Source organism: Bidens hawaiensis, unplaced genomic scaffold (genome assembly GCF_021521415.1).
Source record: "Bidens hawaiensis isolate Kalapana, Puna unplaced genomic scaffold, B.hawaiensis_p1.1 tig00011760_1, whole genome shotgun sequence".
Classification (NCBI taxonomy): domain Eukaryota; kingdom Viridiplantae; phylum Streptophyta; class Magnoliopsida; order Asterales; family Asteraceae; genus Bidens; species Bidens hawaiensis.
Window position 1 is genome coordinate 234188 of NW_027491931.1, and position 72089 is coordinate 306276.

A 72089-nucleotide genomic window follows, 5' to 3' on the forward strand; every position below is an offset into this window, starting at 1 on the left:
ACCCTAACACCCTTAGCTCGTTTCATTCATCCATTACATCCCACTTCCTCGAAAACCGTGCCACGCTTCCCGATACTCAATACTAAAAACCAACGATCCGAAATCGAACGGTATCTCGACGCTCGATCCAGAGTTGTAGACGAGTTTTTGATCTCGTGATCCGATTACATGTTATGCCCAGCTGTTTCCCGATACCCTTAAGCCATCAAGGTTTTGGTTATGCTTTAGTTTAATTATTTAAGCTAAGTAAACCCTAGTCTGGAGTATATTCAAACCTAAGTCGGCAGTTTATATGTATATATGTTTTGACAAACTAACGTTTCTTTATGTGACGTTTCTTCAACATAAAGAAACTTAATTTTATTAAACTAAGATAAAGTTTAGAAAATGGTTTTGAGCTATATAAAAAACGGATGTTTTAGAATAGGTTTGTAACTATAAAACCAAACTTATTGTGGCTTACAGCTAGACCAACAAAAGATGTAGGTATTTATGTAAACCTACTATTATAGGTTAACTATCCGATATAGACGATTATAAGTATCACACCCCAACCAAAGTGATAATATTTATTCATCATATTTAAAATATTATCAAATATTACACATACTTCAACATGAGAAATAAAATACAACAATCCAATAAATCTTGTTATTAAGATATCCTAAAGGTCATGTAGCGATCTTCACTCGAGCAACTTATCAAACATGTACGTGTAGCATGCATAAAAATAATGGGTCAACTAACAAGCATTTAGTGAGTAAACATAAGTTTGCAGTGTGTGTGTAATAAAAAACAACAATTCACATGTTAATGCGCAAACATGAACAATATCAATATCTATAATAGGCAAATAATGTGAGTAAATGTGGCCAACATGCCGTCTCACGAACATGGGAAGGTGTAAGATCTTATGTTATACACAATGAGCAATACATGAGGAAATGATCCAGTAATAAATAATATAGCATAAGAATAAGAAAGCATATTAACATATATTAACATGAGGTTAAATTGGGTTTGCGGTAAAAATGTGGTGACAAAATATACATGTTACCCCCAAAATATAAAGTGAGAAAATAGGTATGAATGCTCGTTTGGTTAATTTGTTGGATGATGAAATGAGAATAATCTAGTTTTAACGAGTGGTTCGGCATGCCAAGTTATCCCAAACAAATAATCGTGCTCGAAAAAAATAATAATTTTAAATAAAATGAGAAATAATAACAAAAGAGAGAAACTAAGATTCGGTTTATAGTTTGGGATTTTTTTTAACATAAAAAGTAAGTGAGTGAATGTTGAAAGGATAAATTTTGTTTAACGAATTTCATGTATTTAGTGTATGATCTAGATGAAAAGGTTGAATCCGTACATATGTCTTGAGGTAATTGTATAAATTATTATGGGCACATATAAAATAGGTTATTAGATCAAAACTAAATGATCAAATGGTTGACAACGACACTGATAACTATTTCACTGATTCCTTTAAACAAGAACACCCAGAGTGGTACAAGTAGTACCATATAGGAGTCAAATGATTCATTTCCTAGGGTCAATCCAAATGTTGATTGAAATATTTGGCGACACTTTAGAAGGAATTCCACAATGTCATCCAATTGAAGAAATTGAGGTCGAAAGCCAACTTAATATAGGTATTGATACCTCAAGCTGGATGGATTGCCATTGGGCCAATCACATGGGTAATTCGAACCACCACCTCCAGTTACAACAAGTTAACTTAGTATTGAAACACGTTACGACCAAGATCTAGCCTCTAACACAATACATCAATACGTTACGAGATGAACACGTTAAACCAATACTTTATTGAATACATTATGGATGAAATACATTATGGTGGATAAGTTATGTCTAGAGAGAATCCGGCATGGTAACGGCACATGATAAATTAAGCTTGGATCTCTAATGTAGGGATGAGCATTTTGTCCCAAATTGTGTCATTCGTCAATTTCGGGTCTCGTTTGTATTCGTTTTTGTATTCGTTTATCATGTAAACCGACCCATTTTGTAAACCAAAGCTTATGATATAATCAAAATGATGGATTTTATGTTACAATATTGTTTTACACTTGTTGGGTCTTGAAAACATTGTTTTAAACCAAACTTTGGGGACTATTATTGCCATTTATCAAAAACTTGTTTGACCATTTCAACCATCACATGCATCTTTACCCTATTTGTATGAACCATACTCTTACCATTATAAAAGCAAGACTCCATACACCATTTTGGTTGTTCATCTTCTCCAAAATCTCTCTCAAATCCAAGTATTCATCTTCAACATTTTGTTATTTTGATTTCTTAAGGTCAACTAACTATAGTCTTTCATTTTAACTTGTTCATCTAATATTACTAACACTTGAATATGGTGGTACAACATATATATGATACACACCCCTTGTTTCCTTTATTTGTTAATTCACCGACTCCGGTTGGTTAAGTTTCGAATGTCATAAGGCAAGGCTTCATGGAGGACTTCGTGTTCTAAATCCAAGATTTTATTGTCATTTAGGCCTTGCTCGTTAAACTTCATCCATCCTGTTATTCATCTTTTACTGATCAAGTTTTATACTTGAACGTGAGTAACTTCTTACCCCATTTTCTTTCTTTTGTTTTGGGGTGACATTTAAACTTATTCAAATCAAATGCTTTATACTTGAGTCTTAAACCACAAACATTGTTGTATACTTTACTTGAATAATTGCTCGATTTGGTGTTCTATGCTTATATGCCTATGTGTTTATCGCTTTTGGTTGGTGGAATCTATAAATCCTAGACTACTTGGAATCCCCTTGTAGCAAGGTGTCGTTAACGTAATGCAATTAACGATATTCTATTAAATCCTAGACTACTTGGCAATCCCTTGTAGCTAAGTGACGCTAACGTAATTCTATTAGCGATTGTCAATTTATCCAAGTTTATAGCTATTATTTATGGTTTTGTATACTAGTTTTGTGGCTTTTCATACTATATATCTATTGTTCAAACTTATGAATTGCTCACCAACCTTTGTGTTGACAACTTTATTTTATGAAATGTTACAGGTTTGCATCTAGGTTGATTATGGAGTTCGGTGAAGAAAATGACACAAATACCGTTAGGATATTAGCAAAAATGAACAATATTTGATTTGCTATATGTTGCTATATTTTGTTGTATTTGACTTATGAATATTTGGTTATGTGACATTTTCGATGTTGTGAAATGAAATGAGTTTGTTAAATATTGTCGCTTTAAATAGTGTCATGCGCTTATGGGCAATCGTTACACCTCGACATGTTTCTCCGCCTTTGGTCGTGGTGTGACACATACCCATACTCGTACCCGTACACGTACATGTACCTGTACCGATTTAGCTTATTCGGTACAGGTATTGGTACTCATTTTTGTTGATATTTGGTACAGTTACAATTGGGTACAGCTACATTTGGTATTTTGTATCTGTTTGGAGTATATAAGGGTTTAATTTGGATTCCTCATATTTAATATATAAAATAAATTCTCCAACCATGTTATTACTGAACAAGTACCAAACGTTTCTTCAAACTTAAATAATATAACATCCAAGACTCGAACCAACAAACGAATTACTTAAAGTCGGCGATCGGATTAGGGTTCTTCAATACTATCTTATCAGTAATCGATGGCCAATTTGGTACCTATCACGTACCTGTGCAAGTACTGATACCCGAACTAATTCAGGTTATTTGTTACTCGTACCGGTTCCGGTTCAAGATCGTCGAAGATTTGGAAATAAAATAGCAAAGTGGTACAAAACGGGTAATGTACCAAAATATCCGTACCAATACCCGTACCCGTACTCGTACCATATCAAAAAAATTTGGTACGAGTACTGGTACGTATTTTTATTGATTTTTGGTACGAGTACAATAGGGTACATGTACAGGTACATATACAACAATTGTCCCAAGCCCATCCCTACTCTACTGTACAATGAACAGGATCTGCCTATATATATGCCATCATCTCCCATTAATTAAACTTACCTCATTCGTTATGACTCCATAACGAATGGGCCTCCATTCGCTATACAATCCATTGAGAATGGGCTTATAACATAACGATTGAGCATCCATTCGTTATGTCTTCATAACGAATGGGCTCATAACTTAACGAATAGCCTAGTCTATAACGAATGGACCCATTCGCTATACAATCCATAACAAATGGCCATATTACATTAAACATAAAGACTAGTCTATCTATAACTTATTCGATCGGCTACGGACACCAAATCATGCACTTATAGACTCCCCTTTTTCCGTGGCTATCGAATGTTTTAACCTTGAACACTTTTTACTGCAAATCATCAGTCAAAACTCCCCCTTGACCGATGATTCTCGGGCTTGTGAAGACAGAAAAATCATTAAATCGTTTCAGCAAACAAATAACTTGAAGCTTCTCATATCATATCTCCCCCTCAAAGTAAGCAACTCCAGGTGATCATCCAGATCATCTACTAGCATATGATATGGTTCAATCTTTCAACAATCAGCTCAACACCGGTAAAGAAAACATATCTTTACATTTGACTTCGTCACATATCTTTATAAATAACCCGATCGTTCAACTTCTTTCACTTCGGTTTTCCCTTTTTTGATAACGTGTATCCCAAATTTACTCTTTGAAGCTTTTCTACATCTCATTCGCTTAGATGCACTAATGTTTTAGGCATATGGTTCAGAGTTCCAACCTCTAAATAAACCATGAATGATCAAATTCATCAACCAATGACAAGACTCGTATTTTCCTCAGTAAGATCAACCCATTTGAGAATCGTCCCCTTCAATAGAAGTAATTCGCCGAATACTAGTAGCCAACATAGACAGGATCAAAGACCCTCAGAAAGAAGTAAACGGATAGACACTCATATCCCACATAGTCAGGTTTCAATCCTGAACAAACCAATCAACAATTGAAGAACAATTGCAGTCTTGAACTCAGTCAAACGTAGCTTTTTAATCATGAATTACCACCCGAATTACAGTAATTTTTCAAGAAACCCTTTCAAAGGTAGGAAGATACAAGCCAAATAAACTCAAATGAAAGTTTTATCTCACCGTTTTCTTGACAATTCAGCAAGGTCTTGAACAATCTTTAAAACTCACAAACAAACTCTTCTTTAAATTACTCGTGGTCTCCCACTCGGGCAATAGATACGCGTAAAAAGTCGGCCGAAAAATATGTCGTCAAAATTTACAAGAAGAGTACCCAATACATTAGGAATATCCTAGAAAATTTCGTTTAAGAAAATTTTTCTAAAATACTTTTTTTTAACTTACACCGATAACGAATGAGCTCAAACAACGAATATGACTTAATTCGTTATCCCCATAAGTTATCATGATCACCATTCGGCAAAACAGTCTCTCATTCGTTAGAATAGTGTCCACATACGTTATCTATGTCCTCATTCGTTACACATTTAACGAATGGAAACCACATTCGTTATAAAGTACCACTCTCATTCGTTAAAGTAGTTGAATGAATGAGGCCCCATACCATAAGGATCACATTCGTCTGATCCAGTCACGAATGACCTCACGTTCGTGTGATCTGATAACGAATGAGCCCACATTCGTTATACCCATAACTTAAAACATAGTCGTTAAACACAATAACGAATGGCCTTCATAAACAAACGAATGGCCTCCATTCGTTAAGTTCTCATAACGAATGGCTACAGTAATATAATGAATGGGTTGTTGGATCTGTTATTGTTCACCAGAAAAGCGCATTTCTCGGGACAAATTAGTTAGATCGCCGGACAAACGCAAATCTCGCCAAATCTGCAGATTTGAACTTCAACAATGGTGAAATCTTCAAATCTTCATAATTATTCATGAAACTCACACCGAATGTTCGGATTTTCATCAGGATCATTAATCTCATATCAAACTAACTTAACATCCACTAAAACATCATTAATTTAGATGAAACAATAACATCTTATCAATGGTGGATCATTCAATACACCATAATTAACCACCAAATCAGCAGGAGACTTCGAATTTCATTTTTAAACACAAATCTACCATCAATTTCACCATTCATACATTAATTTGATCCAAATATGATCAAACAAAACCAAAACCCGATAAACGCGAAGAACACCATCTCATATATGAATTATACCTTAAATTGATGCATCAAGAGCAGCCGTCTGCTTTGAGATCACTTATTAAGACACGCTACGACCAAGATCTAACCGCTAACACGATACATCAATATGTTACGAGATGAATACGTTAAACCAATAATTTATTGAATAAATTATGGATGAAATACATTATGGTGGATAAGTTATGTCTAGAGAGAATCCTGCATGGTAACGACACATGATAAATTAAGCTCGGATCTCTACGGTACAATGAACATGAGCTGCCTATATATAAGCCATCAACTCCCATTCGTTAAGTTAACCTCATTCGTTATGACTCCATAACGAATGTGTAATACCTTAACGGACAAGCCATCATTCATTATATTACATAACGAATGGGCCTCCATTTTCTATACAATCCATAGCGAATGTGCTTATAACTTAACGACTGAGCATCCATTCGTTATGTCTTCATAACTAATGGGCTCATAACTTAACGAATAGCCTTGTATATAACGAATGGACCCATTCTCTATACAATCCATAGCGAATGGCCGTATTACATTAAACATAAAGACTAGTGTATCTATAACTTATTCGATCGGCTACGGACATCAAATCATGCACTTACACTTGGTATGGAAACATGACCGACTCATCAAGAGATCTTCACACCAGTTGTAGGACCGATGTATCCCACAGAGGTTGAAATGGCTACTTATATATCTTTCTCGAACATGTACCGAGAAGAGCATGCATATTATTTTCAATCTTCCCAACATATAAAGCTTTCAAGGTCTAGTGTCATATCCTGACATGATGAACTTCCCGTATACCTCACATATGAGCATACCTCATGACCATTAAATCATCAAGATCATGTTGAAGAACAAGAATTGGAGAATGAGATAAAGAAGAGGAAGATAAGAAAGAAAATGTGATAAGATAAAAAGTTTTGTTAAGAAATGGAGCAAGAAATGAGTTTGTTGCCAGTTGTTTTGATAGATGTATTATAAATAAACAAAATCAAAGTGTGTTAGCGTATTATCAAAACATGTCTCATTTTATTTTCAGTATGTGGCTGAAGGTTTCAATATAAATTTGACCTAACTCAATTTAAATTTGACCTAAGGCGGCTCTCAAGCGGCTTGCGAAGTGAACAAATTCATCACTACGGTAACACTGTACATGTAATCTCTCATTTCTCCCTCTTTGACGATCACTCTTTCTTCTTTGACCTATATGCATTGACCCATGATATTGACCATCTCGCTTGTCACAACAATCTTGATCCTCATCCTTTAGATCTTGACCTCCCGTTTCCCGGCCTCTTCCATGTCCCTATGAACTTGGCCAACTCTTACCTCGGCAACCGTATTGATCATACGAACTACCTTTGTAACTAATTTTTAATCGAATGGAAAGTAACTGACTTGCGAATTTGAAGTGTGTTCTCTCCCTTGCAGACGTTCCTCAAACACCTTGAGTCCTCCAACAGCATCTTCAAAAATCATACTGTGATATCAACACTTTGCTCAATTGAGCCTACGGGTTGGAAATATTTATTTGGAACCGAATCCAGTAACTTCTTCACCAAAATGTCTTGCTCGAATACGTGACCTAGATTGTTGCCTTTGAAACCATACATGCTACTTTTCACACAAGCTGGTCAATAGTCTCGGCTTTGTCATACCAAACCAATAACACTATAACCGATTACAAAATCAATAGTTGGTAATGATTCTCTTTTAACCGATTTTTATAATTTATATGTTGTGTTGTATAGTTAAATCAATTATCAAACTAAACCAACATTAAATCATGTGTTATATTTTACTAAATAATTATTATGTTTCATTATGGTTTAACTAAAATAAATAAAAGGGTGATTGGTTGGTGTTTGGAGTGGAACCCGTACGTCTCTGGTTCTTTAAATGGTGTTAATAAGATGGCTACAGGCTCGTTTTGGTTTAACGCCAACCATGCACAACCTTAAACCGAAACTGCCCGGCAATGAAAAATTGACAATTGAACCTAACCAATATCCATGAGTCTTTTTTTCTAAATGGATAGATTTATAAGACTTATCAATTAAAAGCCCTTATCAATGGTTCAAATATATAAATTTTAGTTTTCTTGTAATTTATTTATCATCTTACAAGAAATAAATTGTCTTTTTTAATCAGAGGAAAATGTCCGTACAAAAGAACCAAGAGAAAGGTAATATAAGAAATGATTGACAGGGTAATTATTAAGTCTGATTTGATGCTCAAGTGACGTAATTGAACATAGGTCATCTCCACCGATAGAGTAACTTATAAATTTGGTTGGCGCGATGATTATGCTCAACTTCTAGTTTACGTTATAAAAACTACTTATGGTGCTACAATTTCAATTATTTGTGTGCCAATTTCATGTAGATAAGTATGCAAATAAGAGTTTTCATCTAGATACATAAAGAAAGTTAACGTAAATAATAATTTAACTAATGCATTCTTTCACTTTTTTTAAAATTATGAGATTATTTTTACATATGAGTAAATTCACTTTTTTTAACAGCAATTTAATTTACCTTTATTATTACACTAATGTTTCCTCGGGACTTGAGCCTACACCCTCTTATTAAAGAGGCACTACTTTAAACGCTTCATGTATACCACTAGGAACCCGTTGGTTAGCACATTAACTTGAAATACGACAAGAGTTCAAGCTTACAATAATTGTTAAAAATCAGTGACCAAGTTTTACGCAAAATAATATGTTGTCTATGTCTATTGATTTTCCCTTTGTTAAACATTTTTTACGATTAAATGCGAGCCAAACCCTAATTCCGTTTGTCTGTTGTGTGTCAATTTATGGGAAAAATTTCAAACCAATAATCTGCTTGAATTACGACCCAAAAATAAAAATAAAATAAAAACACCACAAGCGAAAATTTGTACTTTTAACCCTATGACAACTCATGTGATCAGGGTAAACAAAGATATGCTTCTGTGCTGTAGGATGATTGTCTTTTTCTTTGAAATTAAAATAATTATTATATATCGACCATTGAGTTATAGTGTATACTTCTAAAAGCATTTCTCCAAATAAAATCCTAGTAAATGCCACGTTATTGGCATGTCATACGCAACATCAATCGAGGCAGAGTTGCTTCTTTCTTTTAAACTCTTCTTTCTTTTAGTGAGACTACTCTTTAGTAACATATGTTAAACTTAGAAGTTGTGTTTTCATAGTTTGATAACCCTTTATTTCTCTTAAAATCATGATTCATAATTTTTAGCTCAAAACAATTCGATAGTATACACAAATTTTGAATCAGGTAACACTCAGAGAAATTTTCAAGAGCGAATAATGTGTCTGACTTCTGTGTTTGCGTACCTTAGGTTAAGGGTTATATACCTTTCAACATCATTCTCCTCATTCGTCACGTCAGTTTTCTCCTCATCATCCAACACCCTTCAACCAAGGAAATACACCATTATCCATCATTCTCCACCATTCCATTATTTAATCATTAAAAGAAATGAAAAAGGAAAGAAAAAAAAATAAATCTAATTGGTTACCCTCAAATGAGGGGATCACTGACCATACTGACCATGTTCAGTGGCCTCAGGTCACGCGTGACCAATTTATGGAGAGGCGGTGTTCCAGTGAGACCGGTAAAGTAAGGAGTGTCATGTGGCTGTCACCTAGGACCAGTTTGAGTTATCCACTGGTGTATACCCATCAACCTTAGAAAACACAAATTCCATATTAATTTTTTTAGACTGATTCAAGATAGTTAACTTGGGTAGGATTTTTGGGTGAAATTGGGTTCCCTTTAATTCATGGATTTTTATATAAGTGCTTAAATTTTACAAAAACTAATGAGTTCCCCGCAGCTCGATCCAACGAGGGGCTCCACTCCTTGGAGCCCACTCCTAGCGGCAGTGCCCCCTTAGAAACCCCCATAACCTAGGGCTTCGCTCCTAAATACTTAGAATAATTTTCGTCCATGTGGTTTGTTACTTTTGACACTTTAGTCCAAAGTTTGAAATTTTGTCAAGTTAGTCCTCATAGTTTTAAAATTAGCCAATTACGTCCTCTCCGTCTAACGGCATCCAACTTTGCCGTTAGTTTAAGGGTATTTTTGTCTTTTTACTTTTTATTTTGAGTTAATTGTCATTTTCGTCCATGTGGTTTGAAACTTGTGCCACTTCAGTCCAAAGTTTGATGTTTTTGTATAATTCATTTTTTTTTTGTCTATAAACCCAAAGAGCATAATACAAGCCAAAAACCATCGAGTAACGATCAATATAGGTCTGCATTTCCTCTGTTAACAACAATAATCATACCTCACTCGTATTTAGTTTCTAGACATTTCCTAAACTCTACCCCATGGTGGAATTCAATGGTAAAGTGGTCATGGTAATTCCCTGAAACCGAATTGAACAAAAAAACTTTAAAGTCGTTTATTTGATTAATGCATATTAGTTAGGGTTTAGAGATTAACATATCGTAGCGAACATTTGGGTCGAAATCAACATCATGAGGTCGATTACTGTTGATTCCTCATAGAAATGCGGAATGTGACCTAGAAGTTCGCTACAATATGTTAATCTCTAAACCCTAACTATTATGCATTAATCAAATAAACGAGTTTTATTTTTTATGTATAATTCGGTTTCAGGGAATTACCTTCACCACTTTACCATTGAATTCCACTATGGGGAGGGGGTGTGTTTAGGAAATGTATAGAAAATAAAAAAGATAGGGGGTATGATTATTGTTATCAGCATAGTAAATGCAGACCTTTATTGGTCGTTGCTCGATGTTTTTGGGCTTGCATTATGCTCTTCGGGGATACAGACAAAAAAGAAAAAAAAACTGAATTAAAGTAAACATTAAATTGACAAAATTTCAAACTTTGAACTGAAGTGATAAAAGTATCAAACCACATGGACGGAAATGGCTATTAACATAAAATAAAAAGGAGAGATGAAAATACCCTTAAACTAACGGCAAAGTTGGATGCCGTTAGACGGAGAGGACGTAATTGGCTAATGTTTAAAACTATGGGGACTAAATTGATAAAATTTCAAACTTTGGACTGAAGTGTCAAAAGTAGCAAATCACAAGGACGAAAATGGCCATTAACTCCAAAATAATATTAAACAAGCATACACTCTGCACCTCCGAACTTTTTTCTAGAACAGAGAAATTTTTAAAGCATCAATCTAGCAAGAAACTAGATGGGCAAAGAAAAAAAAATGACTACATGAAAAGCATGGAATTTTTCATCCACTCTGTCCAAGATACCTTACACTTATTTTTCCTACTCGAGAACCAATAGAAAGAAAAATATATAAAATCATCAAACAATCATGAGTTTTTAATCGACCACAAGAAGACCAAATCATTCTGAAGCTTCCAAATAGCCCACCAAGTCACATATACAATCGACCCTACAATTTCTTTCTTAGTTACACTTAACGAAGAGTTGTCCATCAAATCCATTAAATCTAAAGGAAATCTTAAAATAGGTAAATTCACATCGAGTCACCTTTCAATCAAAACCCAAACGTTCTCTACCGCGTAACAATCACCAAACACGTGAAGAACAAATTTCGTTCCAACATTACACTAGGAGCATAAAGTGGACGGAACATCAATACCTTTAGCCACTAAATTAGACCGAGTTGGGATACGTACCCAAAACTTGCCACCCACAAATATTAATCTTCCTGGATAGACAAAAGAACCAAATAGTTTTTCTCGGACCGTTTGGAAGCGCGTGATCATCTATATGTTCTCGGACCCCCTCCCCCCCCACCACAAAATCATTCATCCCTTGCATCGTCCAACCCCATCGATCATTATCATTTGAGAGAGAGCAAGACAAACTTAGTTAGATTTTGCATATCTAAAAATTGTGCCATTTCAACACCCCCAACGACTATCTCTACGCCAAGCCCACGAGTGTACTCCCGACCTTTGAACCACCAGGCAATCTTTCTCTAGCTCTAAATCATACAATCTTGGAAAGTGTTATGCCAAACATATAGTATTACACCACACATGTTTCCAAATCATTTTCTCATTTTCCCTTCCAATACGTTTACAAATCACATTATATGGAACTAATTCCGAATTTTTTAAAGACCTTTTGCATGCTAACTCAGACATTGTTCCCTTTTAAAAAGGATAACACACCCACCACCATACCATACAACGAATCATTAACTTTCACACATATAGCATCCGGCTCATTCAGAAACCTCCACTTTTTCAATAACGCATTATAGAAACCTTCCAAAGAGCCTACCCCTAACCCACCTTTATCTTTCAAAATTAAAACCAACTTCCAAGACGCCCAATGCATTTTCCTTTTTACCTTCCTCCCTCCCCGAAAGAAGTTTGAACAAAGTTGCTCCAACTTCTTCATAACTCTCGCAAGAACATGGAAGAGTGACATATAAAAGTTATCTAAAGCACCGAGCACCGAATTAATCAACAAAGAGAGAGCTCCAATAGAAAGAAGAGGAGCTTTCCAAGATTTCAATCGAGACTTAAATTTATCTGTAATAACTTTCCATGCATTTAAGTTGGCCATATTTTTTTCCAGCCGGAAGACCTAAATTAAACGGAAGTTTTCCCATATTGCATCCCACCATCTAAGCACAAGCCACGGAATCCTCATAATCCACTACCACCCATAAATATTACATTTATGGAGATTTATTTTTCGACCAAAGGCCAAGAAGAAACATTTTAGGATACGAACCACAATTTGAACATTAGAAACTGACCATTCCCTAGGTAAAAGCACATCAACTGCATAAAACAAATGAGATAAATACAACATTTCTACAAACTCGAACCTCCTTAAGCAAATCGATACCTAACATGTAACATCTTCGTTTCCAAAATAAATAGGAATGGAGACGAGGGGTCACGTTCCCTCAATCCCCATTGCAAGTAAAACTCATCCGTTGGGCTACCATTACCCGGAAGTGAAAGTCTTGATGATCGTAAGACTTCCATAATCCTACCAATTCACTTGTCACCAAAGCCCATAAAACCCATGATTGTCCTAAAGTACTCCCACGAAAGGGAATCATAAGCTTTTTCAAAGTGAACTTTAAAAATCATTAGTTGTTTTGTGCTTCTTGCACCAATACACCAATTCATTTATAATTAGAAGACCGTCCAAAATTGATGACACTTTATGAAGGTAGACTGAACCCCACTCACCAAAAAAATCAATTATTTTATCAATTAGCTTATTATAATGCCAATATATACGACTAATCGTTCTAAAATCACAAATTATCAAGATACCGGAATCCAAAAACAAATTCCTTAATGGCCTCAAAAATACCATCTTTTATAACCTCCCTAAAGTGTTTGACAAAACCAATAGTAAAACCATTTGTACTCGGGCTTTTATTTGAACCATATGCCAAACCGCACATTTAATTTCTTCCAAGCTAACTGGAATTTCCAACAACAATCGTTGATCCTCGGACAACAAAGGAAATTTCGAAGTTCTTGTTATCAAGGGGATACAGTTTACCTTATTGAAGTTGGAAGTGAAATAATCGAAGGACTTTTGTTTAACCCGATCTGGTTCGTCCTCCCAAACCCTTTCATCTTTGATCCCGATAATCGATTGTTGTCTTCTTTCAGTTGATTATGAAAGAATTTTGAGTTTTCATCAACCAATTTCGGGCGCATATTTTTACATTTTAATGCCGAATCCGCATTTTCTTTAGCTTCAGTTTTTTGAAAATGAAATCTAGCTTGGTTTTGGCATTCAAGAACCGAATTTGTCCTCCCCCTTGATCAAGAATATCTTCATACCTCTCCAACTCTATTTGTAGCTTGGCTTTCATCCCATTCTAAAGCTTTTTAAGACTGATTTACCCAAATTTTTAAAGCATTCTTTAATCTTTTAAAATTTTCCTTTAACTTATACATACCCTTACCATGAATATTAGAATGCTATGAAGTTAAAACAAAATCATCCAACCCATCCATTTCGAGCCAAGAATTGTAAAATTTAAATAGGACATCACCATAATTAACAACCTTTTGCCTTAACACAGTAGGTCTATGATCCGACAATCTAGGGAAAAGGACTGATGCCTCTAAATTATGAACCAAATCCTACGAAAGTAAAGACCGGTCAATTTTACTAAATTTCTTCCCTACTGAATAAACTCTAGTAAACTTATAAGCCCCTAGAGAAAGATCTACCACACCCAACCAATCAATAAAATCATTAATTTTTAAAGCATTCTGAGGTAGAAAGTTGTTCCTAATCTTTCAGTCGGAGACCGAACCGAATTAAAATCACCAAAAAAACAGTAAGAACCTAAATTGTACGCCTTAAATGATTCAATGGTACATCATCACTTCTTTTCGTTTTCTTCCTAAGGCGACTATACATTAACCATAAAGCACTCTGCCTTTAGATTTTTCCATTCCCCTTTAACGATCATCATATAATATGTACACAATATGGAATGTTTAACAAACAAATCAGGATTCCAAACAAGCTGACATACTTTCACCAGACTTTCCCCTAGCAGACGCCAAAGCAAAGTCAAACTGAGAATTTCCCAAACCGAACGAATACGAGCTAGATCCACAACTGTCATTCTTGTTTCTTGTAATCCTAAAAAGTTTATACCATCTTTATTACATATCGATGTTATCCCTTTGCATTTAACTATGTTGCCAAGAAAACAAATATTAACAGACAACACATTCATTTGTCCACCATTTTCGCTCCCATTCCATTTATCAAATGCTTGAAACTCATCTCAGTTCCTTCCATTAAAAGACAGAATGTTTTTCCTATGTCTCTTAATTTAGATAATTCATCAAAAAAAAAAACTCATTTACTCCACGGCCAACATAAGAACTTCTAGATCCTAGTCTTACCACTTCTAATAGGTGAGAACGATTTACCTCTTTTTCTGCATTTTACCGCACTAGAGCTTTCAACCTTTTCTTTGTTCGTGACTTCTAGATTGTTAACCTTACATCATTGAAGCCGGTGGGACTAGAATAGAAGACGAGTCCGAATGGACATACTCTGCTAATTTTACCTCACCTTTTGGAAACACATCTTTGTCCAAAACTTGATTTGGGTTATTTAAATAACCCTTGTCAAGCTCGTTATCTTGCGCAGAACAATTATCTTGTTCTTCATAATTTTGTTCACTGGTCTTATCCATACCCGGTTCTACAACGTTAAATTCTACACTAATGGTTTGTATCGAACTCGCATTATCCACTTTATTTGAAAGTGGTGGTGACCAAGGAGAAAGATCCTTAATGTCTACCACATGAGACGAATGACCAATACGCACCATCTACAACTCTAAATGAGTATCGAATACGAACCCTTCCTACTGCCAAACTTTCTTCTCAATCATTATCTTAAAAAATGTATTCTCTCCATTTTTCGACAACTTTTTTGTACACCTTTTCTGACCATGCACAAAGCAGAAGACCGGTAATTTTCACCCACACTATTCTTTCCTGAAGTATAAAGTTTCTATAAGCGGTAACCAAACGTATAAAGAATACTTTCAACGCTTCACATTCACAAAGTTGATACGTCGAGGTCAAGGTTAGTTAAATTCCTCCCAAATATTTGATATCCACACCAAAGAAACCCTCCTTCTCACAAAGGTTAGTTAAATTCTCAATACAATGCACATCATGAACATTCCCCATAAGGCAGTACTTTTCATCTTGGAACACTGTTAAAACCATTCTCAATTAGTGTCATTTCCCTTAGTACTTCTTTCTCATCCAAATCTCTCTTCATCCCTTGCCTGGTTAAAACAGAAGCCTTTTTTCTGGTTTGTTTTTGTAGATACCTTCATTCACCACTTGTACAAATGTTTTTCTTGGAAACTGTCGGATAGACTTCGAAGTGAACCCCTCCACTTTCATAGATGATACCTCTTTTTGACTTGAATATTTAAATAACCTTTTGAATTTAGCAGCATCTGCAAACATATGATAGGATCGAAATCACATAAACCGAACATTCAGAACCATCCTATAAACACTCTCTACTCGAAGGAATAGAGCAAAACCAAACTTAGTAGTTGTTATTGATAGCCTATTGGCAATGAAAGCATCATAAACGAGACCCCCAATGGCCTATGTTTACATCATTTCCACAAGTCTTTTGCAGTCAAACAAGGATTAAATTTAGTCACAGCATTCACATCGTTTCCACAAGACTTGTTTGATGTACATTATTATTTACTTTGGTCAAACAAGTCAATTCAAGTGCATTTAAATGATGTTGATGACACTAAAATTATCATTAGAAGTGTTATCGGATGAATTATTAGTATGATTTGTTATTGGTCATTTGGTTATTGTTTGAAATAAAAACCCAAATTGTCTACAAAACGTAACACGTAGTTATATACTACTTTCATATTCTTTGTTATAACTATTATACATATTCAAACCACGAATACATAATTTATTATTTATCATCGTTAAAATCATCGACGTGACATGGTAGCTTAACGGTGACCACATATAAGTTAAACTCAATCTAGTAACAAGATCAACATCTAGACCAACAAACGTGGGACCAAACTAACTCAACAAACTAATTGTATTAGCAATTTAATGAAATAATCAGCACTTGTAAAAATAATGGGTTAATTTGGGTAAAAATAAATTTAACACGTGTTCATTTGATTCACCTTAAATTAGTCGATGGGTATTTGGGTAACCTTAAATTAGTCGACAGACAAAAAATTGAGTCAATTAGTCAACTGATTATAACAAGTAACTATTATTTAACTTTTTAACTTAAAAAAGGTTCAAGTGGTTTAGCACCATTCATGACTATTGTTTGTATTCACCTACTTGTTGCAATTAACGAGGTTAACGTCCAAAGCCAGGACAATACACTCATGCCGTTATTCTACCTATGTCTCTACGACCACCCTCAACTCTAAACGCCACCACCACCACGGCAAAGGTGGGTCAGTGAATACAACGTAAAACGATTAATTTTAACTCGGGTTGTGGATGGGGTGGGGGTGGGGCGGATGGGGTGAGGTGAGTACTTTTTAAGTTATTTTCAAAAGCGACTCAACAAGTGGACGATGGGCGCCTTTTGTCATTAAACTACTCATTTTAACTTGAAGGTGGGTGGGTGGATGGGTGAGCGGTGAGGTGGGGTGGGGTGGGGTACAACCGACTCATTTCAACCTGAATTTATTTTGTTACCCAACCAAATTGATTTTATTTGTTTTTCCAAACCTTGCGCATAGAAGAATCACAATCAAGATTGAACACCGAATCGTCGGCGTCACTATAAACCTAAAACGCAATAAAGACCCTAGATCCTCGAGAGATTGAAAGTGCATGAGTTTAACACGACGTATATGTCGCTTATAAATTACAATACTAGGAGCGGCTCACCCAAAATAATCAGGATAGGCCTTCTAAACCATGGGCCACCTCAGACTAAAATCTTTTAACTTCCATAACAATCCAGCTTCATATTCTAAGCCCAGGTCCGCTACAAGCCCAATTTGACTCCAGCCCAGTTAGAAACACTAGAATTTAGAACACAAGTTCTTCCAAAATATTGATCGGTTAAATCTTTATTTAACAACTTATATAAATCCTAATTTAAACAATTTACTTTATAATCACATACTTAAAATCATATTTTTCTACTTATAAATTTGCATAGATAGTGGCATCTTTGTTTACTGTACGATTCGGGTGTATAACGCCAGCCATCTAGAATCTATTGAAGGTGAAAACTAAAAATTAATGTAAACAATGTAGGAATCAAATCCTAAGAATTATGAGCTAATAGAGGAGTGAAAGTACGTTGATACTCATCGTGTATGACATGGATTATTCGAGATAAAATAATCGAATACTACAACGCTATGCCGACAATAATTCGAGATAAACTCAAAGTCATGTCCAAACCCTACGTTAATCTTGTCGATCAAATTGGGCTTACAAAGTTTTATACGAAAGAAAAGAAAAGTATATATCCTTTACATGTTATGTGACCAAAGGAAAGGCATTTTTTTTAATTGATTGATTATGTATTAAATGATCCTCTATATATTCATAACTAATTTCTCAATTCAATACTTCATGTTCTAAAACACAATTTGTGAACAAAACCAACACCACCCTTGACAATGACAAACTCCATGACGAGCTTAAAGCTTTTGGTCAACAAACGAGATCGAAAAATCGTGTTTGCGGAAGTCAACAAAGACTTTGTTGACTTCCTCTTCTACATACTCACATTACCAATCGGTGCGATCACAAAACTCTTTGCGAAAGAGCCCTTGGCGGGAAGCCTAGGTGACCTTTATCAAAGCATCGAGAACCTAAACGACATGTATGTATTACAAAGCAAAACCAAAGACACGGTTTTGAACCCAAAATCATCAACTAATGTTCCCGGTCAAGATCTCCTTTTGGTTCCAAAAGACCTCCCGCCCGTTGACAGAAAATTTTATAAATGTGCATATCACTGTAAATACGTCACAGATGACCCAAAGGGCGTGTGTCCTGGCTGCCGAAATTCTATGTCGTATGAAGTGGCCTATGTCTCTACTGAGGCGGCTAAGGACACGGTCAATGAAGTTGGCTTTGTGAAAGGGGTGGTGACTTATATGGTTATGGATGACTTGGTTGTGAAACCCATGTCTACCATATCTACCATAACATTGCTCAACAAGTTGAGTATCAAAGATGTTTGTGTACTTGAAGAGAAGGAAGTGCAATTCGGAATGGAAGAGGTAAGAACTTATTAATTAGTATACATCATAGAATATCTTTATTAGTATACAAAATTAATACAAACTAATGACGTTAGAAGAGAAAAAAAAAAGGTTCAATCCGTCAAAACCGAAATGCCAACGAAAAGCCACTAAAATAACCTTCTTGGTCGAGATAATTAACAAAGCATACTTGACTTTTTAAAAACTATGATCAACCAAGACACGATATGTGTACTTTTGACGCAACATAACGTATCACTTTGGCGCGGTAGATTCAACATGGCACGGAAGATTCCCATTTAGTGTGTGAAGTCATTATCTTAATGACAAAAGAAAATCAAATGATATATAAATACTCAAAACCGAAATGTCAAGGAAAAGTCACTAAAATAACCTACCAGACTTGACTTTCTTAAAATTATGATCAACCAAGACACGACATGTGTACTTTTGACGTAACATAATGTATCACTTTGGCGCGGTATTTAACATGGCACGGAAGATTCCCATTTAGTGTGTAAAGTTTATCTTAATGACAAAAGAAAATCAAATGATATATAAAATACTCAAGGGTCATTTTGTCAAAGTTAATGGTAAAAATGACTATTTCATAATTTTTCTAAATGTTAAATCGACCGGTCCACACTGCCACAACTATCACCACCCAACCTGCTTAGTTCATTTTATTGTTCTCATAACCATATTTTGTGGTTTGCCTAGAATTTTCGTCAAAACCAACCGGAATATACTGTAAACACTGATATCATTGCATATGGTGATTATGCTAAATCAAAATGTGTTGCAGGGTTTGAAGCTACCAAAGGCCTCGCTGGTATGCAAGAATGTATTGACTCGTGTATTCCTAGACTCTGAAGACCATCTCGAAATTATTTAAGGCAGCTATTGTAACAAGATGGAGAATATGATTCGTGTTGTACATAATACTATTATCAACAATGTGTGAATCACGTAAATCTAATTAATCGATAAACATATTTATTGTTCTTCTTTGGTAAAGGATAATCAAGAATTTTGACCCTAAGCTAGCATGTTATGCCACACGCACACAGGCATTCCACAAGACAAACAAGCTTCCTAATGTATACTGTAATAGACTAATAGTTGATCGTTAAACTAATACTTGAGTAAATTAATTTCGTATATTAAGGGTTATACGAAAGGGTTAAACAAAGAGACATACAACCTTGTGTCTAAATTATTAAGTCATCACAAGTGGTCTTAACTTTTAGGGTGGACGGAATGTATCAAAGATGATCCGGGAAGAGAGCAGAATGAAGTATTTCTGGCTAAGGTGGATATGATGTGGCAAGGGACGCCGGATGGAGTGGCGAAATCATCCCGAATTGAAGAAGCAAAGAAATGATGGAATCAATATTTTTTGTGGAAGCTTGTCTTGTTATAATTCATTAGTAATTAAAGCCTTTTTTTTCAAACTATAAACTTTTATAAACAAACAAACACCGAGTAATTAAAGTCTTGACAAGTGATAATATGTTTTTACACTAATAAAAATTAGGCATTCAAAAAATTTATAAAAATTAGAATTGAATCTCAATGAATCCTCTTATATTTTTACAAGAATTCAATATTTTTAAACAGTTTAATTCCTCGCCCAGAACGCCCCCCCTCCCCCCCCTCCCCAACATTACCACCATGCTTTGGCAATTTTCACCCACATCAAAACTTATTGCGCTACTACAACCGCCGCTACCATCATCATATTTTAACTTCATTAACAAATTTACAAACTGAATATGATTATTTTTTTCACTAAATACTTTATAATTACTATTCCTTTGATGGATTTCGGTTTCATTAAATTTTGATTCCACGTTACAATTTCTTTATCAGGTTTTTTTATTCGTAAACATTCTACTCTTTAATTATAGTAACTACTTGTTAAACATAATGCATGCATACAGTCACAAATTATATCCATGTCGTTTACTCGACTAATACAGGAATATATGTATATGAAAACTTGAAATTCATACTGTCAATTACAGTTTTGAGCTTAAATTTGTTTGTTCCATTTTAAAAGAGAGAAAATAAAGTGAAATTTAATTGGATATATATAGTTGGTTGAGTTGAATGCATATACTTGTATGCTCTCGTATAAAGTATAGAATATATAAAATATAATCTCAAATAAAATATTATTTTAATACTCATGCTTTAACAACAATTATTCGACACAAATTTGAAGTCATGTTCAATACCCTACAGGAAGTTTGTCCATCATACAAGGTTTACTAAGTTTTATAAGAAAGAAAAGATTGAAAGATACCCATAAAAGAAGTGTACATATATATATGCTTTAGACAAATGGAGTTATAATGTTAATATGACCAAAAGAAAAGCATATTTTTTCGTATTTATATCCGGTTTCGTATTGATTATTGAACAACCCTCTATGTACGTATTCGATAAAATCCCCCCTCGTGACTAGCTTCCAGTTTCCATACCTCACGGTTAAAAAGCCGCTTGTGTAAACAAACCGACGAAGCCTAACGATGACAAATTTCACAATGAGCTTAAAGCTTTTGGTCAACAAGCAAGATCACAAGATCATGTTTGCTGAAGTCAACAAAGACTTTGTTGACTTCCTGTTTTACATACTCACATTACCAATCGGTGCGATCACAAAACTATTGGCAAAAGAGCCATTATCAGGAAGCCTAGGAGACCTCTATCAGAGCATCGAGAACCTAAACGACATGTACATACTACAAAACAAGACCAAAGACACGGTTTTGAACCCAAAATCATCAACTAATGTTCCCGGTCAAGACCTGCTTTCGATTCCAAAAGATCCTCCGACCAACGACAGAAAATATTATAGGTGTGCCCGTCTATGTAAGTATGTCACTGATGACCCAAAGGTCGTGTGTCCTGGCTGCCGAAATGCTATGCTGAATGAGTTGGCCTATGTCTCTACCGAGGCGGCTAAGGCGGTGGTTGAGGAAGTTGGCTTTGTGAAAGATGTGTTGACTTATATGGTTATGGATGATCTGGTAGTGAAACCCATGTCCATCATCTCTACCATAACTTATCTCAACAATTTGAGCATCAAAGATATTAGTGTGCTTGAAGAAAGGGAGGTTCCATTCGGAATGGAAGAGGTACGTATTATAAAATAGCATGTATTATAATAATAGAATAGAAAAAACTTCATTATTTCAAAAAAAAACCTAATTACTACAACTAAGATTTTAAAAGGAAAAAAATCGTTTATAACTATCAAAACCAGCCGGTCTACACCAACAACCATCACCACTCAACCCTAGACGTGCATAAATCGGGTATTTTTTTAAAAAACCTGGAACCAGGTAGGAACCGGTTCCGGGTATGGTCAACAAAAGTCAAACCGGGTTCAAGTAAGAACCGTTTCCGGATATAGTCGGGTATTTAACCGGGCTTTGACTGGTTCCTCTGGTTTTTTTCGGGTTTTGACCAGGTATTTCCGGTTCCGGGTACGGCTCCGGGGAGAAATCCTATACCTGATCCTACTCGCGGGTAGTGTACGGGTAGGAACCGGTTTCGGGTCAGGTCTGAACCCGACTTTTTTGTGCACCTCTACTCAACTCAGTCGGTTGATCCCAAAACCGTAGCTAGCTGTTTAGACTATAGTTTTCATCAAAATATGCTGAACCAAACCGTGAACACCCCCTAGCATCACTTACATTACAACCAACAACCATACCCGATAAAACTTCACATATAACAAATCCACTTGTATGATCCAAAATGGGTAGGATATAAGCAAACCATGCATCTATATCAAAAATTAGAGAGGTTTGCCATAAGACCCCGAGCTCCAAAACAATATCAAGATGAGAAAAAACTATACTAGAAGCATATTTAGAATTGAGTTTAAAACAACTTATTGACTTACTAGTTTTCTTTAAAAAGCCAATAGATTAAGAAAAATGTTTTGCCTATCAAAAAAGTATTTTTTTATTTTGGAATTTTAATAAGGTTAAAAATATGATTTTTTAAAAGCCACAAGTCATAGCTTTTTAAAATGAGTTTTTTAAAAAAGCCAATAACTTGTTTTCAACTCAATTCCAAACATGTCATTAGAAATAGAGTGCTTCTAGTGAAACCCATATTATCATTGCTCACACTGATTGTGCTAAATCAAAATGTCTTGCAGGGTTTGAAGCTAGTCAATGCGTCCTTGGTATGCAAGAATGTATTGACTTGTGTATTCCTCGACTCCGAAGACCATGTCAAAATCATCTAAGCTTTGTGATAACACAGGAATCATACCTCGGGGGGTGTGGTTCATGCTATAACATAATTCTATGATGTACGACGTATCACAAACCTAAACTAACATGTTATGCTATGCACACAATCATTCCACAAGACAAACAAGCAACATAATGTATAAAAGTTTTTTTTAAACTAAAAATTCCAGTAAAAATATCCATAATTTAGGGGTAATACGAAACTGTAAAACAAAGAGATGTACAACCACAATGCGTCAAAAGACAAAAGATGCCACGCGCGTCTAAAATGGTCCGCGAGTTTGCAACTAAATCCTTGATACATTCTGCAAAAAAGAAGAAATGTACATATAGATAAATTTAAAGCTTCAGACATGAATAAGATTTACTGAAATTTTTAGTAATTTTAGTAGTTTTCAAACATAGAACTTGAACAAAAACCTATTTTGATTTTCTATGACTGCAAGCGAACCAGTTTGGGCCAAAAAACCGAAGTAATAACAGGAAAGTGCAACATTACCTTGACTTTTTTCCCGCAACTTTCACTTGACTGTTCTTGAAGCAACAGAAATGAGAAATAGAAGAATTAAGGAACGCTGCACAACATCTGATAGCTACACCGGGAACTACAAAGAACTCAGAATTGCAACGAATTCTGAAGGTTCTTCATCTTGCTTCACAACCTGCTCGGATTTTAATTGATTATAAAAAGAAACATATAGATATGATCACATCAACTTACAATAAGCAGCTGGCTAGTGGCTCCATATTACAAAACCATTTTAGGTAATTTATTAGTTTGTAGACATCATGTCTACCCAATTTCATTACCATAAAATGTCAATAAAACTGATTTTTCCATTTTGAGCTAAAAGATTGCTCCAGTTTTAGGTTTGTAATAGGCATTTTAGACATTTCACCAATGGTCAAAAACGTTACTTACCTACGTGTAAATTCAAATGTCGCAATCGCAAATATGAAGGAAAAAATAATTGCTAAGATCTTTTGTTACTTCATTTTATCTCTTAACACATATAAAAATAGATGAACTAAATAAAAAGAAACAAAGATCAAGCATGCCGAAAGTCATATAAAGTATAACTTTAAACACATTAAATCTTATAAATTATTTATCTTTTTTTGTAATTACTTATGAAAAAGGGAAAATTTTAACAGAAGGATAGTGGTTCAACACAACCCGGCCCGGCCCGTTTCAACCCATGAAAAACTACCCATTCTGACCCACTATCCCAACAGTCCATATTAACCCGCTACCCCACCTGCCCATTTTGAAAACAAAAACCTAAATGATGCAAAGAATAACGGTGAAACCTTAATATATGTTAATTCATTGTACCTTGATATGAGTATCCTTTGACAATCCCATTTCAGAAAGAATCTTCTTAATAGCTTCCTTCATGGATAGATCCGGTATCTCAGCGAGTTTTTTGTTCGGTTCCAGAAGATTACAGCCGTCAGCCCTAAAACCTTTTCCCACCCATACATACACAACAGAATCCCCGTCGTTTTTAGGAATCACAAAAATGAGCATCCGACTCGAATCCACAACACCACCACAAAATCCCATAATCCTATCCAAACTAGGCCACTCAAATACCACAACTTGTTGTTTGGAAGACCGGTCTCCTTGTAAAGCTTTAGACGTCTGGTCAAAGTCAAACCCGCCTACTTTTAGTTCTAATACAATGTCTTGACTTTGTGATTCGTCACCCAGTATTGGTAGTTTAAGAAACTTAGGAGTGCTACCTCTGCGCTCAGCAATGGAAAGTGATGACCTTTTTGATGGTGATAAAACCGACTGTGAACACGCGTTTGTTGAAGCAAAATTGACATCAATAAACTCAGAGCTTTTAGATATGGAATGAGGCGAGAGTTTAGCTGGAACAATTGACAAGTTTGACAAAGTGGACATGGTCAAAGATACTAAAGGAGATGGAGCATGAGCATCTGAATAACATTTGGAGCTAATAGTTGAATCAGATGATTGTGAATCAGGTGAGGAAGTTAATGACAATGACGGTGATGACGACGAGGATGATGATGAAATTGAAGTAAAAAACAGCGAATCAGGATAAACTCTAGATGGAGCCGATTTAGAAGCTAAAACAAAATCTTTCATATTTTTAGATGCAAATTTTCGTCTCAATACACTCCAAGTACTTTCTCTAACAGGAAGATGAGTTTCTTGATCGGTGTCAGATGATGCAAACGGTGGCACGAACCCGCCCAACATTGCTTTTTGGATAATCTCAAAGTCAACATTGTACAACTCAACTATTCTCTCACCTGGGTTGACCTTAGAAAACTTACCAATATCCATAATACTACCAGATTTATCCATTAAAGGTAAAAGACTAGAAAACGCGTCCCAAAAGTATGTCGGTTCTTCCCCTTCTTTAACTACAACAATCGGTCCTTGAACCTTTTCATACCGAACAATCTGACAAACCGCACCTCGAGCGTCTCGTTCGACTAAAGATTCACATTTCTTACCAACCCATATGAATATTGTCGAAGGTATATGCACAATATACGCGCCTCTAGAATCAAGGCCACCTGGAGAAGGAACGTTTAACATTTTTGGAACAAGATGCAACGGATCGTATGAACTGTGAGGTGCGATTCTATACAATCTAAGTAAAGAACTTGGACTTAAAGGAAACGCGTGAACACGTTTTTGGCATTGTAACAACTGACACGCAAATCCCATATTTGGATCCGCAATTTCACGAGCTGCTTTCACGTATTGAAACGCGTCATCAAAGCTTTGACCTTCTCGCCACATACGGTAAGCGATTACCAACGAAGTCGACCGAGACACCCCTTGGCAACAATGGACAAACACTCTTCCATTTTGCTCTCTAACATCTTCAAAGTAATCAAACACATCATACAATATACTTGTGATGTCTTCCGAAGGGCTATCTTGTAACCATAAAGTTCGGTAAACGAAGCATCCTTTGAAATACTCAGGGCAGACAAAACCGACACAGTTGAGAATATGAGTGATCTTATGTTGTTTAAGTATGCCTTTATCTTTTGCAACCGCATCACCGCCGAGAAAGATATGTTCCGTAACTTTCGAGCATTCCTTATCAAAGAACGCAATCTTATCTCTTCTACCAAGCCCCGAATTCCTCTCCGGAATCCTTTGAATCGACGATAAATCAAGCTTCAACCTTTCAGTATTATTACTCTTATTTTGCCCCCTCGGCGTACAAGGAATCGGCCACTCACCAATATCATCCGAACCAGCTCTCGGCCACTCATCCAAGCTTCTTCTAGCAATCGACAGCGGCGGCAAACACGACCGCCCTTTACTATTCGACCTCGGAGTCATCGGTGCAGGCCGCCTCCGGTTCTGCCCACCAGCATTCACATCACCACCGTCTTTTTCTGGAACAAGCGGAGGCAACAGCACGTGAGACGAAGACCACGAAGCCGACCGCCAGTACATTTTCCTATTCCCCGAAACCGGATTATTCAAACCACCGCCACCGCCACCAGCCTCACCGCCGGACTCATCCTCTTTCCCCAACATTACCACTAACAAACCCTAACTACTTAACACCCAAAATCACAAATGCCAAATCCAAAACCCTAACAATAATCAAATTTACCTGAAACCCATTTACCAATCACAAATTCGAATCAATTAATCGATTAATCAACAAATTACATCGATCTAAACCCTAAAAACGTAAATAATCCGAAGTTGAGGTTACAAAATGCAGATTTCTATGGTTTATGAACAAATTAAGCATTAAAAACATGTAATTATGCGTGAAATTGCAATAATATAAAATTATATAAAACAGATTGAAGACTTACAGAATATGAAGATGAAAGGACGAAGAACAATGGAGCTTTCTGGTAGCAAAGATGAGTGTGTGAGATTCTTATAATAATATATATGTATATATATAAAACGGATTCATATATTCTTATAAATAATAAATGTTTAATATTATTATTTATGAAGAGTGAGAATTTAATGAAAATTTTATAAATGGAAAAGTATTTTTGGGTTTGGACTGTTTTTTTTTCTATTTTTATAAAATTGGGGTGATGAGGTAGCATGAAAGTTTGAATAAAATGCATGTCTGATTTAGTAAGTGTGATATGCGTTGAATATTGGTTTAGAGTTGGAAAATTAATTGAATGTATAAGACAGTTGGCCTTCTGATGCAATGAGATGTAGGTAATGGTTAAGAGTTAAAATTTGAAGGTCTCGGGTTTAAAATGTGACTTAAGAGGATTTTTCGATAGTGGTGGATTTTCTTTTTGAGAGTGTTTATGTGTGAGTTAGGTCTGACGCGTAAAAATCAGTATGGATGGTTGGCATTTCGTCTCATGAAGGTTTGCTCGGGTATTGTGGATAATTCCAAATGTTTGTTAAAAAAATTGATTGTATTTGTTGTTTTGGTATAAGAGATCAATGTATAAAAATGTAAATTGTAAATAAGCATTTTTGTAAATATACTAATTTTGTTTTAAGTATTTGGAATTAAAATTAATGTAATATACCTTTTAAGTAAATGCATAAGGTAATATAAATTTGACAAGTGTATCAATATTTTATAAAAAAAAAATAGTTCATTATGTGTATTAATTTTGTAATTAGTTGGCATGTAATGGGAGTATGAGACACTAAAAAAATATATTATAAAATTGTTTAATATAATTTGTTGTAAAAACAAACTGTATATACGATGGTTGTGTTGTGTTGTGTTGTGTTGTATATAGAGATCTTAAGGTGTGTTTATAATAATATATTTTTAAGTGGTTAAAGATAAATGTATACATTTAAGAGTACTATTAGTGGAGGGATATGTACAATGTGTGGGTTAATTTGTTTTTATGATGTTTAATAAAAACCTAAATACAATAAATGAAAATATGATAACTGATGCATCACGATGGATTATAATTAAAGAATAACATAAATGTGTATTAAATAATTCTGTTTTACTAAAAAAGAAAAGGAGAGCATTCGATTAAAAGAAAATAGAGAGTGAAAGTGAAGATAAATGACACAACTTAAAGTTTGTAATAAACTCTTTTATAATAATATCGTATAATCATTTCATTTTAATCTTAATGATGTTAGCTATAAGGCTATAATGACATAATATTTCATGATAATGCCGTTTAATCTATATGATCAGGGTCGTCTCTGAGAATACAAAAATAAGAGTGGGCCTGGGACATAAAAAACAAAAGGCCCTAAAATACAAACTCAAAAACTCTTACATAATTCAGACAAACGTGATAACAATAAAACAAAACAAAAGTTTTTTTTAGCAAAATGATCTAACTAAACAGACTTAAACGAATCATGACGCTCTTCTAGCATTTCATGAAGCAAAGCCCTCGACTAACTCTTTGTAATCCATGGTCTATAAAACATCACTCTCAATAACAATAATCTCCAAGCCGCCAATTCTTTTGGCTCATTGATGATTTTAAATAGTTATTCAATAAGTTCAATTTGAAAAACTGTGGTTAGTGATTAACATATAAAAATTAAAAACTCAAGTGATTCATCATTTATTCAATATGTTAATCGTATAACTTCTCTAGATTCTACAATTTCAGTGAATCATTGATAACACCAAATTCTTCAACAAATAATTCATATTAAGTAATATTCAAAAAGCACAAAAACATGAATAATGTTAGCTCTTCTGCGTCTGATTGTAGTAGGCAAAAGTTTATTATTACTTTTTTAAAATCTGATGGGCCTTTAACAATATTTGGGCCAACTAAATACATATATATAAAAACCATTTAAATCCAGGGCCCTAGAGTGGGAGTGGGTCTGGGGCTTGAGCCCTCCAAGCCCTCCCCAATAGCCGGGCCTGTATATGATGTTATCTGTAATGACAAGATCTAGTATTTTATCGGCATTTGAATCATTCCCAGCATCAATCTCTTCCCACCTTCATTAGTCAGCACCAGCTATAGCTCTTTCACACAATCTAGTTTTGAATGTTTAATAAAACCGTGGATGGTAACGTCCTTTGAATCTCTCTTATGTTATCTATATTATAATGACAATTTTTTATGATAACATTGTTTAACTTATACGATGTTATTTGTGATGGCAATATCTTTTACGCTAACGTCGTTTGAATTGTCTATCGCCAACATTCTCCCAACTTGCTAGTTTAGTTATAAAACTTAAAAAAAAACCTTTATATATATGTTGGAGGTGGAAGCAATTAGGTTTCCAGTTAGTATAGTTTGAACGCTTAAAAAATCTTGAGTGATAACGTCATTTTTATTTATCATCTAAGGCTGAGGGGTGTGGAGGGCTCTAATGGAGGCTTTAGTGGGGGCTTCAGCCAATAATATTATGACGTGTGGCAGAGAGAGAAACTGGATAAGGGGGGTGTTGGAGCCCCCGTTGGAGCCCCAGGCCCTGGTGTGGAGGGGCTCCAGCGAATTTTTTTTTTTATTTTTTTATAAATATATTCAAACAACGTAATATTAAAAAAACTCATAAATTATTAAAAAAAACACACATTAATAAAAAAACACATTAATATCTAAAAATAAAATAAAAATTAAAGTACTAAAAAAAACATTATTCTTATTCTTCGGCTTGGTCTTCTTCGATCAACCTCTTTCGGATACGTTTCTTTTGCTTTTCCATTAGCATTTGATCGACCGGATTTAGGTTACCGAAGTCTCTAGTAAGGAAGTCCAAATCCCTCATTCGACTTTTTTCCTTTTTGTCATTAGAGACCACCTCCATGGTTTTGTTGAATTTATTGAGGGATTCAACAAGATTGGCGATGTTTACGGCTTCCCCCTCAGCCGGTTTTTTCCCCTTGGCGTCCCTTCCCAATGGCCGCCTCCTCGGCGGTGAAGACGTTTCCTCCTCCGCAATGTTTAGGTCGAATCCAACGCGGCAATCCGACCCGATTGAAGTGCTATCGCTCTAGACGAACTAGTTTTAGTTCGTTTCGGCCGTACTTCCGCATCAACGTCCGGCGCCACCAGCTCAACCCACTTGGAACACCTTTTCAACCTCTCCCACAACTTTAAATCGTCCCACGTCTTCACCGTCCCATACCTCCGCAAACACTCCTGCTTCCACTCTTCGACCGTGAAATTGTAAACCGCCAAATCATCACTGCCACTTGGTCTCATACGACCGCTGTTCCTGTTGAAAAGATTAGTAAACAAGCCGAAAAATTTTCTGATTTCGGACCACCGACCCGAAATCATATCGGCGTTCCGCTCTGTACTCCCAACGAGCGTATAGAACGTCTCCCTAACCTTTGTCCAAAAAATCTTGCTCTTTTGGTAGTCGGCTGCAAAATGAATAAATAAATTAGATTTCCATTTAACTTTTTTATTTAACTTTATTATTAAAAATCATTTTTAAAAACGTTAAAACAATTACCGCAACGCCGATCCTCAGAAATGACTATCCAAGCCCGACACAAGGCTTCCTTCTCATCCGATGACCACGGAGTGGTTTTCCGTTTCGTCCTCGTTGTCGAAGCCGGTCCCGACCCGTCCGTTGCAAGTTGTTTTTTCCGGTGGACGCGTCTTTTTGGTCCCGTAGCTTCACCGTGTGATTCTTGTGTCTCCGGAACAACAAAGTTAGGAGACGGTTGTGTGTTGGATGGTTGAAAGCCGGATGATTCTTGCGGCTCCGAATAAAACATCGGTTGGTGCGGTGACGGCCATAAATCGTCGTCAATATAATCTGAATCTAGGTTTGGGTACCAATTTCCAGCCATTTTTTTAAAAAAAGTTGGGAAGATGGGTTGATTTTGGGTTTTATTTTGAAGTTGTGGTGATTGATATGGGTGAAATGGGGTATTTTATAGATGAAAAAACGTTTTTTTTAATTAAATAAGAGCCCAACGGCTCTTTGTATATGTCCAACGGCTCTTTGCACACTCCCCTATGCCACTTTACTCTCTCTTCTGCCGCTATTCCACTCACGCCTGCATGATTTTTCGTGCTCGCGCCCCGCTAGCGCCCCCGCTAGCGCCCCGGTGGTGTGGTGTTAGCGCCTGGGGGCGCGAGCGGAGGGGCTCTAGCGCCCCCGTTGAAGCCCCACACCCCTCAGCCTTAGGCTGGACGTCCTCTTGGAATACGCGTTGTCCGAGAACCTTCTGAAGAACTAGTTACTACCACGAAAAAGGATAAAAGTGAAACTTTGCAAGGACCAAGCAGCAATGAAGGGTATCAGCTGGATCCTGTTACTCAATTTGCCATTTCTTACGCTGTAGCTGCTGCAGAGAAGAAATTTCGTACTGACAAGTCTGCCGAAAACCATGCAAGGGCCACTGAGAAGGCAGGAGAAGACGGTAAGAAGGGTGATGATGATAAGGGAGGAGCGAAAGGAACCAAAGGATCTGTAGATGTCGTGGAGTATGCGGGGAAAAAGATACCAAAGGTCGCGGGAAGGGAAACATGCAAAGTGTGCGGGAAGATGCACCTAGGAGAATGCAAGGCTGGTCCAAATCAGTGCTACCGATGTGGGAAGAAGGGACACATAACTCGTGATTGTACCGAGGACCAGAAATGTTATAAGTGTGGTAAGTCGGGTCACTTTGCTAGGGATTGTGGGGGAGCAAGAACGGTGGGGGAAAAGAAGGAGAAGAAATGGGCTACCTCTGCTAAGCGGTCTGGCGTGATGGTGACAACAACTGATGAGAGGAAGGCCAAGGTTGGGAACAAGGATGCATGTAAGACATGTGGGCGAGTGCACCAAGGAGAATGCTAGACTGGGACAGACAGGTGCTATCGGTGTGGAAAGAGTGGGCATTATTCTCGAGAATGCCCTGATCGTCCAAAGTGCTTCAAATGCGGAAAAGCTGACCACATGGCTAGGGATTGCAAGGAATCAGGGGCGGGAGGTGCGAAAGGATGAAGACTTGGGAAACTGCAGAGAGGAACACCTGATGAAGGAATAATTGCTCATGCAATGGTTTTATTAAGTTACTTTTGCTTAAGGACTTGTTTTGTGTTAGGGTTTAAAACTTATGTTTATCTGTGGCGTGTAATATATTGAGTTTGGTTATGAATGATTATTATGCTATGATGAAAGGTTGTTTTAGACAATAGTGTTAAAAGTACTAATCGAAGCCTTGGAAGGATGAGATGAGTCTTGATACATCGAGGGTCTCATGGACGAGCTACCTTAAATAGCTAAAACACATGACCACCATTCGATGGCTACAAGTCAGGAGTAAGAAGGATAACTCAGAAAGCGAAAGTTGATAGTATTCAGTTGGGGGAAGTTTCAGGAAGAAGCCTTTGAAGAATTGAAGAAGAGACTCACGCAAGCTCCAATCCTTACTTTACCCGATGGTGATGAGGATTTTGTTGTTTGTGCTGATGCCTCGCATCAAGGGTTAGGTTGCGTGTTGATGCAACGAGGGAAGGTGATAGCCTACGCGTCTAGACAGTTGAAGGCCCATGAGAGTACTTATCCGACGCATGATTTGGAGTTAGCAGCTGTAGTGCATGCTCTTAAGATATGGAGGCATTATCTGTACGGTACTAAGTGCACTATCTATACAGATCATAAGAGTTTAAAGTACTTCTTCGAGCAGAAAGAATTGAACATGAGGTAGAGAAGATGGTTAGAATTGATAAAGGATTTCGACTGTGAGATTAAGTATTACCCCGGTAAAGCTAACGTGGTCGCTGATGCGTTAAGTCGTAAGAATGAGGAAGTCCTTGCAACAGTGAAGTCATACAAGTTGATCATGAACTCAAGTCTTTTTGAAGAAATCATCAAAGTGCAGTCAGAAACGTTAGCAAGCTTGTTCATCGAAGAAGTTGTAACCAAGCATGGAGTACCGTTATCGATGGTGTCTGATAGAGATACACGGTTTACTTCGAGGTTCTGGAAGAAATTCCATGAAGCTATGGGGACGAGATTGAACATCGGTACGGCGTATCATCCTCAAACCGATGGACAGTCTGAAAGGACGATCCAAACCCTTGAGGATATGCTACGTGCTTGTGTTTTAGATTTTGGTGGAAGTTGGGATGATCATCTGCACATGGCAGAGTTCTCCTATAACAACAGTTACCATTCAAGTATTGGTATGCCACCGTTTGAGATGCTTTACGGTAGACGATGTAGAACCCCGGTGTGTTGGGGTGAGATTGGTCAGAAAGAAATGGGAAGCCTAGAAGTGGTTCAAGAAACGTCTTCAAAGCTCGATCAGATCAAAGCAAGATTGAAAGCCGCGCAAGACAGACAAAAGTCTTATGCAGATAAGCGGCGACGACCAATTGAGTTTAACGTTGGTGACAATGCGATGCTCAAGGTCTCGCCTTGGAAGGGGATTATCCGTTTTAGGAAAAGAGGAAAGTTGAGTCCGAGGTACATTGGACCGTTCAAGATTGTAAAACGTGTGGGTGAAGTAGCTTATAAACTGGATTTACCCGATGAGTTAGAAGGAATTCATTCAACCTTCCATGTTTCTCATCTGAGGAAGTGTCTAGTTGATGACACGTCTCACGCGCCATTAATGGACATCGAGGTTGATGAACAATTGAACTACATCGAGCAACCGATAGAGATCGTTGATCGTAAGGAGAAGCAGCTTCGTCACAAGACTATACCTTTGGTAAAAGTGATATGGAAACATCGCAAGGGATCAGATGCTACTTGGGAAGCCGAGGATGAGATTCGCAAGTTTTACCCTAGTTTGTTTATGTAATAGTTAGGTTTCGGGGACGAAACCTCTTTAAGGAGGGGAGACTTGTAACATCCTAAAATTTAATGTCGAATAAAGGAAGTTATGTTTAGTGATTTCGCGTAATTGATTAATGTCGGGGAATGAGCGGACCATGGACTTGGATTAATTAAGATGGGTTAAATGAGAATGGGATCTAAGGGATATAAATATCCCCTAAACCCAAAATATCTTTCATTTTCACCAAACTCCCTAACACTCCAAAAACACACACACACCACCAACTTCGCCGGCGGCCGGAAGAAGGAAGACCGAGATCCGAGAGAGAGAGAGAGAGAGATTAGTTGGGGCTAACAAGTTAAACAAGATCCAAACAAGCTCAAAAAGGTATGATTCTTGATCTTTGAAGTTTAAAGATCCAAGCTTTTTAGTGTATAAACAACCGAAAATGGTCGGGAAGCGTAGTGGGTGATGTTGGACCATAGCAAGGGTGTTAAAATCGCTCGAAATGCCGATCAGAAACTAAAACAGCGGCTATCTGGGCAACTTCGCCTGCAACTGGGCAACTTCGCCTTCAAAGCGATTAACTTCGCCTGCAAGCTAAGTTCGCCTGATGAACTTCGCCTGCAAGCTAAGTTCGCCTGATGACAACTTCGCCTGAGGTCAAGTTCGCCTAATTGATAACTTCGCTTACGGCCAAGTTCGCCTAACTGGTAACTTCGCCTGAGGTCAAGTTCGCCTGATGACAACTTCGCCTAGAGCTAAGTTCGCCTAAGGTTAACTTCGCCTAGATCTAAGTTCGCCTAAGGTTAACTTCGCCTAGAGCTAAGTTCGCCTGAGGTTTAGCTTCGCCTAAAGCCAAGTTCGAATAGAAAATAAATTAAAAGCGATAAGTTAAAGTAAGCTAATACTAGGCCATCAGATTGGATCCGGCGAATATTGATACGTATGTTTGTTATACAGTCAGCCGTGCACAACTGAAGAAAGGGATTACGATCAACGGTGAACGTAACCGTGTTCAGGTGAGTTTCTAGCCCCATTCCTTGTTATGTTTTCGGGGCTGTGTGCATACTTGATGTGTTGTTAATACATTTATCCTAAGTGATAAGTGTATGCCCTATGTGATATATGTGATATGTATGAATGATTGCTTGATGGTACGTGAACGGTCTTCGGATATTGCACGTACTGTCATGTTGTAATGTTAAGTATAAGGTATGTATGATATGTATGCTCATGCGTATAAATGTGATAAAGTTAATAAAAGAAGGAAATAATGATGTATGGTTGTATGGTTACGAAAAGGGTACCGAGCCCAAATAATACTCGAGGTATGATGTATGGTTGTACGGTTACGAAAAGGGTACCGAGCCCTAATAATACTCGAGGTATGATGTATGGTTGTATGGTAACGAAGAGGGAATCGAACCCTTCTAATATTCAAAAACTAGGGACCAGACCCTTATAATATCTGTAATGATAGGGACCAGACCCTTCTAATATTCGAAAACTAGGGACCAGACCCTTATAATATCTGTGATGATAGGGACCAGACCCTTATAATATCTATGATGTTAGGGAATCGAACCCTTCTAATATTCGAAAACTAGGGACCAGACCCTTATAATATCTGTGATGATAGGGACCAGACCCTTATAATATCTGTGATGTTAGGGAATCGAACCCTTCTAATATTCGAAAACTAGGGACCAGACCCTTATAATATCTGTGAGGTTATAGGGCGAAAGGCTCTTTAAAAAGTATGATTATGTATGTAAGGAAAGTATGAAGGTAAAAATGAACGTATGATTATGTATGTAAAGAAAGTATGAAAGTAAAAATGAAAGTAAAAGCACTTAGGTGTATATGAAAGAAAGTTAAGAGATTAAGTATGAAATGTAAGAATGTATTGTATGATTATGTGATTAACTAGAACTCACTCAGCGTAGCTGACTTTTAGTATGCACGCAGGTGAGTAGGATGAGGCAGCTCGCTTGAGGAGACACATGGCACTGAACAAGAATCTGGCATCTGAAGACTTATGATGTGTTAATTTTAATGCTTTAATGTGAAAGACAATGAATGTTTTGAGACAAGTTATGAATTATGTAATGTTTTATGAAAGTTTTATATTCCGCATAAATGTTTTAATTAACTCTGATATTTAGAACTGTGTTTATGAGTAAATCCAACACAAAAGTAGGGTTACCAGTAATGGGGCCTTACAGTTTGCGGAGGTATGGGACGGTGAAGACGTGGGACGATTTAAAGTTGTGGGAGAAGTTGAAAAGGTGTTCCAAGTGGGTTGAGCTGGTGGCGCCGGACGTTGATTCGGAAGTACGGCCGAAACGGACTAAAACTAGTTCGTCTGGAGTGTATAGCACTTAAATCGGGTCGGATTGCCGCGTTGGATTCGACCTAAACATTGCGGAGGAGGAAACGTCTTCACCGCCGAGGAGGCGGCCATTGGGAAGGGACGCCAAGGGGAAAAAACCGGCTGAGGGGGAAGCCGTAAACATCGCCAATCTTATTGAATCCCTCAATAAATTCAACAAAACCATGGAGGTGGTCTCTAATGACAAAAAGGAAAAAAGTCGAATGAGAGATTTGGACTTCCTTACTAGAGACTTCAGTAACCTAAATCCGGTCGATCAAATGCTAATGGAAAAGCAAAAGGAACGTATCCGAAAGAGGTTGATCGAAGAAGACCAAGCCGAAGAATAAGAATAATGTTTTTTTTAGTACTTTAATTTTTATTTTATTTTTAGATATTTAATTGTTTTTTTATTAATGTGTGTTTTTTTTAATAATTTATGAGTTTTTTTAATAATACGTTGTTTGAATATATTTATAAAAAAATAAAAAAAAAATTCGCTGGAGCCCCTGCTGGAGCCCCTCCACACCAGGGCCAGGGGCTCCAACGGGGGCTCCAACACCCCCCTTATCCGGTTTCTCTCTCTGCCACACGTCATAATATTATTGGCTGGAGCCCCCACTAAAGCCCCCATTAGAGCCCCCCCACACCCCTCAGCCTTAGAGAGAACAGTGCCTAGGGTGTTTACGGCATTGTTTAGATAACTTTAAGTTAAACAATGATTCAAATCGTTACTAACGAACTTTAATTATTAAATCATTAAAAACTGAAACTAAACCATTTGAATTTGAAACCGAATCATTATTAAAGGTTTAGTTTTATGGATTGGGTTTTATTGTTTTCTTTCATAAAATGCATACGACAAAAAATAAAAAGCCATCTCAAAATTTTAAAAAACAAACAGTTAAAATAAAACAAAGAAGGTGTTATATGATCTCGAAACCAAAAAGATGACCGATTTAATTGGTTTTACGGTTTTAAATTGAATCGAAAGCTCCCCTAACAGCTAGTAACTAGCAAAAATGGCAATTATCCCCTGCTCATGTTAGAATTAGACAATTAGTGAAGCATTTGAACTTTGATTTATTTTAGATTACATGAAAGTGGTGGGCTGGATTATTATCAAGTTATAAGATCCTTTTTAATGTTTTTTTGATGATTAATCTTGAATTATCTCTCAATTTTGATTGTAACTTATTAGATTTAGATAATAAAATTAGAATATTTGTAAATTAATGTAATTGATTTATTTCATGTATTTGTTAGTCAACCTCCTATAATCAAGGAGTGATTTGTGTAACCAATTCAATATATATATATCATTTAATCCTCAAGAGAATATTGAGGTTGATTTTACCAAACTCTACGTAACTTTACATATGAATAATGAAATAACCCAACTATAGCTCGCGGATGTAGGTCTACCGTTGGACCGAGCCACGTAAAATTCTAGTGTTGCTTATCTTTATCAATTACTATACGCGCATGTTTACCGACTGTGCATGCTTGTGTGTTGTCGCTTCCGCATTTCCACCTAACAACTCATGTAATTTAGGTGAGACATTCAAATACTTCATTTAGACACGAAGAGGTCTTGTGTTCAAGTCTCACATGTAAGGAAAAAAAAGGTTGCAGGTTAAACCGGTGAATCTTCACACATATGGTGGGTTTCCTCTTGAGAGTGGTATCCGGGTCAGGATATTTGAGATGGACTAATGTACAAGCTTCCTTTCAGGACATGCCAGCCTAGAACCCAAAGTTCTTACTCATGAGTGGAGATGATCGGATGAGTTAGTGGCCCATCAATAATCTAAGTGGCCGTTAAATAAAAAAACTAGAGGGAAGACAACATAACATGAAACATGCAACTTACTACAGATTGATTACATCATATTCCCCATTGAACCCAATTCACAATGATTTTCTTCTAGCGTGATACGATTTTAGAAAAAGCTTTAACATTTTTATTTCTTACACAATCTCTGTCAGGGTAATGCTTGAGTTATTGAATATCCAATTGTTTCTCGCTATTTTGTTCCTTTTGCGTATTACTTATTTACTTCAATTCGGTTGACATGCTTGTGAAGATCCATGGCATCACTGATTGAGAAGGCAAAAAGTATGGAACGTTGCACCATGTAATGATACTTGCCAACCCAAGTCCGCCAAACAAGAAGTCTGCAGGTGGTCATCGGTCTCGGGAAATTCCAAATGCATCGGAATAAAGTACATAACTTTGGTAAATTATAGTTAAATAACTTGTAAAGATTATAATTGATAAGCACTCCAGCGAAGAGAGCAAGACTGATTTTAAAGAAAAGAGAAAAAATAATTAGTGGAATAGTGTTTGAAGGGTCTTTAGTTTCGGGAAGGGCATCTTTGGTAGGATGACCCGCTATAATGTTGACGTTTTTTCGTGACAACTTTCATACTTGTATGGGTCGGGAAAACTATTATTCCATTGATCAATTAATGTCAAAATGCTGGGTGATCCACTACTATGTTAGAAAGTTTAACATGATCTATCAGCGCACCATGATGAATTGACTCGTTAAATGGACGAACGAATAAGTTATGGATTTTGCGTTAAGTGATTGTTAATTTTTGTATCGTTTGGACTTCTTGAAACTTAGTTGGGAATTTTAAGCGAATTTGTTTTACCATATATGGGAGAGTTATTTTGAGAACCACGGTGAGCTTTAAGAATTTTAAAAACTCAATTTTGAACCACACATTTAATTAAGTGATATGAAATATGTGGCTAAGATTAAATTTAATTAAAAATGAAGCAGGAGAGAGAATAAGTATTTTTGATAATTACACAAGTTTAAACGTTAGTTACACATGTGTAAAAAGTCGATTCGGTGTGTAAAAAAATACCGTAATTTTTTGTACATCAATTACACTTACGTATTACACGTGTAAAAAAATTCGAAAAAAAAAAATTTGTTACGTTGAGTTCTTTTGAGTTCTTAAAAACTCAAAATGGTTCTTAAAAGAAATCAATCATATATATATATATATATATACATATATATATATATATATATATATATATATATATATATCAAATCAGAGAACAATAATCACATTCGCAAGAAAATACAAAGCAACATATAAAGTTTAAGGGTTGAGGAAACATGTAATTAAGGGTGTTTAGGGAGAGGAAATATGTAAAAATTCCTTTTTACATTTATTTAATTATGTTAGATGCCCATGTGGTTGGATAAAAGACAAGTGAAATAAATAAATTATGTTCAATAAATAACACAATGTAAAATATAAAAAGATCTTCAACAATTATATACTTATGTATTAAAAAGGTAGAATAAATAGCTCAATTTGAAATAGAAAAAAAAAATAAAAATTCACAAATCTCTAAATTTTTCTTTGTATACAACATTGAGGTTATTTAATTTGTAACTTCCGTACGATCTCTATTATAGTTAATAGTTTTATTTTGTCTCTACTTCTAACTATGGATTATGCAACATACAAACGATCATGAGTAAGAACATTGTCTAAAATGAAAGACTCACAAATCGTTTTAACACCTCCAAGATCCCCCTTTTTAAATTTTCTTTTATTTACTCACTTAACAATAGACACAACCCAACATGTAAACTGGTAAAAATGCCGCCTATAAACATAATGTCATATACTTACCTTAATGCTTACATATATTTCTTTAGAATGCATGAGCCTAGCCTCTTCACTTCAAAAGTTGTGAGAAACCACAATATATAAGTTGTCATGACACATGAAAGCACGAATGCAAGTTGCTTACCAACGATAACGTTGGTTACTATACTTCTACTTAAAAACAGTCTTCTAGTGGTGTACCCATGGCGTAAGTAAAAAAAAAAATACTCAGTCCGCATATACAACCTTCATAATAAAACATTCCATTAATCATGAAGCTTGCCTAAAGTTATCTTGTTTTTGCTGTTGTGTTTCTGACCATTGGGAGGTTTCGAATAAACTAAACTGGAGTACATATAGGAGAGACCGGTGCTAAAACCTTTTCTCAATATATCTTCCAAACTGTTGGGGTCCTTGCTCCGGATGTTGTTCGTACGGTGTGAAAGTAGTTGGTTACGGAGTTTCCGCTGATCCCAAGTAGTCCATCTCCATCATTGCATGTGGCAATATAGAAAGTAAAGAGGAAAATGCATGACCAGAAGAATTGTGTGAAATAAGTGAATACAACTTTTTATTATTAATATTATTCAAGAATTAAACTGGTTAATAAAACCATTTTGGACCAAGTAAACCGACTAAAAACACTTCTATTTTTTATTTTTCCAAGAACTAATCCGTTAATTCGTTTCGTTAAGAAAGCGTGAATGGTGAGATAAAATAATTTAGTAGATTTTGCAATATGTTAGCATGATCAATATTGCAAATGATATCATGAGAAAAGTATATAATGTTCGGCTGATAAAAAGAGGGAAATATAGAAAGTGGTGTGATAAAGTGATTAGAATGTGCAATTTGTTGCCATTGACAGAACCATTATCAAAAGTTAAAACTACAGTTCATATCGTCACAAAAGAAAACTGATTTGGTTATTCGGTTTCTTCCAAACCGAGTTGGAAATTAAATTAGTTATTCGGTTCCAAACTGATACGGTCACCGTATCTACCCACATTGCACTATCCTTCTTTTCTGCATGCATGCATACTATAGTACTTACCCATGTTGGCATGCTCCCATGTTCATGACATAATCATGTAGTTGCACGTTTTATTTTAGTTATCCTAGTACGGTCAAGTTTATATGTATTTAAGTATTGTTCTATTAATGAAAAGGATAGAAAAGTTATGAAGTAAAATGTCTTGTTCTCTCTATTTCTTTGGAGTCTAACCCGCTCAAAGGGTCATTATCTTGAGAGATTAGCCATCTCGAATCGGCTTCTATCACAAAAAACATAGAGATAATGTGATGGGTACAATTTGTACACGAACCTCAAAACGATTGCGTTAAATTTAGTTTATGAAGTCGACACGACCGTGACAATAACAGAGGACACGAGTGATTGGTTTCAAACAAACCTCGAGATAATGTGACGTTGATGATAACTGAAAAGCAACTATTAATTCTTTTTTCCTTTTCTTTTTGAAAATTAAAATGCTTGCCCAATCGAAGTTGGCATTTTTTTGAATCACCCTAACAAATGGATCACCCTTATGTGGGGAGAACAAAACGTGATGACCCATCCACTCATCCAGAAGGAAACACATAACTAGTAAAACGCTCTGCATCGGCTCCGAATAAATTTCTCCAGATGAGACTCTAACCCACGACCTCTAAAAAGAAAGTTACTGAGCTAACGCCGGAGCAATCGGCCTTTGATTGGAGTTAGCATATAAACTTCAAAAGTTAGGACTTAATTAATTATTGCTGGAAGTTAAGCAAAATAAACTTATAACGGCTAGTTTAATTGCTTTGTCTTAATTTAATTAGCTGGGCCTCAAATCTCAGCCCACAGATTAAATAGATCAAGTCCAACAATTTAGTCTCAGAGGCCCAGAGCTGACTAAAAGCCCACAAAACTTATGTTGGCTGAAGTTAAATTTAAATGGGACGGCTGAAGCCAATTAAAAACATTGACTTCTTCGTCGATAATAACTTCTACGGCCGAACAAGAACGAGAGGTTGGTTGGTTTGTTTACGTGAGTTCTAATTTCACGTTTTGTTTAATTGGTTTAGTCACAGTGTCTGGCTAAATCCGTTTTTGTTTATAACACGTGGCTTTATTTCTTGATCTTGAATAAAAAACTCATGTGAAACGATAATATATATGTTAGATAAAATTCTTGAATGGATTTTTGAATGTCTTGTTATTAAACCTGGATCTAATCCGGAAATATGTTAGATGTTTCTTGTTTTCTTGCTTTTGTTTTTTGTTTTGGTAACAAAAGGAAATATATTAGATTATTAATTACCTACTTTTTTTTCCCATTAACATATCATCACCTACCGGGCCTAATGGTATGCTACATACCCTACAAAAGCGGTATGGGTTCAAAACATTGCAAGTTCAACGTTGAGTCCATTGCTGGCCTAATGGCCTATAAGGTTGTCGGGCTGGGCGTGTAATCACACATGCTCTTTTTTTCGTGTTATTATACGTCAACTTGTTTTAATATATTTAACAAGTTTCTTTTTTGAGTTATACTTATGATATAATATTACCTTATCATTATTTGTTGTTTTATATATTTATATTTTAAAAGTATATATTACATCATCTAGTTCTTAAATCCTGTCCAACCGGTGGACGGTTGTCTGCTGTCGGTCCGGTTATAAAGTCATTGATTTTAAGAACCTGTTTTTCTATTAATCAGGCATCTAAAATCCTAAGAACTTATGTGATATTTAGTTGTAAAAAATTGTTGTTTCAAAAAAATTTACTTCCATTAACATTTAAATATTTGACTTTTAACTTCTTTATTTCATATAATAACTTTGTTTTAATTATTTTCTGTCATAGGATTAACACAAGTATTTATCAATGGATACCCCAAAAATGAGTTTAAAGCTTCTTGTGGACAACAAAGGCTCTAGAGTGTTATTTGCAGAAGTACCCAAAGAATTTGTGGATTTCCTTTTCAGCATATTCTCTATGCCCTTTGGCACCCTCGTCGAGTTCGACCAGGTAGGTTCTTTAGGAAAACTCAAAGATAGCATACAAAGCTTCCACGAGAACTACCTTCAACCTGGCAACAAAGTGGATAACATCTTCAAGCCCAAAACAGCTTTTAATAGTAACACATTTTTCTTGTCCAATTCTGTTTATCAATCTGATACTGAATCTACGCCCTGCTTGCGGTGCACGCATATAATGTATATATGTGTGAACCCTCGGGTGGGCAAAAGCGAAATTGCACTAATTTTGACGTTATTTTACCAATATCGTGAAAATAACGTTAAAAGTGGCGGAAGGTTAATCAGGCATCATGTGGTGGCGTTGATAGCCGAAAGACAACGGTACATGCACCAATCGGTCGGTGTCCCGATGGTTGAGTGTTATGTGTCTTATGTCCAAGGCTTGATGCAAAACTACTATCGAGCCGAGGGTCTCACCGGAAGCAGCCTCTCTATCCCTATGGGGTAGAGGTAAGGCTGTCTACATCTTACCCTCCTCAGACCCTACTATAGCTTTGCTATTGGTGGGATATACTGAGTACGATGATTATTATATATATATAATCTGATACTGAATCTAAAGTCTACAGGTGTTCCAATACAAAAACATCTTGCAGTTATGTGAATCGAAATCCTTTTGCTAATAATCAATATAGTATGTTTGATACTAGCAAACCGTGCAGGTCTTACATGACACTGCATGTGAATACCATTTGTTCCAGTTGCCATAGTTTAATGAATATTCCGATGACGGTTGTAAAACCTAAAACTGTAGTGAAAACAAATGAAGCGGATAAGAATAAGATAGGGTATGTTAAGGAGATGGTGACTTACATGGTAATGGATGATTTAGTGGTGAAACCTATGTCCACAATTTCTAGCATCACACTCTTGAATAAGTACCTATCATCACCTCCTTTAATTTATACACATGCATATCATATATATTCATTTTGTAATTGTGTTTTAATTTACAAATTTATTACTGATATCAGGGTGTGAAGCTGTTAAATGCATCGTTGAAGGCGGATAAAGTGCTCACATCTATTTTTATGTCTTAGGAGTTTGGATATACTTATGGATCTGCAGATTTATGGATTTCCTATGATCTAGTTTCATTGTGATATGTTAAAATCGCTTGTTAATGTTCTTCCAGTTTATTAAAATAATCTCTTTCAATCTTGCTTCTATTATGACTTTTTACAAAATTCGCTTGTGTAAACACAATTTGTGATAATTCTGATCGTGACAAGAATTAATGACCAGGTTAAACCTTATCAAGGTATATGTCGTCTTTTACCACTAGCATTATTTGCAACCGGTTATATATAAAGAGTTGCTTGTCATCCAAAACATATTATCAACAGTTTATATTTGTTGATCACCTTAAAGAGGTTTCTTTCTTTCAACTGAATAATTTTCTGTTTTCATGGTAGATTTTTCATTTTAGGTAGAATAAGATCAAAATTTAAATATGTTTTCAAAGAATAATGAAAATATAAAAGTAATAAATGTGATTAATCATGTAATTGGTTCTAAAGTAAGCATTTATAAAATTATAAAGTAAAATTAACTAAAGATAACTAAAAGAACAAATTACCAAAACTAGTTCGGTTACGTTACGTTCATTACGGGCCGGGTTCGGTTACGTTCATTACGGTACATAAACTAAAAAAACTTGTGTAGTTTACGATACAATAATAGCATGTTTAAAGTAAATACGGTCAGTAATCCTCGGATGTTTCGATGGCACTCAACACAAATTCGTTCACATTTCAAACGGCATTTATTTGGTCGGTAAAACTTGGGTGTACGTTGTGACATGATAGTGACTTGACACGAATTCGGTCGGTCTCGGTTACAACACATTTTAAACTACATTTATTCAATTGGTAAACTTGGGTGTTGTGTGGGTGCTCGACGTGTTTTGTTTACGTTCATTATGATCTAGAACTAAAAATAAAATAAAAGTTACATATTAAAAGCAAAAAAAGAAATAAAATTCATTGCACTATTCAAAAAAAATTTACTGTACGGCGGACATTCACTACGCCCTAACATCTACTAGACCAACCCAAAAGAAACAAATAAAAAAGACGGCCTAACATCTACTAGACCAATCCAAAAGAAACAAATAAAAAAGAACGTGTCGTCAAGGGCGTTCGAACATGTATGCACATGGAAGTAAATAATGTTTAGAAAATAAAACATGCCATCAAGCCATACACATACATTTGGTTATAACTCAAAGAGAAAATTGCATTTTGCCTCCCTGGGTAATATCGTCGCGAGATGGAATAACCACTGAAAAAGAATTTGTGCATGTTGTACCGTTGTTTTATTTGGGCGGGCCAGTATGTGCCACTCCGTTAGTTTTTTCCGTTAACCGTTGTTATTTGGGAGGGTGTTTTAGACTTTTTACAAATATAAAATTATGTGATATATCTGTGTCATTCTGTTTATTATCTTTTTCATGAGCTTGGAAAACCGGCTTGTCGGAAAAAATGGCAGTTCGATCATCACCTGATATTCTTCTTCCTCCATACTCTTTCTTTCTCTACCCTTCCTTCCACCTTCTCATTAGTTAACTTACACCATCACTCCAATATATATATATATATATATATCACCATCTTCCTTCCTTCCACCTTCACATCTCACACCTCACCGCCGGCCACTACCTAACCACCGTCGCACGTCACCCGGCTCCCCCGTTGCACTCGTCGCCCGTTGCCGTCTCACCAGTCGCCCGTCAAACCCCGCCTTCGCACCCATCCACAATGGTTTTGATCTTGAATGTAAACTACAATCAGGATCTCTTTGGAGTCCTGATTGAACTCAATCTTCGAGTCTGGATCCAGATTCGTATAATAACGGTTTGATTTTTGGTTACTTTAGCAGGTGAAGCCCTTATCACCTACCGTTGGAGGTAGAATTTCGGCCCACAGCTCCTTCCATAGTGTTCGGGTTCAGCTTGTTATATATGTAACATCCCGAAGTTTATAATTCGGGTGTTTTGTTTTATGTATGTATTTGTGTATTGTGTTCGTGTTATATATATTGAATGTTTGTCTTCATTGTGTTCGGGTTCGTTTGGTTGTTTTTGGGTTCAGTTCGGGTTAAAAGTTTGTAAAAAATGAAATATATCGGTTCGTTTAGTTGTTTTCGGGTTCGGTTTGGGTGAAAAAGTTGTAAAAAGAAAAAAGAAATATATCAGTTCGTTTGGTTGTTTTCGGGTTCGGTTTGGGTGAAAAGTTTGTAAAAAAAAGAAATATATAGGTTCGTTTGGTTGTTTCCGGGGTCGGTTCGGGTGAAAATTTTGTAAAAAAAGAAATATATCGGTCCGTTTGGTTGTTTTCGGGTTCGTTTCGGGTGAAAAGTTTGTACAAAAAAGAAATATATCGGTTCGTTTGGTTGTTTTCGGGTTCGGTTTGGGTTAAAAGTTTGTAAAAAAAGAAATATATCGGTTCGTTTGATTGTTTTCGGGTTCGGTTCAGATGAAAAGTATGTAAAAAACGGAATATATCAGTTCGTTTGGTTGTTTTCGGGTTTGGTTCGAGTAAAAAGTTTGTAAAAAAACGGAATATATCGGTTCGTTTGGTTGTTTTCGGGTTCGGTTCGGTTGAAAAGTTTGTAAAAAACGGAATATATCAGTTCGTTTGGTTGTTTTCGGGTTTGGTTCGAGTAAAAAGTTTGTAAAAAAACGGAATATATCGGTTCGTTTGGTTGTTTTCGGGTTCGGTTCGGTTGAAAAGTTTGTAAAAAACGGAATATATCGGTTCGTTTGGTTGTTTTCGGGTGAAAAGTTTGTAAAAAAAGGGAATATATCGGTTCGTTTGTTTGTTTTCGTGTTCGGTTCGGGAGAAAAGTTTGTAAAAAACATAATATATCGGTTCGTTAGGTTGTTTTCGGGTTCAATTCGGGTGAAAAGTTTGTAAAAAACGAAATATATCGGTTCGTTTGGTTGTTTTCGGGTTCGGTTCGGGTTAAAAGTTCGTAAAAAATGGAATATATTGGTTCGTTTGGTTGTTTTCGGGTTCGGTTCGGGTTAAAAGTTCGTAAAAAAACGGAATATATCGATTCGTTTGGTTGTTTTCGGGTTCGATTCGGGTGAAAAGTTTGTAAAAAAACGGTGTTTCAAATTTTGGAGGGAAACACATAGTTTGAAATTTTCAGGGTACACTTGAAAATTATATGAAACACATATCTTCTAATTGCACAGCTGAAAAGGGCATATTAGTCATTACACAGGTCAACTGGATTGTCAACTGACGGAATGGCACATACCGAGCTCTCCCAAATAAAATAGCGGTACAACATTCACAAATTCTTTTTCAGTGGTTATTCTATCTCGCAACGATATTACCCAGGGAGGCAAATGGTAATTTTCTCTAAATCAAATAAATTACCTAAATACTAAAACCATTTATAACTTTCAAGATTTTGTGAGACCAACATGCAATATCTATCTTATGATTATAATAAGTAACTTGACCAAGAAAATTTTCATACGTGCTGACTAAAAATAAGACCTTAGCCAGTGAGCCGACGGCTAGAGGCTCTTTTTCAAGAATCTCTATGTGCCTGATTTCAAATACAAAATAAATAGAGAGAATAACAAAGGCCTGATTAGAAACTATTAAATGTCAATTTGCCTTGGCTCACACCAAGACCCTATTTATGGATTTAACATCTATGCATTGTTTTACAACTTTTTCATTCATGGTCTGTATCTTAATATTTTATGGATTTTTAGTGGGGCCATGTTTTTTCCCCGAAGGTTACACATATTCGTGGATTTTGTTCTTTATTTTTCTAGACAGATGCTCACGTGATGCGACGGAAAACAATAATCCTAGTAAACATGTAACAATTATGGATGTTCAAGGTTCGTTAAAAACTTTGAATGCGTTTAAACCAATCACCACTTTTGGTCAGTTGGTTTCTGAATGTTCAAACCATAGCAAACGGTTTAATTTACGGTTTATACCGAAAATCAGCCATATAAAACCGTCCCGACCGATTAACTTATTATTGAAGTTCAATGCGTGAAACAAAACCATTAGTAACGATTCAGTTAAATTTTCAAAAGTTCAGTTTCGTTTTTCAATGACAAAAAATCGAACCAACGGTTTGGCTCATGGTTTAACTTAGAAACCATTAAAACCAAAGTGTGAACACCCATACGTAACATGATAATTTTTTAAAATTGAAAAAAAAAACTATAGCAACACCATACCCAAATTAAAGACAATAAAATGCTCATTTTTATACTGCAATTTTCAAAAAAATATATTAATGTATGAAAAAGTTATGGGCGTTGGAAAATCGTTAGTGAGAAGTTGGTTACAATTAAAATCAAAAGGAATATATATATATATATATGGGTAACGATGAAGGTTCAAAGTTATAACAATTTTTTAAATTTACCAAAATTGAGTAAAGTTAAGGGGGCAATGCTGTAACTATTTATATGCATATTTTTTAAATGACAAGCTTGCCCCTATCTTGCATGCTATAGTAGGTGTACCTTATGCTTTACAATTTGTAAATTACTTAAAAAATGGATGTCTTAATTTGCTCATGTCTTATGTATTATATATAGTATAGATATAGATATAGATAACCAACTAGTTTTTCCCCAAACGATGGTTGTTTTACATTATTCAATTTTAATATTTATATATATTTTTATTTTAATTTGATTTATTATAAGGAAGTTAATAGTATACTTAAAGTTTGATAATGAAAAAGTTTCACAAATAAATGATATGTTACAACCCGTTTAAGGGCTATCTGGGTTTAGTGACACCCATGACCCGCTTATTTCTTTTACTATAAAAATGTATCTTAATTATAAATAATATCTTTTTTTTAAATAAAAATATGAAAGTAACTTTTAGCATATCCCCATTTTACGGGATTTTCATATAAAATATTTGGTGAGATTAATTTTTAATTTAATGAGATGTTATAACCCGTTTAAGAGTTATCTGGAATTGGTGAGAGCCATACCCGTGAATTTGAGTCAAATGCATGAGAAACCTTCATTTACAAATAAAACAATTTGGTGGATTAAGAAAATGTATGGAGCAACCAGATAGCTTTTTAATGTTTCGTTTATATATATTTTTAAGATTGTTCTTTCTTTATAACCAAGATCATAACACAATTACACGAAACTATAGGTTAAGGAGCTTACACAAGGGGAAGTTTCATTTCCCGTAATGTAGTCGAGTGATCAACGGCGAGTGGAGATTGAATGGCGTACGAGCCTTGCTGGAGACTTTCGTGATGTTCCTGATGTCTAGACTTCCGTTAAGGAATCACCATAATGAATCGAAGTATGGAATCGAAGTACGACTCTTCATGATGCCCTAGTTTATCCCCATCTTTTAAAGTTATAACGTGAATTTATAACTGATATATGACAAACATATATTCTAAAGTGTATCCATATTCCCGTGTGTTTTCTTATGACACTAAAGCGTTCATCATTTCTTCAGATTTCATAAAAGATGAAATTTTTTATGACTCGCTCTTTTACAAATCATAAAATCATTGTGTGTCATAATTGGCGTGCCACTAAAGGTCTATTTTCTAATAGTGCCTTAGACTTTAAGATCAACCACCTTTTAATCGAACTTACAATATTAAGCTAACATAGAGCTTGTTTTTATAATTTTCTTCGTCATGATAGGTTGTATTTGTCGGATAATTAACTGCGTTGTTGCTTTAGTTTGTGTTTGTATGCTTTTCCCCAACTCCCCGCCAATTGTTTTTATCATATATATATATATATATATAGGGGATGATTCATGACAGATATGATATTACTGCGAGAAATGAATATGAGCCACTAGTTTTATTTTAGGTTTTAAAAGCTTTAAGATAAATAAAAAAGTATAAATGCATTATCTCTCTTCAATTAATATAACTAATAAATCATAATAATTATCTATTTAATTAATATAACTAATCAAATTATTATAATTGAAAAATATTGAGAATTCATTTATTTTTATAACTTATTTTTTGATCTTGAATTTTTATCCTACACAAGTACAATTTATTTATACGTTAAAATTTCTTTCTATCCAAAACCAATTTCTTCCAACTCAGTATATTAATATCCATCAACACATAGTTAAATTATGATAAATAATACAAAAATTTATTTTACACGCGCTTGCATTAAATATCAACCAAAAAAATACAACATACACAAAAACATATAGTCTACATTTGTTATAAGAATAAGAAAACATATAAATTACACACAATATTCATCATCAATAATATACACACGCACACGAAAACATATGACTTACACACGAAAAACATATAACCTACACATGAAAATTTTATCCTACACAAATACAATTTATTCACACATTAAAATTTCTTTATAGTTAAAACCATTTCTTCCAACTCAACTTATCAATATCCATCAACATGTAGTTACATTGTGACGAGTAATACAAAAAACTATCTTACACATGTTTGCATTAAATCTGAAATATACAACCTACACAAAAACATATAACTCACACTTGTCCTAATAATAAGAAAACATATAACCTACACACGAAAAACATATAACCTACACACGTGTAGGATATACGTATTTTTGTGTAGTTTATATAATTGTTGTTGTCGAATTAAATATGTAAGTTGCATGCTTTTTTGTATGTTGTACAATTTTATTGCTCAAAACAAATTTAGGTTATATAATTTTGTGTAGGTTGTATATTTATTGATAATTATTTAACGGACACATTTGAATGATATTTTGTTATTATTATTTATGACAATAGTTTTTCTAGATATATCAATTGAAAAAATATATATTATGTTTTGATATTTATTGTTAAAAATTACGCGTTAATATATGATAATAAATAAGCATGTTTGGGATTGCTTCTTGAAATTGCTTATGGCTTTTTGGAGAGGCAAAATGTCCAAAATGCCCCTCCAAAAATTATAGAACAAAAAAAAACAAAAAAAAGTGAAAATACCAGAATATTTATCTAGCAACTCCGATAAAGAAATACATTAATATAAATTGAATAAATAATTAAAAAAATATAATAAATAATATATATATATATATATATATATCTAGCATTCACGTTAAAAAAAACTCAAACTTAGTTTAGCCTTCGGTTTTAGTTTAGCTTTTAACGGGTGTAGGTTTTTTTAGTTTGCCAGGAGGTAAACACTTTTCATTAACATTTTACACATAAAACAACAAATCTCATTAATATTTTACATGTAAAACAACAGTTTAAAAACTAAAATGTTTCCCCCGTTATTCTCGTTAAAAAAATCGACGAAGACACACAATGACGAGATCAAAGATACAATGACACAAATATAACAAAATGTTATGTTAAGAAAAAAGACACAATGTTAATGAAAAAAAAACACAATCAATGACGAAAATAAACACAAAACACAATGATACACAAAAAGACATAATGATTTTTTTCTATCTCCAAAGTGTGGACGGTGGAAATATTTTTGTGTTTTTATTTTTTTCGTTGTTTTATTATTTTTGAGTTATGATTTTATTATTATTTTTTAAATTTTTTAGGAGTTTGTTTTGTATAGCTACAAATTCCTTCTCACTTTTTTTCCTATTTGTAAAATAAATTGACCCTTAAAAAACATCAAACTGGTAAATAGTTTAAAAAAAGACGAAAATTTGATTGCATGAGGCAGAATTTCTCCGTCCCTTTAAACGAGAGATTGGAATGGCTCAAGAAACCAAATTGTAGGTTCCCTGGACGGATCACACGAGATATCCCGGTCTACTCAGGTGCGGAATCCCTGCGTAGATCGTTACGAGCGTAGAAAGCAAATCAAACAAACACACACGAACAAACCGAAACACGTTATATATTAATAACCGAACTCACGTGATATGAATCACTGATACAGACTCTCGATTAACTCAAACGACTAACTCCACAATTAACCCACAAAACAAGCCGTAAACTATATATAAATACACGACAACTTCGCCTGGCATGTTCAGGCGAAGTTGTCCATAACTTCGCTTGTTCAACAAGTTCGCCTAGGCGAACTTGTTAACAACTTCGCTTAAACAAAAACATAAATAACATTACAGACTCGATTACAGACACTAGACTATGAACTACTGACATTTATGCACCAACAGACTCCCCCTTGGCAGTAGCTTCATATCTTGATCTTTAGGCACTTGTCTTGTAATCTTCACGCATGCACTCCTTCTCTAACACATACCGTGACTACTCGCTGATATTTCCTCGCTTCGTCTTTCCAAGCAGGAATATAGAATATCTTCTTTTCATTCAACACTTGCAGATCAGCTTTAGATAAGTTAACAAGATGCATCGGATCATACACCCTCAGCACTTCTTGTTCGTCTTCGTCTTCCATCACGGCTTCAGCAGTCTGGCAATCAACATACCACCATTTAAGATTCTTCAACACATCTTGAGGCATAATCTTCATTGGAACCTCCTTAATGCATCGAATCGGTTTATACTTCATTACCATCCATGGCTTGCCATCTGCTCTCATCCCCCTTTCTTTATCTTCCACTAGCTTTCCCTTCTGTGGCTTTAATAACTCAAACTTCTTCTCTTTTATGCTTTATTTCCACACGATCTTCCCAATAACCCTTTCCATGTTATCGTCGCTTCTATTGATCAGCCCCAATCTAGCCAAATCCTTCACCTCACATTCCGGCAATGTATTGAGAGATCTCAACGTTCTTTTAAAATACTGAATCCCATCAAAACGTTTCACCACAAACAACTTTATCTGTTCATCATATAGCCAACAAATAATTCCTTTCTTCGACTCAGCATAGCCTTTGATATTATAACTCTTCTTGAACATGGTTGGAACAGCAGGCTTCTTAGTTTTAATAAACCAATGAGCACAGCCTTCCTTCCACCTAGGCTGCTCCTCCCACTCAGTCTCATCATTTTCCATCTCAGTACCCATATCGGCTTTCTCAACATCTGGGATCTCATGTTCAACATTTTCTTCAATTATTTCACCTTCTTCAATCTCATCTTCAATCACAATCTGTGCTCCAATCTTCTCAATCTCCTCAATAGGCAGCACATAATCATCAAACATCACATCATCCTCTAGCACATCATCATCCAATTCTTTCATCGCATCGATCACATCATCTTCATCATCAACCATCACCACCTCATCACCACCAACTGCACCCGCAGACTCCCCCTGAGCTGTGGAAGTCCCAAGAGCTTGAGTAGTTCTTGGCAACTCACCACCTGCACCTTTCGGTGCATTGGGATCATCGTCTCTATCAAAACGCTTCTTCGTCCTTAACTCGTCGCCTCTACAGCCAGTCTCCCCCTGAGATGCCAAGAACTCCTTCATAGCATCTATAATTCGCCCATGTTCAACCAGGAGGGACGACTGTAATTGATTCTCTGCCACAAGGCGCTGAATAGCCTGGGTCTGGATAAAGTTTATCCTTGATTGCTCTGCCACGACCCGTTCAAGTGCAGCTATTCTCTCCGAGTCTGAGAGGGTTGCATCGAAATCAAACCTCATGTTAGATGTATCTTGAGTATACTGAGGAGGGATCTCGAATGTAACCGGGACATCAGAAGCAGTTGTGGACGTAACCGCAGGTGGTATCGTGACCGACAACCCTGCAGTTGCAACGACGGTAGACTCTACAAATTGTGCCACCACCTCTGAAGGAGTAAGCGTTGGAAGTGCTAACGACACAATCTCCGGAGTCATCGTCTGTAGTGTGATGGATGGGATGCCGACAGCTGATGTAGCCACCACGGGAACATCCGCGGCGCTTGTAACCTGTACAGACGTAGGAATAATCGACATACCTGACAGTGCGGATGGAGCGAAACGTACAACCCTTGAAGTCTCTCCAGCTCCCATACCTGCACCTGTCCTCTCCCGTCTTGAACGTCTAATTAACTTGTGGATATCTTCTTCCTCTTCTTCTGATTCACTATCATCCACCGTTCTCTTTCTCTTCCCTAACGTCCTCTCGCTAGTCACCAACATCCTCCTCGCCTCATCTATAACGTCATCAAGATCTGAGTCAGCCACCGTCGTAGCTGCTCTAGTAACACGTACTTCCCGAACCTGTGCAGTAGAGACCTGCACCTCTTCTTGTGGATCAAAACGGTCCATGTCGAAGAATCCTTGGCCGCCAAATGCAGCATCAAGGTCTACATCCTCCTCAGCCGCCACCACAGGCACAGTAGGTACATCTCGAGTTACTCCTGCCTGTTGTGGTTCTGAACTCATCCCCCCGAGCTGGCACATACCCCGGGTTTATTAAGAACCCAAAGAGTGGAGTATGCCTTGGACGAAGTTCAGGCTTGCTCCTCGCACTCGAAGTACGGCATTGAGCAAAGATACGTTTGCTCACACTCTCCACGTATCTTATTGGGCGTCGTTGAGGCAAATTTGGAGCCACATGGTTCAAGATCATCTGGATGAATCTTGGATACATTATGAACCGCTCACGAGCTATCGCCCTCCTCTGTCTGTCGATCTCATAAAAGACCATCTGACTAAAGCTATAACGTTTGTTATAAGTCAGAGCAGTCATTGCTGATTCCGTCAGTACCCGCCTTCCTCCCAGACATACACACAATCATGACGTGCATGAGGAAGCGCCACTGATCTAGAAGGAAACCATTCCTCCTCTGGGTATCACCTAATGGACCAGAGTAGCCCATTTGTAGGAATGCTCCATCACGAAACGGAGCCACAAAGTCAGTTGGGTCGTCCCGAGTCTCCTCTCCAAAACGTAACGCCACCCGTATTTGTTCAGACGAGAACTGAACTTCGTGGTTGTTGACGGTTGCTCGCATAACCGGGGGCTCAACGCGGCAATCGTACTCCACAGTCTGCCAGAAGTCCTCGATATTGGGTAAGGATATCGGCAGTGTCGTCGTGATAGCGTGGAATATCCTCGAGCGAAGGAGGAATGTGATTATCTCCCGGTAGTCTTCAACTCCTCTCGCTTCCGGGTCTAAGGTAATGTACATATTGTGACCCGGAAAAAATTGCCTCTGGTTATCTCCGTCATCGCCTCCAGCACCTCCAGGACAGGCAACAGCAGCCATATCTGCAACAAACGAACCAAGTTAGATACACGTTAAGGTTTAACACAAGTTTGCTTATCACCATGAGCGAAGTTGTGATAACTTCTGTATAGGCGAAGTTAAAGTTGAGGCGAAGTTGAGAACAACTTCGCTTCATCTTTAAGTTCGTCTAATAATTTAAAATTTTAAAAGGTCTAGGCGAAGTTAATGACAACTTCGCCTCACCACAACATCGCCTCAGGCGAAGTTGAGCCTCAGGCGAAGTTACGGATAACTTCGCCTAAACCTTAAGTTCGCCTGAATCTGAATCGGCGACAGTGAGATCGATTCAAACATTGAAAATCTGGTGTTTCGGCCAATTTAGACGATTAAGGAGACTAAAACACATGATAGGAAAGTAATCCGGACGATCAGTTTGCTCATGAACACGTAAAACAAGTTTTGATATCGGGTATAGGTTTCGAACGTCCGAGGTCGTTAACCGGGTGTCGAAACAACCTAGGATTAACAACATCGAACATCGAGTATAAGATATAGAACCCAAACACACCTTGAATACTGATTGAAATCGGAAAAAAAGATAATCGGATGAAAATCGGAGATAAGTTCGCTGTGAAGTTCGAGGATAAGTTCGCTGATAATTCAAATAATGAACTGATGACCTTTGATAATCCTTATATAGGGGCGAAGTTATACAGGCGAAGTTACGGTTAACTTCGCCTAGGCGAAGTTATTCACAAGTTCGCCTGTTTAACAACATCGCCTATATTTACAAAATCAACCCTTATAATTTGAACATTTTGCAATTAACTTTTAAAACTTCCCTTTAAGAATTAAATAACACGATCAAGTCCAAGTAACCAGTTATAAAATCATAAACTACCTAAGTACGAAAAAACTTTTTTTTAAAAAAATTAAAGTACAAGGGATCAAATTTCAGTCTCGATAGGGACTGCTACGTTTTAGAAAAGATCCGAACAGGAATCATACTAATTACGTGACTGTCACATAGATCCGTGTTTAGATGTATTATGACATATAGAGACAGGTTGTAAGCAGGTAAATAACTTAAGATGGTTTTCATCGTTTCTGTGATACGAGTTAAGTTCAATTAAGCTCAAAAATTAAGTGGGCAGCAACTCAGAGATTATGATGCCTCCTATCTATTCTCAAAGCGTATTTGGCTTTCCCCAAGTCACCCCGAATTGACTTCGACCCTTAGTGTCTGATTAAGTTTGTAATTACTCTTCATCTCCTTCCCGTTCTCTTTCTTATTCCATGATTAAGAAGTCTTGATATGTTGAACTCTAGAATGTTTCAATAACTCATAAGTTTTGTTTTTTTTTTTTGTTTTTTTTATATGATAAACATTTACATAGACTTCAGAGTAGTGACCAACTGCATGTCCCGAATCTGGATCACTGCAGTTTCTTGAAACGCTATCTTCACGGGAATCAGAACACTTACGGGCTCATGTATGACTGGGTAATCGCTTTTCTGCCTATCATTCGGAAAGATATATATGAAGACATGCAAAACTCGTAAGGAGTTTACACGTAAAATCAAGTAGTTTTAGTTTGTATCACATCTACTTTTACGCACCATAAAAAGTTACCATGACATACAATGACTGTCCTAAAGCCTTTTAAGCCTAATAACTTCACTAGTTAAGTACACAGAATCAGTATATCTATCATTTTCCAAGGTTGGATCAATTTTCTGTTAAACATAGCTAACGAACTTCTTACGAAGTAGTAGACTTGAAAAATAATTTCATTTCCCCTTTGAAAAAAAAAAAAAAAATTTTTAACATTAAACGCCCCGACCAAAACAAAGTCTTCAGGTAAACGGCTATCCCGAAGATCCAATGGATCAGCTGGACCGACCACATACTAGTATGTGTCCTTCTAACTAATTAATATGATCGACTAATTTTAAGCGAAAGACTGAAAACTCATCATAAACCGCCCCGGTCACTTTCACTCATCTGGTTAATGGCCATCCTCAAAATCTACAAGTAGAAAATGAGGACCAAAACATATCCGAAGACAAGTCCTTCAAACTGAGGTAACCGACATATTTTAAGCGATAGTGACGTTTTTTTTTTTTTTTAAATATAACAAGAAAAGCATGGTTACTCGGGATTGATCATCCCATTCAGCTCGATAAGGTTTTGAAATCTTGTTTTGTCAAACGCTTTAGTATAAAGATCAGCGAAATTATCAAGCGTATCCACCTTTTCAAGCACAATCAGTTTCTTCTCAGCACAATCCCGTATAAAATGATGACGTATGTCAATATGTTTAGTTTTACTATGTTTCACGGGATTGTTAGTTATTGAGATAGCAGTTGTGTTATCAATGCAAATAGGTGTAAGTAAGAAATTCAGACCATAGTCGCGCAACTGTTGTTGAATCCAAAGAACCTGGGAGCAGCAGTTGGATGCTGCCATGTATTCTGCTTCACAGGTTGAAATTGCGACCGAAGTCTGTTTCTTGCATTGCCACGACACCAATCTGCCACCAAGAAACTGAAATCCTCCAGTTGTTGACTTCCGACTCTGATTGCACCCTCCATAATCAGAATCTGTGTAAGCGACTAGTTCCAAGTCTCCTCCTCTCGAGTACCACAACCCCAGCTTCGGTTTGCCCTTGAGATACCTCAGTATCCTCTTCACACCCTTCAGATGAGATTCATTTGGGTTTGCCTGAAAACGAGCACAAAGACAAACAGCAAACATTATATCAGGCCTAGAAGCAGTTAAGTACATTAAAGAACCTATAATAGCCCGATACTGAGTTGGGTCCACATCTGCATCACCGTCTGACTCAGCACCCAATTTGTGATTGACGCAGATTGGAGTGTCGAATGGAGTGCTGTCCTCCATCTTGAAGCGTTTGAGCACATCATGGACATACTTGGTCTGATGAATGAACATCCCATCCTTCTTCTGATCAATCTGCAATCCCAAAAAGAAAGTTAGTTCACCCATAGCACTTATTTCAAACCTTTTCTTCATGACGTCCTCAAACTCCTGACACATGGAGACTTTAGATGCAGCAAAGATAATGTCATCCACGTATACTTGCACCAGCAGGAAGTCGCTTCCTTCTCTCTTAACGAACAACGTGCTATCAATCTTCCCTCTTTCAAAACCATTTTCAAGCAAGTAATCTGATAAAGTTGAATACCAGGCACGAGGTGCCTGATGTAGTCCATACAATGCCTTGCTCAACTTGTACATGTGATCAGGAAAGTCTGGGTCAGGAAAACCCGGAGGTTGCTCAACATACACTACCTCATCAACTTTCCCATTCAGAAACGCACTCTTCACATCCAACTGAAATACCTTCATCTTCTTATAAGTAGCGAACGCCAAAAACAATCTAATGGCTTCCAACCTTGCGACAGGAGCGAACACTTCATTATAATCAATCCCCTCTTGTTGATTAAATCCTTTCACGACTAGCCTCGCCTTGTTTCTTATGATAATCCCTTTCTCATATCTCTTGCACTTAAACACCCATTTTGTGCCTATCGCATGCACATGCTTCGGTTTTTCAACCAAAGTCCATACCTCCATTTTCTTGAACTGAGCCAACTCTTCTTGCATGGCTTCGACCCACGAGCTGTCCTTTAAAGCCATTTGATAATTCTTCGGCTCGATCTGGCTGATAAAGCAGGTGTACAAGCATTCGTTGATTATCCCTGTCTCCTTGATGCTTGTGTAAACACAGGTGTGCTCATTCAAGCTACGTCTTGTTTGTACACCGGAGGACACATCACCAATCACATTCTCCAAAGGGTGATCTTTATGAATTCTCGTGGTCGGAACAAAACCAACACGTAAATTGTCTTCCAAGTTAGAAGAGAGCTCGTCAATGGTTGTTTCATGCTGAGAGTGAAATGGATTGAAAAATTCTTCTTCAGTCGAGGCAGTAGGGGTATCGACAGCATTTGATGAGGAAGGTTGACATTTATCGATCAGCTGTCTTTGCAATAGATTTTCTTCCTCATCAAGGATCATCTTCGTAGCAACTCTCTCTTCTTCTTCAGCAATATCCAAATATGGTATGTTAAAAGACTTAAAAAGTTTAACATAGTCGAAAAACTCAGCAGGTCCGTTGCTTGGTTTTGGCGGTTGGTAACTTGTGATATCGGTGTTACACACCACCTCAACCTTGCTGGTCGATGTATTGAAGACACGTCTGTTGGGAGTCCCAACAACATAACCGACTAAGATTCCTTCATCGGCTACTTCACCAAATTTAGAATTTGTCTTCAAAATCGAACAAGGGGACCCGAATGGTTCAAGACCACTCAAGTTGGGCTTTCTCCCATGCATAAGCTCATAACACGTTTTACCAAGTCTTTTAACAGTTAAGACTCTATTCAGAACATAACAGGCTGTAGCAACAGCTTCAGCCCAAAACACCACAGGAAGCTTCTAATCAGCCAGCATAGTTCTGGCTCCTTCAATTAATGTTCTATTCTTCCTTTCAGCCACTCCATTCTGTTGCGGTGTATACGGAGGGCTGTATTGGTGTTCAATCCCTCTCTGAAGGCAGAAGATCTCCATCTCAAAATTCTTGAACTCCGTTCCATTGTCACTCCTGATGAACTTAACTCTTTTATCCATAACGTTCTCAACTTTGGTAATCAAATTCTTCACCATCTGAGCCGTTTCGTCTTTTGATTTCAGGAAATACACCCACGAATATCGTGAGTAGTCATCAGTGATCACCAAGCAATAAGAAGTTCCTCCTAGACTTTTTGCATTCACGGGACCGAAGAGATCCATGTGAAGCAACTCCAGAGTACTGGCAATTGAATTGACTTTCTTGGTGAGATGGGATTTCTTGTGCTGCTTTCCCTTCTTGCACGCTATACATTTATCTTCAAAATTGAAATCTTCAAGGAAACGCCCAGCACAAGTCCATTCCTGACAATGTGGTTCATCTTCCGAAGATGAATGTGCCCCATTCTCCTATGCCACAATTCGGACTCTGATTCACTTGCTTTTGTCATAAGGCATGATTCTGCCGTGGCCATTTCAGTTGATCTCATATCCATAATATATGTATTTCTTTCACGTGGAGCCTTCATCACAATCCACTCCTCTGGTATCTGAAAACCAGGTTTCAACACGATCGCCTCATTCTTTGTAAAGTGAACGGTGTACTCCTTATCACAGATCTGCGACACACTCAGCAGATTGTGCTTCAATTCTTCTACAAAGTTAACCTTCTCCAAAGTCATCTTTCCGTTTGACACCGTTCCCATTCCAGTAATCTTGCCACCACTTTCACCGGCAAAGCTCACTCTCCCTCCTTGAACAGGTTTCAAATCGTGTAACAAGTATTTGTTACCCGTCATGTGCCGGGAACAGCCGCTATCTACAACCCAAAGATTGTTGGCAGCCCTGTTCAACTGTTCCTTCACAATAAAGCAAAAGATTAGAATTTAGGGACCCAAGACCAATTGGTCTTGGATCTATACATCCCAAACTTTGGCTTTCCAAAGTTAGTATCTCGGTAATTCCTGTAAGTCCCATTAGGATATCTCATTGAAGGTTGATAGTGAGGCCTACCAAACCTTTGTGAATTGAAAGAATTATAGCTTGTGGTTTGGTTATAAGCAGTGTAAAACTGAGATTTGTTTCTATGAAAACCTGAATTAGTCACATTTTTGAATTTTAAGTGGTTTTCATTTTTAGCAGCATGATAATTACTATTAGGTTTATTCTCAGCTTTAGTAGGCCTTACACCTCTGAATCGCTGCTTCAGAGGGCAATTTGCAACAAGATGTCCTAATTGATTACATCTAAAACAACACCTATGCTCAACCTTTATATCAACCGGTGTTTTAGATGTCGATGCTATATTACCGCCAGTTCGTCTCACATATGGTGGGACGTACGGGTTTAGTGGAGTACTCCTTTTATTTGTTTTATCTTTTTCTCCACTCTTGGGTAACACAACCTCCTCTTTTGCCTTACCAGACTCGGATGACTTATCCGAAACTGACGAGACTGGACTTTGATCAGAAATTTCAACACTGAAACAGGCGAACTTGTTTCGCCTCTACTAACATTTGGTTCTTTAACAGTTACTTTAATTGGCACTGTCTGAGCAACCTCAAAGTCAACAGATTTCTGAACACTAGGGTTAAAAGTGTAATTGTGATTGTACGGTGGTGGAACCTCATGATAACCGATTCCTCCTCTCTTAGCAGAGGAACCTTGATCACTAACAAGGTGATCAAGAATAGCAGAAGAATTTCTGAACTGCTCCAGCTTTCGATTCAGTTCCACCACTTTCACCTGGCGGTCAGCAATCTGTTTTTCTCTCTCAGCAATTAGTTTGGTCTTTTCTTCCAAAACTTCATAGCTTAAATCAATCACTTCAATTTTTTCAGCAAGTTTTGTTTTTAAACTTTTAACATCTTTTTCACAACCTTTTATTTTAATTTTATAATTATTTTCTCTTGATTTAATAAAGTGATGATCTTCTTTTAAGGTTTTAAATTCAGCATCCAAACTAACATACTGATCAGTTATGGTTGCTAGTTGCTCAGACAATTTCTCACATTTTGAACAAGTTGGTTCAGAACATACATCGGAGAGCTGGTCATTAACGTCTGCCATAAGAGCTTTTTCTTCTCCGGTAACCTTCTCACTTTCTTCAATTTCTACCTTTGCCAAATTTGCCTGCTCAAAAGTTTCTTTAGAAAGCAGGTTCCAGTTGTATTCACCATCTTCTCTGGACATCATGGCACTATAATCTTTTCTACCCTCACTTTGCTGTGGAGACCTACCCTGACTTCGTTCCACACGCTCATTCCTGCATTCTTTTGCAAAGTGACCGTTTTGTTGACAATTGTAGCATCTCACCTTTGCCTTGTCAAACCCCGGCTTTCCACCGACAAACTTCCTTCCCGTCTTTCTCATAAACCTCTTTACTCTTCTCACGATCATGGCCATTTGCCATTGTAAATCCATTTCTTCCATATCGTCAGCATCAATCTGATCGTAATCTTCATCCAACATAGCTGGATCTACAATCTTCCCTTGAATGTAGTTCTCATAGGAAGCAATGAAAGAAGCATAGAGACCAAACTGCTCTTCAGAAGACTTGACACTCATAGGCATCTTGGAGTAGTTGTTGCTGGGAGAACTTGGAGAGCAACTACTCTTACTTACCTGGGGTTGAGAACCACTCGATCCAGCTGCTACATAGCAAACATCCCCATTTGTGTTAACTGACACATGCCCCTCATGTGATGAGTTGGGGCCCGACTCTCCCTTTGTGTAGTAGGCAGCAGATTCAGTCTTCGATCCTGAGCTAGTGTTGACTTTAGCTCCATACATACCTGGATCTTGAACCTGATCCATAGGTGTCTCTTTCCTGACCATGTTAAGCTCAAAGGTTCTGAGCTTGTTGACTGTCGTTTCTAGATCATATGTGGGAAAGTCTTTGTCTTCCCTCATCAGCACAGTGTACATCTCCCATTTTGGTGGGAGAGCATCTAGAAGCTTCTCAACTATTTCTTCTTCTCGGTAGGAAATTGAATAGTTGCTCAATTCAGTCATCAGATGGTAATATCGAGTGATAATATCATCTAAGGATTCATTCTTCAAATACTTGAAGACTGAGAACTGGGTTTTGAGCAATTTTATCTTTGAAGCCCGGATTCCTACATTCCCTTCAAATCTGTTCTCAAGAGCTTCCCAAAGCTCTCTTGCTGACGTATACTTTCTGAACGTATGAAGGATTTCTTGTGGAAGAGCCATAGTAATAGCAGCATGAGCCTTGCTCTCGGCCTCATACATCTTTTTCTCTTCTTCTTCCATTTTACTATACTTTTTAATTTGATCACGACCTTCATACTCCATAACTGGTGGAATATAACCATCCTGGATGCATACCCACATCTTCGCATCCTGGTATTTGACGTATTGTATGAACCAATCCTTCCATGCAACGAAATCGGTTCCCTTCAGCAATCTTGGGGCCTTGGTAGCTGACCCTGCTTCAACTTCCATCTTTACTAACTCAGAGATGTTGATCGACGACATCTTTCCCGAAAAGTAAGAAACCTGAATTTTTTTTTTTTTTATTAAAGTACTGTAGGCGAAGTTACGGATAACTTCGCTTGAAGTAGGCGAAGTTGTAGAGAACTTCGCTGAAGAACTTCGCTGATAACACTGCTGATTAACTTCGCTGATTCTTAACTTCGCTTGAGGTAAGCGAACTTAAGAGGTAGGCGAAGTTGTAGAGAACTTCGCTTGAATTAGGCGAACTTAAGAAGGTAGGCGAAGTTGTGGATAACTTCGCTTAACCTTATATCTTCGCCGAAACCCTACGAATAGTGACGGCAACTTCGCCTGATGAACACGAAGTTTCTGCAGATCTGTAAATCGGATTTTAACGAGGTTTTTGACGGTGTAAAGGCTTGAACACGATGGTAGGAGGTAAGAATGATCAAAAACACAGAAAACACGTCCCGCGAATAGTCGAAACGGGACGATTTCTACACCCGCGTGAATATCCCGAACCACACAATCGAGCAAATGCTCTGATACCAATTGTAGGTTCCCTGGACGGATCACACGAGATATCCCGGTCTACTCAGGTGCGGAATCCCTGCGTAGATCGTTACGAGCGTAGAAAGCAAATCAAACAAACACACACGAACAAACCGAAACACGTTATATATTAATAACCGAACTCACGTGATATGAATCACTGATACAGACTCTCGATTAACTCAAACGACTAACTCCACAATTAACCCACAAAACAAGCCGTAAACTATATATAAATACACGACAACTTCGCCTGGCATGTTCAGGCGAAGTTGTCCATAACTTCGCTTGTTCAACAAGTTCGCCTAGGCCAACTTGTTAACAACTTCGCTTAAACAAAAACATAAATAACATTACAGACTCGATTACAGACACTAGACTATGAACTACTGACATTTATGCACCAACACAAATGTCTATCAGTAAATGTATTTATGAGCATCTGTGTTGCATGCTCCTAAGATTCATGTCTTCATGCCCGTGATCTAGAGTCCTCGTAAATAGTCTACATATTAATTTCCATCTTTTGATTATGTTTTTTCTTTTCTTATTTCTATTCTATTGGGTTATGTTAATTTCTAGTGTTTTTTTTCATATGAAGACGCAATTAGCGTACTATATATACTTAAACATACTTTCCATAATTTCACCGAGAGTCGATCTTCTAAAACACAACTAGCTAGCTCTTCAATGGCATCCCAAAAAATGAGTCTCAAGCTTCTTGTTGACAGAAAAGACTCAAGAGTGTTGTTTGCAGAAGCACCAAAAGAATTTGTGGATTTCCTTTTCCACATATTCTCTTTGCGTTTAGGCACTCTCATTGAGTCTATGGGATCCAACCAGATGGTGGGATGCTTAGGAAAACTCAAAGATAGCATAAAAAGCTTCCATGGGAACTACCTTCAACCTGGCATCAAAATAGAAGATGTCTTCAACCCCAAAACTGCTTTTAATGGTGACACATTTCTCTTGTCCTATGCAGCCTCTTCTGATGATCACTCTGGTGCACCCAAAGCAGTTTACACGTGTCGTAATGAAAATAGATATTCCTCTGGTAACGGTTGCCGATCATACGCTACACTGCATGAAAATTCCATATGTCCATGTGTGATACCCGGCAAAATAAAAAATATTATTATATTCCATAAACGAGATAAGGACATGTTTAGGCTGGATTAAGTGAAGACTAAGACCCATAAGTTAAATATAGTATTTTAAGCTAAGAATGAAGGGAATATATCCATTGTAAAACACGTAAGAAGTGAGGCGGAATAAAGACATTCCGGTGATAAATAATGGAAAAACGAACGTATTCGGTTAAATGTGTGAATATTCAACCCAACACTCGAGAAAGTTTCCAGGGGTGAATCCATTTGAATATTTTAGAGGATCGAAAACCGAGGACGCTAACGAAAACGTGACTCAATTCTGAGTTATAACTGAAAGGGAAAATGCAATTTAATATTTCCAAACACGTTCGTTAAAGCACATGTACCGATGAGCTTGTAAAAGTCGATATTATCTCTGTATTTGAGGTTTAGCATTTATATAAAATAAATCAAACAGACACCATAAGTTTGGATGAGTTGTTTTTGGGAAAAACAACACTAGTTTTATTAAGTTCGGAATAACACAGAACCGACATTGGGCAACAATCGTCAATAACTTATTAACGGAAATAATAAGTTAACGAGACAAATTTAAGTCGAGAACGGAATAAGAATAAGTATTTTGACGAAATGTATTTGGAAAATACCACGTCACTCGAAGTAGCCGGTTCGTTGGAGCAAGATACCGAAACGCGATCGCAAAACACGTTTAAAACCGCAATATATAAGTGGGCCTACCCCCACTTTACCTTCATTTCAATATTATTTTATGCATTTTAGAGAGAGAGAGTTAGAGAGAGGTTAGAGGTTTCCGGAAAGGTGGCTGGCTGTAACATCCTAATTTCGGTTTTATTAATAGAATAAATATCGTTTATTTTATAGTGGGTCGTTATCGGTTTAGAGAAATAGAATACGAGTTGGGCTAGTGTTGGGTTAAATGGATATGGATTATGGACTTGGATTATGAAAGAAAGAGGATAGGACCATGGGCTTAAGCCCATGATCCATAATTATATAAACCATTAATCCCTCATTTAATTCATTCTCACACATTCCATACACCACCCAAAACACACACTTAAGATTTCTCTCTAGTTCTTCCTTATCTCTAGCCGAAATCAAGAAGGAAACCGAGCACCGGTCCGAGTTAACGATAGTTTAATATTGTATGAGCTTAACCCGTTAGATAAAGTTGCGAAACAACGAGCCGACACCGTTAAACCGTTTAAATCACGAGATCCGGGTGGAATCGGGTATAAACCGAACCTATGATGAGCTTAGGGATCACCCTAGCTCAGATCTGGATCGAACAGGGCGAAAAACGGTGAAAAACGAGTTAAAAATCGTTTTTCCGGTGAGTTCGCGTTTTTCCGGCGGCCTTCCGGCAATGACGGCGCCGGAAAAGTAGTACGAGGTTAAGGGTATGTCAGGAAATGTTCTGACATTCCCTGACCAAACCCTAGTTCGCTAACGGGAATTTAGCGAATTAAGGGTGATTCGTTAAGTAGATTCGCTGAGGAAAGATAATGAACTAGCCTTAGTTCGTGTCCTGATTCGTTAAGGAAAAGATAATGAATTAACCCCCCCCCTTTCGTTATAGCCATTCGTTAAAGGAGATAACGAATTAGAAGGTCCAATTCGTTACTTGAACTGATTCGCTATGTGGACTGGTTCGTACAATGACGGATTCGTCAGAGGTCCAGTTCGCTAGAGGGCTCAGTTCGTTACAAATGACCAGTTCGCTAAGATAAGTCAATTCGTTAAAGATTGAATAACGAACTAGAAAGTTTAATAAAATGACAGAACAGTCCCTGGACTTAGAAAAAGAATGAATTAATTACAATTCACCCCTTGAACTTTTGAGTTAGCAAACTAATTAATGATTCGAAATTATAATGGAAAATGTGTTACGACAGCTCGACCCCAGCCAGGGGCTCTGCCCCTTGGACCTGCTAGGGGCTGCCGCCCCTAGACCCCGCTGCCAGGGGCGCTGCCCCCGGACCCCCGTTCGTTGTGGGTAGTAGCTAAGACTAGAATGATGATATGAGTAGTGGTAGTTAATTGATACATGTAAATATTATACAGTTAGCCGTCCACAGCTCAAGAAGGGAATAACGATTAACGGAGAGCGTAACAGGATTCAGGTGAGTTTCTAGCCCCATTTATGTGCTATGTTTTCGGGGCTGTGTGCATACTCAATATGTTTGTTAATACGCTTATCCTAAGAGATAAGTGTATGCCTTATGTGAATAATGTGAAATATATGAATGATTGCTTGATGGTACGTGAACGATCTTCGGATATTGCACGTACTGTCAGGTTGTAACGCTATGTATAAGGTAAGTATGATATGTATGCTTATGTGTATGAACGTGATAAAGTTAATAAAAGAAGGAAAGGATGGTTGTATGGTTATGAAAAGGGTACCGAGCCCTAATAATACTCGAGGTATGATGTATGGTTGTATGGTAACGAAGAGGGAATCGAACCCTACTAATATTCGAGAACTAGGGAACCGAACCCTACTAATATTCGAGGAAAGAGGGTACCGAGCCCTAATAATACTCGAGGAAGGAGGGTACCGAGCCCTAATAATACTCGAGGAATGTAGGGCGTAATGCTCTTTATAACGTAAGATATGAAAGCAAGTTAGTACAAAAAAAAGTAAGAAAGTAAGAAAGTATGAAAGTATGAATGAAAGAATATAAGTTTGTGTGTATTGTATAATGTATGATTAACTAGAACTCACTCAGCGTAGCTGACTTTTAGTATGCACGCAGGTGAGTAGGATGAGGCAGCTCGCTTGAGGAGACACGTGGCACTGAATAAGAGGCTGGCATCGGAAGACTCAAGACGTTTAAGTCTAATGTTTTGTTTATTTTGAAAAACAAGATGACGTTTTAAGACAAGATGTGTTTTGTTATGAAATGTTTTATGAAAGCTTTTATATTCCGCGAATTTTTAATTAACTCTGATATTTAGAACTGCGTTTATGAGTAAATCCAACATGAAAGTAGGGCTACCGGCAACGGGGCCTTACACTGGCGGCCGATGGCGGTCCGGCGGTGGCCGGTGGTGGTCCGACGCGGTGGTCCGGTGGCGGCCGAAGCCCGTCTTCTACCCTGAACCATTTTTCGACGTCTCGAACGCGATGGGAAGCTCCGTTTGTCCTAATTCTAAGCTTAAGTTCATTAAAAACTCGTTTTAAAATCTGGACAAATTGTAATAGTTTTGCATGTCCGCAGAGATCGGTCTATAACTAAAGATCTAACGATCCGATCATCTTGATATTTTAACAGACGGTTCATAACCCATAGATAATCATTTTGAACGGTGGAGATGAGGATCGGAGTTGCTTAAGCTGGGTTTCTAAACCCGTTTTAGTGTTCATCTCGTTGGGCGGATTTTGAAAGCACAGCTTTAAAGAAATGCAGATTCCCGAAGATCTGACCATCGGATCGAGCTGAAATTTTCGGTGAACCTTCCTAACATATAGATATTTTATTCCACTGAAGGGATCGATGATCAGATGTTTAGATGGTGAGTTATAAGCTTCGTAAGTTATTGGTCAGATTATAGAACTAAAATAGTTTCTTAAAACAAGTTGCATGTAGGTTTTGAGGTGTCGTACGGACGATCTGAGACCGGAGAAACGTTCGTGACGCAAAAACGAACGCGTTGATGTATCTGGATCACATTGCATGCGGGGTTTGAGCAGATTTCTAGACTCGAACCGTACGCGAGGAGGTATATCGTTTATATCTTTAAGTGTTGAAAGAATTGGATAACGAGAGATTGGTATAAATATTGTTATCGAAAATAACTTGGACAATGAAAATCTTGTTAATAATTATTTAGAAAACCGCTAGATACTATCGAGTGATAAAAATGGTACAATTGAGACTTTGACGATTTCGTGCGTTTGTATATATTTATAAACACGATATCTGGATTGAAATAGTTTATCCAGATAGTGACCACAATTAATATTAAAAATAAATATATACTTTTAGAAAATGTAAATTATTATATAAAATATGAAAACAAAGTTTTTATATTAAGAATATTAATATAACACGTTTCAGTATAAATAATAATAACGATTATATTATGTTTCGTTAAGAAAGTGGTATATAATATATTTGTCAGAATTCAAACACTCGTCTATTAATAAAAGAATATTATATTTTAAAATAACTATATATACTTTTATTAAATAACGTCCAAGTGTAGTTTCAAAATCATATATTAGTTTTACAACGATTATTTGAAACTATGGTGTTCTAATGTATTTATACGATATTTTAAAACATTCGATTCAGTTACGATTTTTCCTAAACAATAAAAATTTGTAATTTAGTTATTAAATTTATAATAAATAAGACACGTGAGGATAAATAAATTAAGTTATGATATGATTCCATTTGTATCTATGTTTATGTGTTAATATACTTGGTATTAAACATAAGAATCCTGTTATCATTTGGATGACTATTAATAAGATCTTGACGTTGATTGGCATATTATCACACATAAATGTTATTTGAGCTGAGGCAAATGTGAGTTTTCTCGTAAATCCCCACTTTTAAATGTTTTAATGATTTATAAATGTTTTTGGGAGAAAAGTATGTAAAGTAAAGCTATATATTTTACAAATTGTGTTAAATGGGATGAGTCATTATAAAAGGAAAAACCGTTAACCTAGGGAAAGGGCTTAAAAATATTGGTAGATCTATCGGGGCGACGCCCCCCACTATTCCAGTCGCTCTGGTTGAAAAGGTGGGAATATTTTGATTTTGGTATGTTTCGAGTTTATTATAATGATAGTTATACATGTGTTGTACTCTTTGCTCGTTTACAACTAACACGTTTTGTTTAAGAAATATATAGCTATGTTTGGAAAAGTGGAAATTAAATTCCCATTAAAAAGAATGGTGAATAATGAAATTTATCATTGAAAAGAATGATGAATAAATGGGAGTAAAGTTGAGAATTGTTATATCCCGGTTTTTACTTGAGAAACTCACCAACATTCGTGTTGACAAAATTATTTTAACATACTTTTCAGGTAAATGAAGAAAATGGATGTTTCGTGAAGGATTCGGGAAAATTGTGTTGTGCGTTTGAATGAATGATAGTTGACTTGTAATTTAAAATAGAACCGTGCATGTTTGACACGTGTAAAACTCTGATATTTAATAACGTCCAACTAATGGTTCATTATTTTGAATATGATTGGCTGAACATCATCTGTCACCGCCCAAATTAGTTGATTAAGTCTTCTGCTGTTAAGTTAAGGTTTTTGAGGTGTGACGCTATGAGTGCTAAGTTGACACTTGTTATGCCAAAGGAGGAAGCAAAAACAAAGGAAGCAGATAATAAAGGGAATGGAGGGTATGTGAAGGAAGCGGTGACTTATATGGTGATGGATAATTTAGTGGTGAAACCAATGTCCACCAGTTCTAGCATCACCCTCATCAATAATTTGGGGTGTAAAGTATTTGAGTCAACTTGAGGAGAAGATGGTATCTTTTGGAAAAGACGAGGTACTATAATCATCTTAATTTTTGAAGGTTGTATGTTTATATATTGTTTGCAATTTAATGGTTGATAATTGTAAACTTGTAACAGGGGTTGAAGCTGTTGGCTGCATCTTTGAGGACAGACAAAGTGCTTACACAAATCTTTATAAGAGTTTTTTTTATCAAAATAGGGTGGGAGGAATAAATATTTACTAAAATAGGAAATTTGAAACTTATTTATCAAAATAGATGATTTTATGTAGAATTGTCTTTTTTCACTCATAATTTTATTGGATAAAAGTTATTTCTACTTTATCTATTCCCACTCATAATCTTATTTGATAAAAATCATTTCTACTAAAAATTTTCTCTTTGAAAAAGTTAATAAAAAAATGAATTATAAAATAATGAAATTGAAGGTTTTATCTTTCATACAGTTTTCTTCGAAATAAAAAAAAATGTTTTTAAAACTGTCTTTTAAAATTTAATATTTTCTTTGTTATTTTAAAGATTTTAAATAACAGTTTCATATTATCATATTATTGAGTTTTTTTAATCTTTATTCCTTATATTTATTGCTTTCAACAAATTTTTTTTTCTTATATTAAGGGTGTTCAAAAATAGAATTAGATTTAATATTGATAACAATATCGATGTTACTTAGTCAAAATATATTCGGTTCATTATTTGTACTAGTACGATACCGGCATTTAAAAAACTTACTACAACCAAAAAATTTGAACAATTCTAACAAAATCTACGCTAGAATGTCGATAGAAAATAAACATAATTGCGAAAACCATAAAATGAACGCGGGTACCGATCCTGATAAAACTGATAACAATACCAATATTGTTAGGTTGGAATCATTTTGGTTTGTCACAATACCAATACGGTACCGGTTCTCGTATACAAAGTTGTTCTCCACAAAAATTATACCAGAATGTTAAGAACAAAAAAGAAACAGCTGCGTATTCAACTTAAAAAAAAAGGTGAACACAAGTAATTTTTACAAATAATGATGAAAATAAATTTTAAAAAGAAAAGGGATTTTGCTCTCCGTAATGACCTTTAGAGATAATACAGATTAATGCTGTTAAATCGTGATTTTGCTTGTTTTATTTTTTATGTTGTATTTTACTTTAAACCAAAATTCATTTTCTTTCATTTTGTAGAGACCGTTTTTTTAAAAAAAATTCTCAATTATTTTGAAAAATAAAATCGGAGGAGAAAAAAAAAAGAGTAAGAAAGTAAGTTTTTTTATTTTACACAAAAAGATTATGATTGAGAAAAGATAAGTTTACATGAAAAAACCTATTTTGGTAAATAAGTTTCAAACTCCACTATTTTGATAAATATTTATTCCTCCTAACACATTTAGGTTAAAAACTCCTAGAATATTGTTATGGATCGGGTTTATGAGAATCTTTTGATGTAGTTCATTGTGGCATGTAAAACCATACTTTTCTGTTTGTTCTTTTCTCTTTATAAATGCATGCGTTTTCTATTTATTATGTCATTCAAAATATACTTAAATTTGTCTGTATTGTATGAAAATGTCTTTATCTGTTTGCGGCTACAAAAGTTGTCATCTAAAAGAAATTACCAAGATAAAACTATTTATTTGAGTAATATTACCACCCTTTAAAAGTATTAATTCATTATCTGTATATGAAAAGCTTTTACGGAAGAGATTGTGTAAACGAGCCAAACCGGCTTATAAACTATATGAAATAAGCTAGTTAAAAGTTTGAATCAAGTCAATCTGTTTTAAACTAAAAATAAGCTTGTTTAAAAGCGAGCTAGGCTCGAGCTTCATATATAAAGCTTGA

General features: G+C 36.4%; 3 protein-coding genes across 4 annotated transcripts; 2 read left to right on the forward strand and 1 right to left on the reverse strand.

Moving 5' to 3' along the window:
- Window positions 1–18237: 18237 nt before the first annotated feature.
- On the forward strand, window positions 18238–20285 carry LOC143538898 (uncharacterized). The gene is made up of 2 exons (XM_077032341.1): window positions 18238–18960; window positions 19748–20285. Exons 1-2 carry the CDS (start codon window positions 18352–18354, stop codon window positions 19835–19837), a joined length of 699 nt encoding a protein of 232 aa, XP_076888456.1. The 5' UTR covers window positions 18238–18351; the 3' UTR covers window positions 19838–20285.
- Window positions 20286–21398: 1113 nt separating this feature from the next.
- On the forward strand, window positions 21399–23587 carry LOC143538899 (uncharacterized). The gene is made up of 2 exons (XM_077032342.1): window positions 21399–22085; window positions 23120–23587. Exons 1-2 carry the CDS (start codon window positions 21477–21479, stop codon window positions 23207–23209), a joined length of 699 nt encoding a protein of 232 aa, XP_076888457.1. The 5' UTR covers window positions 21399–21476; the 3' UTR covers window positions 23210–23587.
- Window positions 23588–23685: 98 nt separating this feature from the next.
- LOC143538911 (protein-tyrosine-phosphatase MKP1-like) lies at window positions 23686–27109 on the reverse strand. Of its 2 annotated transcripts, XM_077032349.1 has the most exons (4): window positions 27048–27109; window positions 24553–26836; window positions 23823–23878; window positions 23722–23791 (listed from the first exon to the last, which is right to left on the reverse strand). In XM_077032349.1, the coding sequence occupies exons 2-4, from the start codon at window positions 26755–26757 to the stop codon at window positions 23782–23784; spliced, it is 2271 nt and encodes a 756-aa protein (XP_076888464.1). In that variant the 5' UTR covers window positions 26758–26836; window positions 27048–27109; the 3' UTR covers window positions 23722–23781. The 2 variants fall into 2 exon arrangements, with proteins under 2 accessions (XP_076888465.1, XP_076888464.1); XM_077032350.1 differs by lacking the exon at window positions 27048–27109 and having other exon boundaries at window positions 23686–23878; window positions 24553–27025.
- Window positions 27110–72089: the final 44980 nt, after the last annotated feature.

Excerpts from the sequence above, each read along its gene's own strand:
- LOC143538911 (XM_077032349.1), bottom strand. The coding sequence starts at position 26,757 with ATGTTGGGGAAAGAGGATGAGTCCGGCGGTGAGGCTGGTGGCGGTGGC. Across the intron at positions 23,879-24,552 it reads CAAAGGATACTCATATCAAG|GTTGTGAAGCAAGATGAAGA; the intron begins GTACAATGAATT and ends AAATCCGAGCAG.
- LOC143538898 (XM_077032341.1), top strand. The coding sequence starts at position 18,352 with ATGACAAACTCCATGACGAGCTTAAAGCTTTTGGTCAACAAACGAGAT. Across the intron at positions 18,961-19,747 it reads TGCAATTCGGAATGGAAGAG|GGTTTGAAGCTACCAAAGGC; the intron begins GTAAGAACTTAT and ends AATGTGTTGCAG.
- LOC143538899 (XM_077032342.1), top strand. The coding sequence starts at position 21,477 with ATGACAAATTTCACAATGAGCTTAAAGCTTTTGGTCAACAAGCAAGAT. Across the intron at positions 22,086-23,119 it reads TTCCATTCGGAATGGAAGAG|GGTTTGAAGCTAGTCAATGC; the intron begins GTACGTATTATA and ends AATGTCTTGCAG.